The 72,089-nt window shown below is 48.2% G+C and overlaps 1 protein-coding gene across 1 annotated transcript; it reads right to left on the bottom strand.

Annotated features, from left to right (window-relative positions):
- Window positions 1-40,001: 40,001 nt before the first annotated feature.
- LOC147718089 (GTPase IMAP family member 7-like) lies at window positions 40,002-64,259 on the bottom strand. The gene is made up of 2 exons (XM_086919256.1): window positions 64,187-64,259; window positions 40,002-41,338 (listed from the first exon to the last, which is right to left on the bottom strand). Exons 1-2 carry the CDS (start codon window positions 64,194-64,196, stop codon window positions 40,512-40,514), a joined length of 837 nt encoding a protein of 278 aa, XP_086775382.1. The 5' UTR covers window positions 64,197-64,259; the 3' UTR covers window positions 40,002-40,511.
- Window positions 64,260-72,089: the final 7,830 nt, after the last annotated feature.

The following is a 72,089-nucleotide window of genomic DNA, read 5'->3' as shown; positions in this document are numbered from 1 at the left end:
CCAGGAAAGAATTTTTCTGAAAAAAGAACAAGTGAAAGAAGGCTCAGAGCGGTGGCTACCAAGGGGAAGGAGTGATACACACGAGAAGGCAGCACGCATGATGTGCTATGATTGTGATCCTACCTGTACTTCAACCAGGGCTGAGGTTGGGGTGCAGGGCCCGCAACACGGTGCCCGAGCGGAGGAGTGGGAAGCTCACATAATGAACCGTCTCAATTTGGGATCTGGGGGACACTGACTCTGGCTTTGATCACAATCATAGCACATCATGCGTGCTGCCTTCTCGTGTGTATCACTCCTTCCCCTTGGTAGCCACCGCTCTGAGCCTTCTTTCACTTGTTCTTTTTTCAGAAAAATTCTTTCCTGGTTGAGTCCAACCGACACCACGACTATCTCCTTGCCATTGTGCAGGTAATCACTGTGTTCAAGCTCCCTGGAGTCGGAGTATTTTGTAGAAGTTTCATTAAAATCTGACACCCACTCTGTATGTCTCTTACAGAATTCCTGTCCCCAGTCCCCGTCCTGAGGAGAACCTGTAATTAATGAAGGTTCGAAACGCGTCGACACTCCCACCCTGTGGCAAACTCTAAGGGTGCCCCTAGGATAGAACTTCTCCAATCATTTTTGGATCCTAGTTGTGCAAACCCGTTAGAAACACTCATCCACAGGATTGGTTGACAGGCAGGCATCACATTCCATCTGTTCCGCCTGTCACATGGTTTCATATTGTTATGGACTGGCTATACACTTGCTTTTGCATTTGAAAGTTTTTTCACTGTATATAACGGCAATTGATGTTGTTTATTGATTTTTGTATCGTTTTGGTGTGTCCTGTTCACTTGTATTGCTTAATGTATCCCCGTAAGTGTTGTACATTTGTAAATTTTGTATAGTTGTAGATAGTGTCTACATGAATTTACTGTAATAACAGTTGTCTTGTTTTTGCCTGTGCCCTTGAATTCGAATTTAAATCTCTAAGAAAAAATAAATTTACTTTGGTATTCAGACCCGGTGGTCACGTGGTACATTTTGACTACGTGTTTGGAATTTGCTTTCGTTAAATTTCCCTGCCCAGCCACTTTGTTCTGTGTTCTCATATGGTAACACCAACCCTGGATACTCTAGGCCATCTTCCTCACCAAACGAGGAGAAAAAGGAGGATTTTACGCAAGACAAGGCATGGGTCACAGCCTTAGACATTCTTCAAAGGTCAGCTGACGCAATGACCTATCAAGCGAACAAAATGGACATACAAATTAGCCTTCTAAACACACTGGCTGTGTACGTAGTCAAAATAGACGACAAGATCACAAATTTAAACAGCTTGATTAGACGGGCCCAAGCAGCTGGGGATAGCCCACAACAAGGATGCGATTGTACTCCAATAGTCGAGAAACTTAGTACACTTCCTGGGATGATGAAAAAACTCCTGGTAGACCTAAAAGAAATCACAACCCCAAAGTCCTTCCATGAAAATGGTAGTGCTGGCGACTCAGGCGTGGTTCACAAAGTAGAAACGGCAACATACTCGGGGCAACAAGGGGATATGGAAACTAACTCCTCGTCACCCCGGATACATTAGCGATCACTCGTCATACGAGCAAACTACCGCAACCCCTATCCACAGGCAGAGCAAACTCCACTCTTCCATCCGTAGCTAATCAAGATATGGAAGCTCTTGCAGGAAAGGGGAAAAGACAAAGGAAGCGAAAAGGACGTGTTAGACGGGGACCCGGAGGGTCGGCCGAGTACAGGGGGAGAGGCCTCCAGTGAGGGCCGTCTCCGGCGATCGTACAGACAAGTAACTTCCCCCCCACAGATGGACACCACACAAGGATGAGTTCACCACACTTTATATAAGAATCTTGAGGCAAAGTGATAAACGATACAGCGGGGGCAGGACACGAGGATCCTCCCAATTCTAGTCTCTGTAGGGGAAAGGGGTAGCGGGACAGTCTTAGTACCGGTCCGGTACGGGAGCAGCAAGAGGGAAGCTCACAATCCTCGAGCTTGGGGGTCCGTAGAGATGGGCCGCGGCAGCGCCAGCAGGCAAAGACGATGGTTCACGTTGCAGAGGGCCGCGGCAGCGCCAGCAGGCTTCGGAGATGGTTCACAAGAAAGGGTCGCGGCAGCGCCAGCAGGCTACGAAGATGGTGCACGACGAGGAAGGCCGCAGCAGCGCCAGCAGGCCGGGACGATGGTTCACGATGACGAGGGCCGCGGCAGCGCCAGCAGGCCAAGACGATGGTTCACGTTGACGAGGGCCGCGGCAGCGCCAGCAGGCCAAGACGATGGTTCACGTTGCAGAGGGCCGCGGCAGCGCCAGCAGGCTTCGTAGATGGTTCACAAGAAAGGGCCGTGACAGCGCCAGCAGGCCTCCAAGGATGAGTTCGTCTCAGTGTCTCTCGACTCCAGGATACAACTGCCTTCCTGCTCTGGAGCTGCCCCAGTTATAGGTCTGTTCTCCTTTGATGTCCGGACCCTTGCACTTGGAGGTCGGGAGGTCCGGGATGAGGGAGTCCAGACACCCAGCAGGGGGGTGGAGCCAGCGCCCGGGGAGGGCGGGGGCGATCGACACCTGGCGGAGGAGAGCCATTGACACTCCTTCTCCCATTGACCTGCCAAGTGGTCTCTTCACCTCCTGGGTGAATGGTGGTGCCTCCATGTCGGGGCCTGGCCAGGCCCAGGGTTGGGGTCGAGCCAAGGCCATGCGGCCTAGTTATGTAGTGTCCAAAGATGGCGGCTGGGCCGGGGCAGTGGTGCTGACAAAGGCCCGGGCCAGCCGATACTGGAGTGTTCGGGGGCTGGAGTTCCGTTGTGGACGGGTCGGGGGTTGCCCCGGTGGGTTGCCGGGATGGTTCTTGTCGGGGATACAGGGAGAGCAGGGGTCCGGGCCCCGTCATGCGGGGAGGGAGCGGGCCTTCCACGAGGCCTGTCCAACATGCGTGCCCCCCAGCTGAAGGCAGGGAGAGTCACCCATCCTCTTAGGTACTCTCCTCGCCGAGGCGGAAGAAGCGTGACAGGCCGTCTGCGATGGCGTGGTCCTGGCCTGGACGATGCTCCACAGTGAAGTCCATCCCTTGCAGGGAGATGGACCATCGCAACAGTTTTGGGTTCTCTCCCCGCATCTGCATCAGCCATTGCAGGGGTCGGTGATCTGTTTGCACCCGGAAATGGGTACCGAAGAGATAGGGCCGGAGTTTCTTGAGGGCCCATACCACGGCGAAGGCCTCCCGTTCGATGGTGCTCCAGCGCTGTTCTCGGGCCAGCAGGCGTCGGCTGATGAAGGCCACTGGCTGATCGACTCCCTCGGTGTTGAGTTGAGAGAGGACAGCCCCAATGCCATGATCTGAGGCGTCCGTCTGCACTTTGAATTCCCGGCTGTAGTCGGGAGCCTGGAGCACGGGGGCAGTGCGCATGGCGGCCTTCAATTTCTCAAAGGCCGCTTGACAGTCCGGAGTCCAGTTGACTGTTTTGGGGTTTTTCTTGGATGTGAGTTCTGTGAGGGGCCCCACAATGCTGCCGTAGTCCTTTACAAACCGCCGGTAGTACCCGGTGAGCCCCAGGAAGGCTCGGACCTCGGTTTGGGTGGTAGGGGGTTGCCAGGCCTGGATGGCAGCGATTTTGAGCTGGAGGGGGGCCACCAGACCACTCCCCACTTGGTGTCCCAGGTAGGTCACGGACCCTTGGCCAATCTGGCATTTGCTGGCTTTGATGGTGAGCCCGGCCTTCCGGAGGGCGTGCAGGACCTCCCGGAGGTGGTGGAGGTGGTCCGCCCAGTGGCGACTGTACACAGCAATATCGTCCAGATAGGCGGCGCTGAATTCTTCGAGGCCCGCCAGTACCTGGTTCACGAGTCTCTGGAAAGTGGCTGGAGCGTTTTTCATGCCGAATGGCATCACCTTGAAGTGGTAGTGGCCATCCGGGGTAGAGACGGCGGATCGCTCTTGGGCCCCTGGGGTGAGGCCGATCTGCCAGTAGCCCGCTGTTAGATCGAAGATGCTCAGGTAGCGGGCGGCCCCAATGCGGTCAACCAGCTCATCCGCCCAGGGGATAGGGTGAGCGTCGGTTCTGGTAACGGCATTCAGGCCCCGATAGTCCACACAGAAACGGAGCTCGGGGGCAATGCCCGGGGCGGCAGCCTTGGGGACCAGTACGACTGGGCTGGCCCAAGGGCTGTCAGATGGCTCGATCACTCCCAGAGCCAGCATTTTGGAGACTTCATTCTGTATGCAGGCGCGCACTCGATCCGGCACTCCGTACGCCCTGTGTCGAATAGGAGGACTATCCCCGGTGTCCACGTCCTGAAGGCACCAGGGGGTGACCCCGGGGATGAGGGAAAATAGGTCGGCGAATTGGAGCAGAAGGTCTCGACAGTCTTGGTGCTGCTCTGGGGATAAGGCATCGGAGAGTCTGACCCCTTCCACGGAGCCGTCCTTCTCGAGCGTCTTCAGCAGGTCAGGAAGGGGCTCGGAGTCTTCTTCAGTCCCACTATCGGTAGCCATCAGGAGGCTGAGCTCTGAGCGTACGAGTTTGAGTCTGTTGGCATGGAGGACCCTGAGGGGGTTCCGGGGGGGACTCCATGTCGATCAGGTAGGTGACGGGACCCTTGCGCTCTACCACCTTGAAGGGCCCCGTCCATTTGTCCGGAAGGGCGCAGGGTTCAACCGGGGACATCACCCAGACCTGTTGTCCCGGCTCGAACTCGATGGAGGAGGCATGCTGATCATACCATCTCTTCATGTCCTCCTGACTGGCTTCAAGGTTGGCTTTGGCGATTTCCCTGAATTGCCGGGTCTGGTTACGGAGGGTCAGGAGATACTTGTATACGTCGGGTGGAGCCTTCTGGGGGGCCACCTCCAACCCTTCTTTGATCAGGCTGAGGGGACCCCGGAGGGGGTGTCCATATAGGAGTTCGAATGGGCTGAAGCCCAGGGATTTCTGGGGGACTTCTCGGTAGGCGAACAAGAGGCACGGGAGCAGCACATCCCATTGGCGGCGCAGCGGCTCTTCCAGGCCCATGATCATCCCCTTGAGGGTGCGGTTAAACCGCTCGACCAGTCCATTTCCTTGCGGGTGATAGGGGGTCGTGAATTTGTAGGTGACCCCGCACTGTTGCCAGAGGGACTTCATGTATTTAGAGATAAAGTTCGCGCCCCGGTCGCTGACGACTTCCCGGGGAAAGCCCACCCGGGAGAAGATCCCCATCAGGGCTCGGCCTACCACGGGCGCCGTCACGGTCCGAAGAGGAATGGCCTCGGGATAGCGGGTGGCGTGGTCCACCAGGACCAGGATGAACCGATGTCCTTGTGCTGTTCTGGGCTCTAGAGGCCCCACGATATCTATTCCCACCCGTTCAAACGGGGTGGTGACGATGGGGAAAGGCTGCAAGGGTGCTTTGATCTTTCGGCCGCTCTTCCCGCTGGCCTGGCAGGTTGGGCAGGCCCGGCAGTGGTTTGTCACGTCATTCCGCATCTTAGGCCAGTAGAAGTGGGTCACCAGGCGGCTGTACGTTTTGTCTTGTCCCAGGTGTCCGGCAAGAGGCACATCGTGTGCTAGGTTCAAGAGGAAGTCTCTGAAGCGGAGGGGGACTACCAGCACCCGGCTGGCCCCCAGCTCAGCAATCTTTTGCTCGCTGTAGAGCAGGTCATTGTCCCAATAAATCCAGTGGGCCCCCGAGGTGTCTCCTGTACTCTGGGCGAGGGCTTGCTGCCGGAGTCCCTCGAGGGAGGGACATGTTCTTTGCTCCTGTCGGAATTTTTCCTGAGTGGGGCCACCCTCTTGACGCCACTGGGCCAGTTCGGGAAGGTCCCGGAGCCGATCGAGTCCTTCTTCGCTGTGCTCCGGAGAACGGGCTTCCAGGGTGGCTCCCTCTTGGACGATCGGTGGAGGGGGCTCTGGCCATTCGGGTTCTTCGGGAATGGGGATGGCGCGGGCGGCCATGGACCGGGTCATTACGCAGACCCATTCAGGGAGGCCCAGCATCCCCAGGTGCTCTCTTCTCTCGACGGCTGACCAGGGAGAACTTTCAAGGTCGTTCCCCAGGAGGCAGTCCATGGGGGCATCGACGCGGACAGTCACTTTCAGCATTCCGGATACTCCTCCCCACTCGAAGGGGATGCAGGCCATCCGACATAGGCTTTCGGAGTTGTCGGCCGACCGTACTGGGCAAAGGACGTTTGGTAAGATCTGGTCCGGGGTCACCAGATGACAGCGGACTGCGGTCACACTGGCCCCGGTGTCGCGGAGGGCTTCGGCCCGGTGCCCATTAATGTTGACCCACTGGCTGTACTTCTGCGTGTTGGCGGGAAGGGGTGCCCGTGGGATCAGGTCTCTTTCCCCTAGGCAGACCAAGGACATGGCGGCTGGTTCCCACTCTGGCTGGTCTGGCTCGTTCTCTTCAGTCTCTTCCTGGGTTTGTTCCTCTCCCAGAGCGGCGGCAGTGACCTGGCGGGGCATGGGGCTCTGGTTTTTCGGGCAGTTGGGATCATTGGCGTAGTGGCCGGGTCGCTGGCATCGATGGCAAGTAACGTTTGCGCGAAAACCTGGTCGCATCGGGGGGTTCGCTCTTGCGACAGGGGGCGGGGTGTTGCTGGTGGGAGCCACCGGGACGGTGTCTCGGCCCCGACCCTGGCCTCCTCCTCCCCCTCGGGGGCGATGGGGCCCTTGGGAGGCTCGGTTCTGTTCGCTGGGCCAGTTTCGGGGTACTCGGGTGCTCTCCCATCGGTCAGCCTCGATGGCGAGTTGCCGAGGTTCAGTCAGTTTACTGTCGAGGAGGTGCTGCCTGAGCTCGACGAAGCAGTTGTTGGAGAGGTGCTCCCATGCAATAAGATCAAAGAGCTGCTCGTAAGTGGTCACCTTGCTGCCCTTGACCCACCCCTCGAAGGCTCGGCTAAAGAAGTTCACGTACTCCACCCAAGTCGTACCCGGGATCCGTTTGCAGTCGCGGAACCTCTGGTGGTACATCTCGGGCGTGAGTCCATATCGAGTGAGGAGGGCGGCTTTCATGTGGTCGTAGGATGTCATCTGATGGTCCGGGAGTTGCAGCAGGGCGTCTCGCCCTTCGTTAACAAACCTCCCCCATAACCCGGCTCCCCAGTCGCTCCGGGGAATCCGGTGGGAGGTCATGGCCACTTTGCAGGCTTTGAACCATTGCTGGATATTATCGTTCCGGTAATATTCTCTGACGACATCCTTGGGGATGTGGACCTTGGGGTCCGTAGTGACAGGGGGGCTCGGGTGCCCGGGGACCCCGAGATCTTTGTTCTGCCTTCGGATCTCTAGTTCCTTTAGGTTGCACTCATGTTCGTAGGCTAGTTTTTTCTTTTCCAGCTCTCTCTGCCTTTGTTTCTCTTCTCGCTCCTCTCGGAGCCGTAAGTGTTCTAAAGTTATTTTTTGTTCCGCCAACTTAAGTTCTCCATCTAAGCGGAGTCGAGCCAGTTCCAATTCGTGGAGCCTGCTCTTCTCCCGTTCTCGGGCCTCCTCCGGCGAGAGACACGGTCTTCTTTCTTCTGTCGGAGCAGTGTTTGTTTCCGTTGTCTCGAGGCTTTGGTTTTGGGGTACAGCCGTACCCGTCTCCGCCCAAGATTCCAAGGCGTGTTTGAAGTCCTCTTTCGTGCTCAGTCCTGTGGTAGCAATGCCTAGTTCTATGCAGAATTGTTTTAATTCTCTGTGGCTGAAATCTTCTAGTTTTTCCATATGGAATTTTTCCGTTGCTCCACTCTCTTTTGTCGTCATGGTGTTTGTGTGTCGTGGGGTGAGTTACTCTCTGTACGATTATGCGTTGGCTCGGATCGCGCCGCTGGCCACCAATGTTAGACGAGGACCCGGAGGGTCGGCCGAGTACAGGGGGAGAGGCCTCCAGTGAGGGCCGTCTCCGGCGATCGTACAGACAAGTAACTTCCCCCCCACAGATGGACACCACACAAGGATGAGTTCACCACACTTTATATAAGAATCTTGAGGCAAAGTGATAAACGATACAGCGGGGGTAGGACACGAGGATCCTCCCAATTCTAGTCTCTGTAGGGGAAAGGGGTATTGGGAAAGTCTTAGTACCGGTCCGGTTCGGGAGCAGCAAGAGGGAAGCTCACAATCCTCGAGCTTGGGGGTCCGTAGAGATGGGCCGCAGCAGCGTCAGCAGGCAAAGACGATGGTTCACGTTGCAGAGGGCCGCGGCAGCGCCAGCAGGCTTCGGAGATGGTTCACAAGAAAGGGCCGTGGCAGCGCCAGCAGGCTACGAAGATGGTGCACGACGAGGAAGGCCGCGGCAGCGCCAGCAGGCCGGGACGATGGTTCACGATGACGAGGGCCGCGGCAGCGCCAGCAGGCCAAGACGATGGTTCACGTTGACGAGGGCTGCGGCAGCGCCAGCAGGCCAAGACGATGGTTCACGTTGCAGAGGGCTGCGGCAGCACCAGCAGGCTTCGGAGATGGTTCACAAGAAAGGGCCGCGGCAGCGCCAGGAGGCCTACAAGGATGAGTTTCTCTCGGTGTCTCTCGACTCCAGGATACAACTGCCTTCCTGCTCTGGAGCTTCCCCAGTTATAGGTTTGGTCTCCTTTGATGTCCGGACCCTCGCACTTGGAGGTCGGGAGGTCCGGGATGAGGGAGCCCAGACACCGAGCTGGGGGGTGGAGCCAGCGCCCGGGGAGGCCGGGGGCGATCGACACCTGGCGGAGGAGAGCCATTGACACTCCTTCTCCCATTGACCTGCCAAGTGGTCTCTTCACCTCCTGGGTGGATGGTGGTGCCTCGATGTCGGAGCCTGGCCAGGCCCAGGGTTGGGTTCGAGCCGAGGCCACGCGGCCTAGTTATGTAGTGTCCAAAGATGGCGGCTTCGCCGGGGCAGTGGTGCTGACGGAGGCCCGGGCCAGCCGATACTGGGGTGTTCGGGGGCTGGAGTTCCGTTGTGGACGGGTCGGGGGTTTCCCCGGTGGGTTGCCGGGATGGTTCTTGTTGGGGATACAGGGAGAGCAGAGGTTCGGGCCCCGTCATGCGGGGAGGGAGCGGGCCTTCCACGAGGCCTGTCCAACAGGACGCAACAAGATGGGAAGGTGCAAACAAGATCTTAGCCTCTATCCGGTGTTTAACACTCTCAGACGACCAGAAGTCACAGAGTGCACTGATCCAAAAAGTACAGACGAGCAAAGTTCTATATCAGAAGAACAACCAACTTTGCAGGGAAGGGAAAAAAGGAAGAGTGGCACTCCTCCAACCACCAACAAGGCCTTGTCAGACAAACCTCCCCCGCATAATGCACAGGTGCAGGGCCAAAATTCCAGCCAACTCATCAACCCACCTGGAAGTACGACGACGTTAAACCAAGCACCCACCAACAGTCTTGCCAAACATCATCCAGGCTCATCCCCGGAGTACGAGAAAGGAGCCGCAGCTCAGACAAACCGAGGAAAAAAGAAAAAGTGTCTCAGCGAACAGACCGAGGGCTTTTCCACACCCATACACAAATTAACAAATGCTCAACCAATGGGCCCTCTGATAAAATTAGACCAAATGCCTTGTGCCCAAATACCAGAGATAAATCCTGGGCCGTCCAGGGCATCTCTCAGCGGCGATCTTACTTCCATACTCTTCTACCCGGAGTATAAGTCCAAAGGTAGCCACGATATCTTGAATCACAGGAACATCATAAAGCTGATACAAGCAATAGGCCTGTCAAACACCATTACCTCGGAAGATATCACATCAGTAGAATTTACTCCACCATGCCAGGACCAAATAAATGAAACCACAAAGGTCACCTAGAGATCGGAAGAGGCAAGGAATAACATCTTAGGGCACATCAAAACTTTTAAACAGTGGGGCATACTCATACAACCAGGGAAGGAAGTGGCCTACCCTCATGTCCTGTATGCAAGCCGTTACACTGAGCGTACATGAGTCGAAAGGGGAGCAGTATACTCAGTCTTTAGGGGCGCTTGCAATAAAACACTGATTTGTGACCATAAAGGCAGGAAACCAAGAGACGACAGGATCCCATCCAACAGGTATTGGGACGAGGCCGGATCATGGTCATGGCTGGCAGGCACCTTCAACACAACTCGGCTCCTACGCTGACAGCTCCACAGTGAAAGGAGCGCAAATACGTGTCACATAAAGATTTGCTCGTGGAACATCAACGGTTTAAACAATAAAATGGAGGACCAAGTGATAATCTCCTATCTTCAAAAATTTGACATACTATTACTACAAGAGACATGGCGATCTGAACCGCAGCACATAGAAGGCTTTAAAACTCACCACACTCCAGCCCAAAAACTGAAATCTTCGGGTAGAGGTGGGGCGGCCTGGGGATCTACATTTCAATCGACAATGCAATTGCCTCATGGGAGTTAGCGAGTTCATCACACTCCCTCCAATCCGTGGGCATTTCCTACACCGTCAACAAAGGCAAGCGCAGGTCTCTCGTCCTAATGAATGCCTATGTTCGCCCAAAGTCGGCATCAAGGCAATCCTTCACAGAAGAGGTAATAGCGACAATACTAACAGTAAAAAATGGATCCCCCAATCCAGAAATAATACTATCAGGGGATTTCAACATGTGGCTAATGTCTGATTTACATAAAAACGAAGTAACAAAATCACACAAAAGCAATTTGGTCATACCACCACAGGACCCCCCAACATGGAACAAGGACGACCTGAGGGGCCGCTCTCTACAAAGCAACCTTGAGAATTTGGGTCTTAGAGCCCTAAATGGGCGCTTTCCTCAAGACAAGCCACCTTGCTTCTCCGACGTATCGAAGAATGGTGCCTCGCTAATTGACTACACCTTTGTTAGCCTGTCACTTCTTCATGAAATAACAGGGTTTTGTCTTGGAAGCAGAACGGAAAGCGATCACCGTCCTCAAGAAATAACGCTTATCTCCGGACTAACCCAACATGAAGAGGAAAGGGCACTGCCATCCGATAGGTATACAATCAACCTTAAACGAATCAAGTGCTCCTTCAGCAACTTCCAACAAATAGCAACTGAGGCCAAACAAATTATCGAGAGCACTAGCAGAAACTCCATCGACCATATTGCAAACTGGTCAAATTTTGCATTTGAACTGATCAATAGACACGCCAAACCGATAAGGCATGCCAACCCAAATGGGCAAAAGCTGATGCCTTGTAGGAATCTCAACATACAATCTGCAACAAGGACCATGAATCGGTTATGGCGGGTTTTAAAAACAAACCCAAAGGACCCGCTAATAATAGAACAGTGGAGAGAGGCCCGAAGCTATTTGAAGAAGGCAAAAAGAAAACAACGTACAATCCATTGGAACTCCTTCTGGGTCAGACTACAGCACGACATCAAATCAAATAACTCTGCAAGACTCTGGTGCACTATCAACAGCCTAGCTGGGCGCGCTCAAAAAGTCGCGTCGTCAACCATCTTGGAGTCCGAGTGGGTCGACTTCCTAAATACTCATTTTATTGAACGAAAAGATATAACATTTTATCAGAATTCCATTGCTGAAGGCACTACAGTATGGCCTACTGACCAGCAACCCAAATCGCTTACAATGGAGTTATCCCTCAATTCAGATCAAAACATTGAAAGAACAACACAGGGTCCCAGGAACCGAAACGGGAAAGAATCAAGAATTATCCAGAAGGACCAAATTGAAAAACTAATCAAAAAAGGTCGCAAAGATGGGGCGCCAGGCCCAGGCGGAATTCCTCAGGCTGTGTTTAAGGAGGACGTTACTTTTTGGGCCTCGAAGTTAACCACCCTTTTTAACACCATCCTACATAACAACATCATTCCGCCCTCTTGGCAGGGGTCAATTCTCGCGCCAATTTTTAAAGGCGGGGAAAAAAATCACCTGGAAATTACCGCCTCATAGCCCTCATAGACAATGAGGCAAAGTATTTTGCCAGATTGTTGCTGAATTCACTTAGGGCATGGGCAGAAAACCACTCAGTAATTCCTCCGAATCAAACTGGCTTAACAAGCAATACTGGCACCTCTGTCAATCTAATGACCCTCTCCTGTTTGATTGACCAGGCGGAGGCCAGTTCCAGCTCACTCTATATGGGATTCATCGACTATAAAGCCGCTTTTGATAACGTGAACAGGGGAATGCTTTGGCAGAAGCTCTCCAGGTTAAACATCCCAGAAGACCTCTTAAGAGCCATACAGCTTTTGCATCAGGACACATGGGTGAGGATCAATATTGGGGACGGCTCTAGGTTATCACGCCCAATTCTGACAACAAAAGGCCTAAAACAAGGATGTGTTTTGGCCCCCACCCTTTTCAATTTGTTCCTATCAGACCTTCCTGAAGCCTTAAACAAGGTAAATTCCCACGCTCCTAAAGCAGCTGGCTTCGTTTTGTCAAACCTGCTATATGCCGACGACGTGGTCCTTCTTAGTAAAACAAAGATTGGCATGCAAAGACTATTGGACGCAACCTCCGAATACTCAACCAAAAATGAGCTTCAGATCAACAACAAGAAGACAAAAATGTTGGTGGTGCGTCCAGGAAGGGCAAAGAAGCAGGTTTGGGTCCTGAAATCGGGAAAGCATAGATGAATCCAGCTGCCATTAGTACCTTGGCGTCTTTTTTAATAACAACGGCAGATATAAAATCCACCTTGAAGAACAAAAAAAGAAAGGAGCAGCACTTGCTTTCGCAATCAGCACCCTACACAAAAAGCTACTTGGCCCAACATTTGCACCAACAATACAGGTCGCGCAGGCTAAAATCATTCCAACATTAACCTATGGTAGCGAGGTGTTAAAAGGATTGGACAGTGGCAATTTGGATAAAATCATCGTAAAAACATATAGAACAGTGTTCAAGCTACCAAACCAAACATCACCAGTTCAAATCAGGCTGGAACTGGGTATCAGTAACCAATCATTGGCCAGAGCCAAGAGCTTTTTAATGTGCTGCCACAAATTGAGGTCATCGAAGGAAGGCAGCCTAGGCCAACACCTATGGGCCAGTCTTAACAAGAACATATGGCGAGCAGGACATGACTATTGGGGAAAAAGGGCTAAGAACCCTAGCCTTGAACGACCTTTGGAATCTGCAAGTAAGCCAAAATGAATTCAAACGATTAGCAAAAATAAGCGCTAAAAAACTTTCTTTAGTGGAAGACAAGGCTCGGCTAGCAAAAAGAAGTCACGGCTGGATGACCTTGCAATCCTATGTCCAGCTGATCCCACAGCCGTACCTAACCTTAACATTCACTGCACGTACAAAACTAAGCTTCTTAAAATTAAGAATGGGACTCATCAACTTGTCGTGTCACTTGCCAAAATGGAAAAGAGTCAATGGCCACGAACCCTTTCGACTTTGTGGGAAACACAAAGAAGACATCACACACATCCTATGCCTCTGCCCAAACCTGTTGCACGAAAGACGGTTCCTCTTTAAGAAACTTTGGAACAAAAATATGGTTAGATCATGCAGGGCAGCAGTTCTGGCATGCTTTGATCCCCGGAACACCGAACTAAATTGTGCCCTGGTCAGGTTTTTGGATCAAGCAGAAAAAAGAGTTGTGATGTGATCGATCCAAGTGATCTTCCATCAGCATAATATTTGCTACTTTTATTTATACTGGACTGGAATTCGCACTCCTTTTTTTACATAAGTACACTTTTAAATATTTTTTATCTTTTGTAACTTGCAAAGGTTTTTTAAATCAAGCAATAAAGTCTTTAAATTTTTTTACTCTTTTTTATTTTTTATTTTTAAAGTAGTCACACCATGTGTAGCCGCACTTCTTTAAAAACAATTTTTACAGAAGACAGTCCTCCAACAAAGGGGTTTCTTCAAGTTAGCCTGATGTGAACCCCACAATCACAAACCGTGAAATATAATGTAAAAGAGTGTGAAGACACAAAATGACCCCTCACGTGCGCACCACCAATGAGATAACTGGTTGGTACTCACCAGTTGTGCCCACTTTTACCATCATTGGTGGTCATTTTGTCGAAAGAAAAAGAGAAAGTGTCCAAACAGAAAAATATAGGAATCAGGTGCAGTGAAGTGAAATAGGTCACATCCCACGATGTAACCAAATGTGATTTAAAATTGAAAAAACACTCACAAAGATATCCCTTTTTTATTTACTGAGTGTTTTTATCAAATTAAAATGAATAGCTTGCCATTCATGCATACCTTTTCAAATGCCAACATGTTTCATTGCTGCAGAAATTTAGGCAAATTATTCAGAGTCAAAGCATTTCGCCAAAGCACCGTATTAGACACACCATTATGGAAGACTGTCAAATGCAAAAAGAGACACACAACAACATACTGGGTCACTCACTCCTCTACCAACCAAAAATTGGAGCAGTTGTGGCGCAAACACTCGTGTTTTTTTCCCCTTTGCAAAATCCAGAAGTGTGGCAAGCTAATGTAATAAAAATATTTAAAATAGTGAAGAACTGTCATCTTCATTCTCAGGGGTCTCACTAATGCTAAGAAGAACTTGACACAGAAGCTGGAATATAAAGAGAACATTTTTATTAAACTCAAATGAGTGAGGCTACGTCACACAGAAGCCTTAGCAACTGAATGAGGCAGTCTGAGGAGTACAGAGAACAGAGGCCGTATATATGCTTAGGGTTACAAAACTCAGCATAAAAGTAAGGGGCAGTCCTAGCTTTTGCAAGCATGTAAAATGCCTAACATTGACATACACGATCTGCCAAACATTAGCCAATAGGACAAACACCCACTATTTACAATTGTCCAATCATAGGTATTATTACGAAAGGTATCGCATGACGACAAACCCACTTTTCAGTTGTCCGGCCCACCATCAATTATACAGTAAAGCCCAACATTCCTTCTTACACAAGCCGGACAAACCCATAATAAAAGGACCACAACCCATATCATAAACAGACCATAAAAGAAGGAACAGAAACAGATAAGAAGCAGGATAAGGGGTGTGTGTGTGCATACCAAACTCTACAATGTCCTGTGCTTTGATCCTCAATCTTGATCAGCTACTGGGCAAGGAACTAGCCTATCAAGGTCCGCTTCAGGCAACGGGGTCAGTTCACTCAGGTCATTCAGAAGTCAGCTAAAGTGTACGTGTACTAAAGACTCGTTTGGCCGCAGTCATCGGCCTATGTGAGGGCAATCACAAAATGGCTGCCATGCACAAAATGGAACCCATGGTTCAGAACAAAATCTCCAAATACATAGTGAATCCGTCGGTCTACCATAACCAGATCCCTCGTACTAGCCGAACTCACTAGTTACGGTTCGCTACTATCAAATTCGTAACAAAACCATGACATTTATAAAACGGGTTCAGAATTCACGGAACCTCAATAGGGAAAATTGAAAATATTAAGAAAGTTTGAGGAGTTGTAGTATGAACACATGCGGTGCTACTCTAGTCATTCATTGAGGTTTCCCAATACAAAATTGCGCCTGCCAGCAGACGACCCCTTGCACGTCACTAGTGACATTCACGTGATACCAAGGGGGATGCTTGAAAACTGGCGTGTTTACGATGAGACGCCACGGCAGCTGACCACGCTCTCCCTGAGGCCCCGAGAAGTAAGGAGGTAGAGGGTGGGCTAGCCTGGATGTGTTAACAGATGATGTGAAACTGAAGGAGCTCCCTTTTTTGAGTGATAAAAACAATAGCCTAACTATGACACAGCAGTACTAGGGAATGGGGCTGTAATATGCGAGCACGCTACTACGGAGGTTAATGGTGAATTGCTCCTCGCATACACGTGCAATGTGTGTTTTTGTACTTGTTCCGTTTTGCATGTTGCTAAATACGTTTTTTTTAATTTCTTTTGGCTCCAGTTCAGATTGACATAACAATTGTATGGTCATTTCGCAAGGAGGACTCATAAATGGAGTTTTTTAGGTGACCTCAAAAGTGAAAGCTGGTACAAAAGACAATGCTATCTGAGGGTAAATATTGCCAAGCGAACAGGTTGAAAATAGAGCATTTTTCACACTTTTTGGTTTTTTAGAGGGGGGGAGTGACACAGTATGTTGTTGCGTGTCTATTTTTGCATTTGACAGTCTTCCATAACGGTGTGTCCAATACGGGTGCTTTGGCGAAGTGCTTTGGCCCTGACGAATTTGCCTAAATTTCTGCGGCAATGAAACATGTTGGCATTTGAAAAGGTATGCATGAATGGCAACCTATTCATTTTAAATTGATAAAAACACTCAGTAAATATTAAAGGGTTTTCTTTGTGAGTGTTTATTCAAATTTAAATCACATTTGGTTAGATCGTGGGATGTGACCTATTTCACTTTACTGCACCATGATTCCTATATTTTTCTGTTTGGACACTTTCTCTTTCAATGAAATGACCACTAATGTTGGTAAAAGTGGGCAGAACAAGTGAGTACCAACCTGTTATCCCATTGGTGGTGCGCACGTGAGGGGTCATTTTGTCTCTTCACAAACTGTTTTACATTATATTTCATGGTTTGTGATTGTGGGGTTCACATCAGGCTATCTTGAAGAAACTCCTTGGTTGGAGGGCTGTCTTCTGTAAAAATTGTTTTCAAAGAAAGGCGGCTAAACGTGGTGGGACTACTTTAAAAATAAAAAATAAAAGCAGAGTAGTATATATAACTTAGCAAATGGCAGTAATTCGCACACGTTGAATAAAGTTTGGAATTTAATATAAAAAAGCACCTTAGAAATCTTTTCTCTCTGTTGTTCCTTTGTGAATATATGTCATAATCAACCCATGTACAGAAGAGAATATGTTGTTTTACTGAGCTTCTTCAACGAAGTTGTTTTAATTATTATACATCCATAAAGATTGTCATATAATCAAAGGCAGTCAACATCTGTTTTTCCATTGACTCACTCAGGACTGTCAACATAAATTACACATCATTAATATGTACAACAGACTAAGATCTAAGATTGGCTGTGTGGGTGTAGTGCTCTGGGACTTTAGCATAAGGCTGATATCTTGCCACCCTGTGTCTTCCTCTGTTTATTATCAAATCAGGATTTCTAGGAACCATTCTCAGACACCCGCCTCCCGAACAGAGCATATCTCAAACATAATCCAATATAAACCCAAAGACATCCACTAAGCTCCTCTCAAAGACACTTGAGGCTCTCACAGTATTCAATGAAGGCCCCGTCTCTCACTAGACCCTGTAGTTTTGTCATTTCAATTCTGAACTACAATAATCAAAAACATAATTGTGATTGAGGCCCTAAGACAGTCTCAAACAGATGAGCAGTGGGTTCCAAAGAGACCAACACTTAGACTCATACAAACCCCAACAAACCTTATCATAGCTCTAAACATATCATATTCACAGAAATTCATTTATTAAACTCTGTCTGTCTCCTTGTGATTGGTCCATACAATTGTAACTCACAGCACTGTCTCCTTTTGATTGGTCCATACACATGTAACTCTGCAGGACTGGTGCTTTGCCCTATTAGCAGCTCCTCCAGCTGCACTGCCTTCTTTTGCCACACGAGGGCTTCAAACATCACACATTTTTCAGGAGATGGATAGCTCAAGGCCATGACACTAGACAACCATTAAAACAACAGAAAGAGAATGAAACTGGCTTTCTGCAGTAAGCAGTAGTTAACATTCCAGAGCACATCAGATGCACAACAAAGAGAAGTGATTAATTTTCTTCAACCAAGGATGAGTTTGTCAACACAGTGACAGCTCAATAGCTATGCATTATTTTTAATGACATAGAAACCACAAGAGCTGCACAACATCAGTTTCCACTACAGTGACACAGCAGAAGCCTCCTGCAGAGCGAGGCATGCAAAGGCAGCAATGTTAAAAGGAGAAGTCCAAACACATCTCTAAACCATGCACCACAAGAAAACAAGAATGTGTCAGTTTAAAATGTATTAATCAGGTTCCTATGTTTGTAAGGTCAGCAAGCAAAAACTTAACAGTGTGAACATAGCAACAGAAAGTAGTTGTGGAGAAAAATACCATGCTTTCCTGGGACATGTTATGTTGTACTGTTATGTGCCCTTCCCACCTCTTATAATAGCTCCTTGTTGCTGCCAAGTGTTTCAAAATCAATGGTTCAATTGGTCTGTGTTAGACCTGTGTCATCCAGTCTACATAGGGTAGCCTGGCACAGAGTGGGAAGGTCTACTCCAAGGCAATGGTGTTATACTTGCATCGCACCTGTTGCAGTAACCCAATGCCCATCCACCAAAATGACACACCACACCTTCTTTAGAAAAGTAGAAAATTATTTATATTCTGTTTTAGTTATTTTCTTGTTTTTCTCCCAGTTGCAAAGACAGTTGTACATTCACATTTATAACAGTGCAATCACTTTACTTGTTCATATAAGCTTTTCCAATTCCATAGGGATATAGCTCCCCTGGCAAACCTTATTCAGCCCAACATTTCATTTAGCACACTAGATCCCTTCAATCCATTATGTCATCTTACATTAACCTGGACCAGATAGGGAATTTTTACATCAAGTAACCTGAGTTGTTTAACTCGTTGTTATCCTGTAAAAGAAGACAATTTAACCTCAATATCATATCACAGTTGTAAATAACACTTCAAATTTGCTTTGACCCCACTCCTGGTGCAATTTCTAGCGTACAGATGGATTCACTGTTCCAGTAGCCAAATAGGCGGTTTAACTCATAAGGCTTATGTTCTCCTCATCCTCAGCCTTGTCACACCATTAAATACTAGTACACTTTCACCGAACTAACGGAGTTTATATAGTTAATGGCACCCTCGTGGGTTCACACTTTTCTCTCTGCTGACTCTGACACAGCTATGCAACTCCGATGATTCTCCCTTGGCCTCCGTCTATCTACTGAAGAGGAGGTGGAGTGGCTTTCATTTACAACGAGAAATACACTCTGTTGTCCTCCACTCCCACCAAACTCCCAAGCATTGAGGGGCTACGCTTTTGCCTCCAAATTACCCCCCAACTGTCTCTTACTGGCCTAGTTATTTATAGACCCCCAGATTGTCCGACATCAGCCCTGAGTGAGCTTATGGACTTTATAGTCCTAAACTCTCTAGACCACTCTTACTTTATCGTAGCCGGCGATTTTAATCTCCACGCCGACAATCCTGACTGCCCACAGGCTTCCCATCTTATCTCTACCCTGCAATCGGCCAATCTGATTCAAGCTATTGCAGGCCCACGCATCGGGCAGGGCATATGCTCGATCTTTTCTTTTCCAACATACTTAACACAACAGCCTCCTCTCCGCTACCACTGCTCTGGACGGACCACTACCTTACTACCATGGCCATCTCAATCCCTCCCCAATCTCAGAGCTCTGGAAACCGATCCTATGTGCGGAGAAAATGGGACAATCTAACAGCGGACAAACTGTGTCCAGCACTTCGCGCAACCCCTATACCCCTTACCTCGGATGCAAACTCCGATGCTGCCTCTCTGAACTTGTGGATAAGCAAAACAGTGGACTCTATAGCGCCGGCCAGTACTGCCACATCACGCAGAGAATCTCCCTCTGCACCGTGGTTCACCCCTGAACTCAAGGCCGAAAAAAGTAAATGTAAAAAACTGGAACGCCTTTGGCGAGCTAACTATTGCGACTCAGCCAAATCCAGCTATAAAAAAGCCCTTCATGCTCTACACTTATCCATTAAAAAAGCCAAGAAAAACTTCTTCGAGGCCTCTATCCTACAGGTGGAACAATCAAGCAAAGAAGTATTCAAGATTGTTTAATCCTTTTTCAAGCCCAAAGCTATCGAGACGGATATCATCCCATCGGTAAATCTCTGCGAATCCATTTCAGACTTTTTTGATACCCAAATTTTAAAAGTCTATGACACTTTCACGGACCCTGAGCCGACATTAATGGATGAGCTGAGAGTCTCCGAGTGCCCCATTACCCCTTTAAATCAATTTCAGCCGATTACCCTCTCTGAGGCAGTAAAAGAAATACAAAAATGTAAATCGGGAGGCCCGGATGATCCCTGCCCACCTAAACTGTGGAAACTAATGTCGGAAGCAATTGCAGCTCCCCTCCTACACATATGGAACACGTCCATTGCTACGGGCACGTTTCCGGACTGTTGGAAACAGGCCACACTTCTCCCGCTGAAAAAAAAACCCCAAGGTGCACCGGATGATCTGAACAATCTCCGACCCATCTCTCTCCTTGCAGCCCCCGGCAAAATGCTTGAAAAAATAATCCAGCGGCAGCTTAATAAATTTATTGAAGACAGCGGCGCCCTACATGAAACTCAGTCGGGCTTTAGGGCCGGCTTCAGCACAGAGACGGCCCTCATTGAGGTTGCCGAGTCTATCAGGTGGTCCTTAGATTAAGGGGCATCAGCAATGCTGGTGCTCCTGGATCTATCAGCTGCTTTTGATACTGTAGATCACAGCAGATTGCTGACCCGACTTAAGGTCATAGGTATTGGAGACAAAGCTCTCAACTGGCTACTCTCCTACCTCACTAATCGCTCCCAGAAAGTGGCCTTGGGCCCCTTCTCTTCTGGACCAAAAAATCTCTGGTGTGGCGTCCCACAGGGGTCGGCACTCAGCCCCCTGCTGTTCAATGTCTATTTGGCCCCGCTTTTCACCTTGATTGCCAAATGGGGGGTCAAGGCAATATCCTACGCGGACGACACGCAATTAGTCTTCCCATACACAGACACGTCCGAGGCAGCATTTAGCAAAATCAGGGGCTGTCTGCAAGACGTGGCCAAATGGATGAATACCAACAAACTCAAAATGAACGCGAGCAAAACGGAGGTGCTATTCTTTGGAAACCCCAAACATCCCCCTCCGGATCTGTGGTGGCCAACGGAAATGGGCCCTGCCCCATCTCCCAGCTCCCATGCTAAAAATCTAGGAGTAAAATGGGATGAGAATTTGTCTTTCTTGCCGCATATACAACAGCTCACCGCGGGCTGCCTGCAAAAACTCAAAAATTTGCGGAAATTTCTGCCTCTGCTACCAGTCGAGTGCCGGAAAACGGTTGTTCATGCAACAATCACTTCCCGACTCGATTACTCTAATGGCCTCTATCTTGGTCTACCTAAATATGCGGTGCAACGCCTACAAATCGTGCAGAATGCGGCTGCGAGATTAATAAAACGGATCCCTTTTAGGCAGCACATCTCTCCGCATCTGCACGAGCTGCATTGGCTACCAGTGGCAAGCAGAATTAAGTTCAAAGTGTTAACCCTGGCTTTTAGAGCGCTAAAAGGCACGTGTCCAAATTATCTGAAACTCCGACTCCCCCGCTACCACCAAAAACGTGAGCTGCGCTCCAACTCCCTACTCAAGCTAACTGTACCGCGCGTAAGGAAAGCTAGACTTGGAGGCAGGCCCTTTTCGGCCGGCACGGCGAAACTTTGGAATACCCTGCCTCCTGCCATCCAATCCGCCACGTCAGAAGCAAGCTTTAGGAAACTCCTAAAAACCTGGCTTTTTATGCAATAATTCTGCCCCCCCTCCTGACTACTTACTCTTGCTGTGGGACTCGCTAGCGCCGGGACACCTCCCCAGAGGTAGCTGTTCGCGCTCAATAAGTTTCTGTATTATTATTATTATTACTGTATGCCAGGAAGTATGCTAATTTCGCCCGGGATAAGAGGGGGGGGGGAATCGGTACCATTCCTGCTTCTCTCACTGTTTCCCTTGCTCGACTATTTTCAGGCTTCCGGTGACGGTTAATGGTTATAATGAGGCCGATCAATTGGGTAAATTAGACTCTTCCCACCTCACCCAGCACAAATTCTATGAGCCGAAACGAGACCCTTTTCAGCTCCGGGGCCCCACACTTTCCGACAGTCTTACCGGGCTCTTGCAGCCTCCTCCCGGTCAAAGGATTTGACTGCGCCACCTCTTCCGGTCACCCGACCCCAGCTCCGCTCTGATTTCAGCCTCGTTGGTGCCGGATTCTCGCAGTCGATGAAGCCGGTGCTTGTATGCCACTCCCTCGGCGACTCCACTGGTTTTGGGTCACGCCCTCTCCTCAGCTTACACGGAGGAAGAGAGCTGGCTTGCTCTGGTTCCCGCCCCTTTCCTCTCAGCTCTCACCTGTCATCACTCTCCGGCCCCTGCGCTGCTCCCACACCGATCTGCTGCACCAGTGCCCAAACCCAGGTCCTCTCCCGCCAGAACACTTCACTAAGGGCCCGGTACCACAAGGCAGGCACTCGGCAAGAGCAGCGAGCTGCCACAAGGTAGGTTTTTCCCACAGCTGGAAGGCACAGCAAACCCAGGAGGTGGTATTGACAGTAATTAATTCAGGATCCGTGCTTTCTGCAGGAGTGGTCCAAATATGTTCACAGAGGAGATAAGCGAGGAGGGTGGGTAAAGCGGGACAGTCTCTTCCCAATCAGCTGCTCCCCTGTCAACGATCAACCACTCCTATCAGGGGATTCAGTGACGCTTTTCACAGGGACATTTTCAGGATTTGGTAAGGTAATATCAATAGAACAGTGGCAGGGCTCAGTCAATAGCTAGGGGGTGACGTCCTCAGAGAAGGGCTGCCGACTTATGGGACGATCTAACCTCTTTAAGTGCGCCCACCTCCCTACACTACTGCCTCACTCCTCACCAATTTCGCTCTGGTCACTTCACAAAATGGCCGCCCTGGTTCTGGCATTTTATAGGCTGGCCTCTGGCTACCAGAACCAGCTAGAAGGTTCTAGAGCTTTTCCATACAACCCTATGGCCCTAGATCCTGAGGTAAAAATGTGGCAGTTACAAGCCACCATTTTGTGATTCTGTATTCACCATGTTATGAGGGTATCAAGGCCTAACAAAAAAAAGGTCAGAGGGACAAAGCAGCACCTAACCCCCCTGGACAACACCAAAAATCTCAGTGGACATAAAAAATAGAGAAGTTAGGAGGCAAAAAGGGAAAAAAAATAATAATAGGAGGGACCACCCAAAGGGCTGACAGGTCTAACACGCGTCCCCTCCAGCTGAAAGTGGGGAGAGCTACCCAACCCCTTGGGAGTTCTCATCACTAAGGCAGAAATATCTAGAGAGACCGTCTGCATTGGCGTGGTCCACTCCAGACCGATGTTCCGCCCGGATGTCCATTCCCTGTAGGGAGATAGACCATCTCAACAGCTTGGGATTTTCTCCCTTCATTTGCATCAGCCAACGAAGGGGCCGGTGGTCAGTCTGAACCAGGAAGTGCGAGCCAAACAGGTATGGCTGCAACTTCTTCAGAGCCCATACCACCGCAAAGGCTTCCCGCTCAATTGCACTCCACGTCTGTTCCCGGGGAAGCAGTCTCCTGGACAGGAAGACAACAGGTTGATCCAGACCCTCTTCATTGAGTTGCGATAACACTGCCCCAATGCCATGTTCTGATGCGTCTGTTTGGACAATGAATTCCTTGGAAAAATCAGGAGCCCTGAGAACTGGAGCCTCACACATTGCTTGCTTCAAGGTGTCAAAGGCTCGCTGACAAGCCTCTGTCCAGACTACCTGTCGGGGTTGCTTCTTGGAAGTGAGTTCAGTTAGGGGGGCCACAATTGTGCCATACCCCTTCACAAAGCGACAGTAGTAACCTGTGAGGCCCAGGAAAGCTCGGACCTCAGTTTGAGTCTTGGGGAGGTCCCAGGCCATGATCGCCTCAATCTTCGCCTGGAGGGGCTGCACCGTTTCCCTGCCCACCAGGTGTCCTACGTACACCACCGACCCCTGCCCGATCTGACATTTGCTGACCTTGATTGTCAAGCCAGCCTGTTTCAGGGCCTGGAGAACAGCTTGTAGAGGAGACACAAGTGGTCTTCCCAGCTGCTGCTGAAGACGGCAATGTCATCCAGATAAGCAGCGGAGAAGGCCTCCATCCCAGAGAGGACCTAGTTCACCAGCCGCTGAAATGTGGCAGGAGCGTTCTTGAGCCCAAAGGGCATCACACAGAACTGGTAGTGGCCCTCAGGCGTGGAGAAGGCTGACCTTTCCTTTGCTCCATCTGTAAGGGAGATCTGCCAGTACCCTGAAGTGAGGTCAAAGGTACTCAAGTATTGGGCAGCTCCGAGCCGGTCAATAAGTTCATCCACCCTAGGGATCGGATGGGCATCAGTTTTGGTCACTGAATTCAGTCCCCGGTAATCCACACAGAACCTTAGTTCCGGAGTGTTGCCCGGTGGGGCAGCTTTTGGTACCAGAACCACCGGACTGGACCAAGGGCTACTTGAAGGTTCAATTACTTCTAGCTCCAGCATCTTAGTGACGTCACTGTGGATGCGGGCTTCACCTTGTATGACAGCCGGTAGATCTTAGACTTCACAGGTGGGCTGTCTCCTGTGTCCACATCATGGGTACACAGGTGGGTCCTTCCCGGGACGAGGGAGAACAGCGAGGAATATTGCTCCAAGACCTGGCGGCAGTCTCTCCGCTGTTCAGGAGTCAGGGATGGTGAGAGAATCACTCCCTCCACCGACCCATCCTTTTCCTGAGACGAAAAAAGATCAGGGAGGGGCTCGCTTTCCTCTTCCTCTGCTCCATCAGTCACCATCATCAAGATGACCTCGGGCCTCTCATGGTGGGGTTTGAGGCGATTGGCATGGAGCACCCGATGGGGCTGCCGGGGGGTCTTGAGATCCACTAGATAAGTGGCCTTGCCCTTTTTCTCGATCACCTCAAATGGGCCTGTCCAGTGATCCTGGGGGGCACTCAGCTCTCCAAGTTCCATCACCCACACTTTCTGGCCAGGCTCCAACTCCACAGGGTGAGCATTGTGGTCATACCACTCCATCATCACTGCTTGGCTGGCTTCCAAGTTGTCAGAAGCTTGCTTCCACAACTTAGCCATTTGGCTCCGGAAGGCCAGCATATAGCTCACCTCATCCTGGGGAAGCTTCCTGGGAGTCTTTTCCCATCCGTCTTTCACCAGGCTGAGAGGTCCACGCACAGGGTGACCATACAGAAGTTCGAAGGGGCTGAAGCCCACTCCTTTCTGTGGCACTTCCCTGTAGGAAAACAACAAACAGGGTAGGAGGACGTCCCATTTCCTCAGCAGGCTCTCAGGCAGACTTCTGATCATGCCTTTCAAGGTTTTGTTGAACCTTTCCACTAGACCATTGGTCTGTGGGTGGTAAGGAGTGGTGAACCGGAAGGTAACCCCACACTCCTTCCACATAGCCTGCATGTAAGCTGACATGAAGTTGGTCCCCCTGTCGGACACAACTTCCCTGGGGAAACCCACTCGGGTAAAAATCCTCATCAGGGCCCTAGCCACTGCAGGAGCAGTAATGGTCCTCAGAGGAATTGCCTCTAGGTACCGTGTGGCGTGATCCACCAGAACCAGGATAAACCTGTGACCAGCTGAAGTTGGTGGATCCAATGGCCCCACAATGTCGATGCCCACCCTTTCAAAGGGGGTGCTAACGACAGGAAGTGGTTCCAGGGGAGCTTTCAGCTTCACCCCTGTTTTCCCACTGGCTTGGCAAGACACACATGTCCGGCAGTAAGTGTCGGACACCACCTTCATCTGAGACCAATAAAAGTGGGGGACAAGCCGGGCAAAGGTCTTGTCCTGACCCAAGTGTCCTGCCAAGGGTATCTCATAAGCCAGTTCTAAAGGAAAGGCTCGGTAACGTTGAGGGACAACCAAGACCATGACGAACCGTGCACTGGTGCCTTGGGTTCACTGTAGAGGAGTCCATCCTCTCAGTAAATGTGGTAAATCCCAGTAACGTTACCTGCTACCTGGGCTTCGGCCTCTCGCCTCAGTCCCTCAAGGGTAGGGCACTCCATCTGGCCCTAACAAAACTCCTCCTTGGTAGGCCCCCCTCCACATGCTATTCGGCAGGGATTGGTAGGTTCTCCAGTGAGACAACATCCCCCTCCGTGGACTCCAGGTCCACCACCTCAGGTGGCCTATCTATCTCACGAGGCTTGGATGTCGAGGCAGGCTTCTCCTGTCCCCGGTTCTTTCCCTTCCTGGCAGCTGGCTGTGCCCTTGTTTCAGGCTCCAGCCCTGGCAAACTCCCCCTCCGGGTAGTCGCGGACCTTGTGCTGGCAGAGGCCCTGTCTGGTGTACCCAGAATCTCAGAATGAGTCCGGTATTCCACCTCCTTCCAAGCATTGTGCTCCATATCATTCCCCAACAGACAATCAACTGGCACGGCAGGGCTTACGGCAACTCGAAGTAGATCTGCAACCCCTTCCCACTTAAATGGAACCTCGGCCACCGGGTAGTGACCCATTCTGCCGTCAGCCATCGCGGCGGGGTGGAGTACATGTGGAATCACCTGCTCTGGAGACACCAGATAACTCCTTACCATAGTCATACAGGCTCCTGTGTCTCTCAGAGCTTCCCCTCTTTGGCCATTGATGGTGACCCACTGCCCATACTTGGTAGTATTTGAGGGCACCTGGATCTTAGGAACAATCTCCCGATCTCCCAGGGACACTAAGGTGACTCCGGCCCACTCCTCCCCTTATCTAAGGGCAACTCCTCCAGAGCACTACACTAGCTACTCCCGGGGCTTTTCCTCCAGTGGGAGGGGGTGGTCTCCTTGGGCACTTGACATCACCTTAATAGTGCCCAACTCCACCACACTCGTAGCAGCGGACAACCCTTGGCTGCTGACTATGGTCAGGATGAGGGTTTCTTGGCGGGTTAGCCTTGGGAATGAATCCTGTTCCCTTTCCCTGGAACTGTTTTGGGGGCCTCTTGAGAACTCCCTCTTTTTATCTCCCCCCTCTTTCTTCTGGGGAGCGCCCTGTCTAGTCCTTTGGGAATCCCCATCAGTCACCCGGGTACTAGCCCAGATGTCCGCCTCCTCAGCAAGCTTCCGGGGGCTGGTCAGCTTGCTGTCCACCAGGTGTTGTCGCAGCTCGGGAAAACATTTCTCGAGTAGGTGCTCCTTGAGGATAAGATCATACAACCCCTCGTAGTCCCCCACCTCGCTGCCTTGCACCCAACCCTCTAGGGCCTTCTTTGCATAGTCTAGGAAATCCACCCAATTCTGTGTGGCCAGTTTGTGACTGCTCCTAAACTTCTGACGGTACTTTTCTGGAGTCAGCCCAAACTTTTTTATCAGCGCCACTTTCATGGTGGGGTAGTGGGTCTGCTCCCCCTGCTCCATGGCCAAAAGTGTATCCCTTCCAGCAGGAGGCATGTATTTGTACAAGCCACCCCCCAGTGTTTTTCCAATATCCCATGGGCTCTTAAGGAGACCTCATAGGCAGCCAACCATTTCGCAATGTCATCCCCTGTGCCGTAGCTGGCGACTACATCCTTTGGCAAATAGGATCTGGGTTCCCTGGTTGTGTCTTTAGATTCGCTGCCACCAATAGGAGTACTGGGAGTCCCTATTTGCAGGGCCTTGAGGTCTAACTCTCTGAGACTCAATTCGTGAGCCAGCCTCTTTTCCTCCCTCTCCTTCTCCAATCTCGTTAACCCCCACTTTAACTGCCTTTCTTCTCTCCGGTCCGTTAGTTCAGCTTCAGTTAAGCTCCTCACCAAGACACTGCTGCCCTCCCTTGAGAGTGTTCTGGGACCTGTCAGTAGGTTCTCCCCCTCAGGTTGGTACAATACATCTACCCCGATGTCAGTGTCCTGGTCTCTCTCTCCCTCTTCCCTCTCCCCTTCTGGATGAGCTTCCACCCATGCACTCAGGCTAGTCTGAAGTTCACTCTTTTTCGCACCTCGCTTGAAAAATACCCCCTTTCTCCAACAAAATTCTCTGAGTTGCGCCGCAGTATAGGTCTCCAACCCTTCCAAATCAAATTCCATTTTGCCAACAGGGTATCAAACAGCCACTTGGAAGAATTCAAGGAAGATTATCACGTGAGGGCTTTCTCCACCCACCACCAGGAAAGAATTTAGAAAAGCAAAACTGTAATTTGGGAGTCTGCTAGGAGAAAACTCCAGGTGTTGGTCTGTGAAGCACACATTATCTACTGCTAGGTGGATGCAAGCACAAGCTCTAATCCCACCACTGAACACCAATTATGTTAGATCTGGGTCATCCAGTCGACATAGGGTAGCCTGGCACAGAGTGGGAAGGTCTACTCCAAGGCAATAGTGTTATACTTGCATCGCACCTGTTGCAGTAACCCAATGCCCATCCACCAAAAATGACACACCACACCTTCTTTAGAAAAGTAGAAAATTCTTTATATTCTGTTTTAGTTATTTTCTTGTTTTTCTCCCAGTTGCAAAGACAGTTGTACATTCACATTTATAACAGTGCAATCACTTTACTTGTTCATATAAGCTTTTCCAATTCCATAGGGATATAGCTCCCTTGGCAAACCTTATTCAGCCCAACATATCATTTAGCACACTAGATCCCTTCAATCCATTATGTCATCTTACATTAACCTGGACCAGATAGGGATTTTTTACATCAAGTAACCTGAGTTGTTTAACTTGTTGTTATCCTGTAAAAGAAGACAATTTAACCTCAATATCATATCACAGTTGTAAATAGCACTTCAAATTTGCTTTGCCCCTCCTGGTGCAATTTCTAGCGTACAGATGGATTCACTGTTCCAGTAGCCAAAACGGCGGTTTAACTCATAAGGCTTATGTTCTCCTCATCCTCAGCCTTGTCACACCATTAAATACTAGTACACTTTCACCAAACCAACGGAGTATATATAGTTAATGGCACCCTCGTGGGTTCACACTTTTCTCTCTGCTGACTCTGACACAGCTATGCAACTCCGATGATTCTCCCTTGGCATCCGTCTATCTACTGTATGCCAGGAAGTATGCTAATTTCCCCTGGGATAATAGGGGGGGAATCGGTACCATTCCTGCTTCTCTCACTGTTTCACTCACTCGACTATTTTCAGGCTTCCGGTGACGGCCAATGGTTATAATGAGGCCGATAAATTAGGTAAATTAGACTCTTCCCACCTCACCCAGCACAACTTCTATGAGCCGGAACAAGACCCTTTTGAGCTCCGGGGCCCCGCACTTTCCGACAGTCTTACCGGGCTCTTGCAGCCTCCTCCCGGTCAAAGGATTTGTTTGCGCTACCTCTTCCGGTCACCCGACCCCAGCTCCGCTTTGATTTCAGCCTCGTTGGTGCCGGATTCTCGCAGTCGATGAAGCCGGAGCTTATATGCCACTCCCTCGACGACTCCACTGGTTTCGCGCCACGCCCTCTCCTCAGTTTACACGGAGGAAGAGAGCTGAAGTAGGCCGGCTTGCTCTGGTTCCCGCCCCTTTCCTCTCAGCTCTCACCTGTCGTCACTCTCCGGCCCCTGCGCTGCTCCCACACCCGATCTGCTGCACCAGTGCTTAAACCCGGGTCCTCTCCCGCCAGAACACTTCACTAAGGGCCCGGGACCACAAGGCAGGCACTCGGCAAGAGCGGCGAGCTGCCACAAGGTAGGTTTTTCCCACAGCTGGAAGGCACAGCAAACCCAGGAGGTGGTATTGACAGTAATTAATTCAGGATCCGCGCTTTCTGCAGGAGTGGTCCAAATATGTTCACAGAGGAGATAAGCGAGGAGGGTGGGTAAAGCGGGACAGTCTCTTCCCAATCAGCTGCTCCCCTGTCAACGATCAACCACTCCTATCAGGGGATTCAGTGACGCTTTTCACAGGGACATTATCAGGATTTGGTAAGGAAATAACAATAGAACAGTGGCAGGGCTCAGTCAATAGCTAGGGGGTGACGTTCTCAGAGAAGGGCTGCCGACTTATGGGACGATCTAACCTCTTTCAGTGCGCCCACCTCCCTACACTACTGCCTCACTCCTCACCAAGTTCGCTCTGGTCACTTCACAAAATGGCCGCCCTGGTTCTGGCCTTTTATAGGCTGGCCTCTGGCTACCAGAACCAGCCAGAAGGTTCTAGAGCTTTTCCATACAACCCTATGGCCCTGGATCCTGAGGTAAAAATGTGGCAGTTACAAGCCACCATTTTGTGATTCTGTATTCACCATGTTATGAGGGTATCAAGGCCTAACAATAAAAAGGTCAGAGGGACAAAGCAGCACCTAACCCCCATGGACAACACCAAAAATCTCAGTGGACATAAAAAATAGAGAAGTTAGGAGGCAAAAAGGGAACAAAATAAATAAATAATAGGAGGGACCACCCAAAGGGCTGACAGGTCTAACAGTCTGTAAGCAAAGGATGCAACTGTGTACTAATCAGGCCCAGAGTCTCACTGTGCCTTGTCAGGTAGAACACTCAGCTCTAACTGGAAATTGATAGTAGTAGAACTGGATGCCAAAGTTGCATAGGTTGGTCATTAGTGAGTACAGAGTAGAAGTTCATTAGTTTATGAGTACGCCTTCCCACATTTAGCTTTTGAGATATTTGCAAATAAATATACATTGTTCTGTTTCCTGTCCTGACTGTATTAATTTATCAAAATGAAAACATGTAAAATAATGATTCAGTCAACCAAACAGGATTTTTAGAGCGCTTCTATTTACCTGCGAGTGTTTCCAGGCACTGAGAGCCCTGCTGCAAGGGTGGAGTCACCCAAACAGCCAGGTCTTAATTTCCTTTCTGAATTTCTGAAGAGAGGGTGAGGTCTGGAGGGGGGGGTGATCTAGGATGGTGCTGTAGGAGAAGGAACGTCGCCCACTGATACTTCAGTGGATGGAAGAGGTGTGATGTAGGGAGAGGGAGGTAGGACCTAGGTGTCTAGAGGGTTGGTGGAAGCTCCTGCGTTGGTTGATGTTGGTTGTGCAGGGCTTTGTGGGCGTGGGTCAGGATCTTGAATTGACATCTCTTGTGGATAAAAAGCAAGTGGAGTTTCTTGAAGTGTGAGGTGAGGTGGGGCTGCTGGGGGAGGTCAAGGAGGAGTCTTTCGTCTGAGTTCTGGATGGTATACAGTCTTTTCAGGAGGTGTATAGTAATTCCTACGTAGAGTGCTTTTTCATAATACTAGCCGCCAGTGATAAGCGCTTTAGTGACGGTAGGCCTGGTAATGAGTGGGGGCCATTTGAAGATCTTTCGGAGCATGCAAAGAGTACAGAAGCAGGCAGGCAGAGGAGACTGCATTATTCTGGTTTCAGATGATGAGCTTGCTGTCCACAATGCTACCGAGGTTGCAAGAAGCTTGCAAGGCTGTCACTAAACCATGATGGTAAAACTGAGCTAAGGAGCATGTACTTAATGTGTCTAATTTATGTGATAGTGACAGTTGAGAGCACTTTCAAGTGATACAGTTTAAGATGGACTGTTTCAAAGATCTCACTTGCATGCTTTATTAGCCTGGCATGTTTCACCATTCATAACAGTAAGATGATGTGAGGGACACTAGATAGTACATGGGTCGATGCATAGGAACGCTCATGCGCTGCCCATGTAACGCCCACCTGAAACAAGGTAACGCAAGGCAGTGCTCTGCTCTGTATTGTGTTATTATTATTTTATTGTTTTACCAAGCCACGCCGTTCAGTATAGGTGCAGTGTGTGTCAGAAGAGCTTCTTTAAGCTAGCAAGACCAGGCTTATCCGTCTCATTCTTGAGATGACTCGCTGTGATAACTGAAGCACTCTTACCATGAAGTGTTGCCAAGAAACAACGATTGGTGAGGATGGTGGAAGTGTAGCAAGAGGGATGACAACAGGGCACACTGGGTTTCACTCTCTTTCATAGCTGCCAGCCGTCTCCATGCTATGCTGGTCACACTCTGTCAATATTTTTTTTAAACTAACAGAGTATTGCAGGGGTGCTTTGGGCCAAAGAAAACAGCTCTAGGCTACCCTCTCTTGGGTCACTTTAAGTCATGCAGAGGCACTCCCTGCAGTCAACTTCTCGAAGGTTGGGTTCAATCAAAGTGCTTTTCTCTCATTTTCACTGCTTTATCTTGATTTTTCTTCAATGTGTCTGTGCTGCCTCCTTGCTTTTCTCTCGTTTTCACTGCTCTCTCCTTTCTCTTTTCCACTTTATTTGCATGCCTCTACCTTGCTGTTTGCCTGTCTTTATGTACAGTCTCTTGACACAACTACAGACCAACACCTCTCTCTTTCCCTCCTGGTTCTCACTCACAGGGCCCTCCTCCCCTCAAACCATGCCTCAATCTATTTGCAAGTTTGTTTAATCTGTACATGCTCTGCAATAGAATGTTAATTTCCCCATAGCAATCACGTGACTGACAATATTAAACTGAAGCTTTGGTCGAATTAAGTTAGCTCTCTCAGCCTTAAAAGATGCGTGACTTGATCTTTATTTCCTGTTCCAGTCACCGAACCAACGACCCCAACCACCAACCTCAGCGCCTGGACCCCCATCAGCACTGAAGAAACCACCAACGTCATGAACTCCATCTACTCCGGCTCCCCCTCGGACCCATGCCCCCATCATATCTCCAACAAAGCCGATACCATCATCGCACCCAATCTCCGGAACGCCATGAAGATCTTGTTCGTGTCAGCCACCCTCCCCGAGAGCTGGAAGCATGCACAAAATCAACGCCCTTCTGAAGAAACCCACAGCAGACCCCAAAGACCTCAAGAACTTCTGCCCCATCTCTCTTCTTCCCTTTCCGGCCAAGGTCATAGAGTAGACCGTCAATAAACAGCTGACTACTTTTCTCGAGACAAACAACTCGCTCGACCCATCCCAGTCCGGTTTTCGAGCCAACCACAGCACCAAGACCGCCCTCATCGCAACCACCGACGACATCAGGACCCTGATGGACAATGGAGAAACAACCGCTCTCATCCTCCTGGACCTCTCGGCAGCCTTCGACACCGTATGCCATCACACCCTAATAACACGCCTCTTCAACACTGGGATCCAAGGAAAGGCCCTGGACTGGATCACCTCGTTCCTTTCTGACAGAACCCAGAGAGTCCGCCTCTCTCCCTTCCACTCAGAAACCACCAAAATCATCTGCAGCGTACCCCAAGGATCCTCGCTCAGCCCAACGCTCTTCAATATCTACATGAGCCCTCTCGCCGCCATCGCACGCGAACACAACATCAACATCATCTCCTATGCCGACGACTCCCAGCTGATACTCTCCCTCACCAAAGACCCAGCCACCGCCAAAACCAACCTACAGGAAGGAATGAAAGACGTCGCAGAATGGATGAAGCTCAGCTGCCTGAAGCTGAACTCAGAGAAGACGGAGGTCCTCATCCTCGGACAATCCCCCTCCACCTGGGACGACTCCTGGTGGCCCTCAGCACTGAGCTCCACACCAACACCCTCGGACCACGCACGCAACCTGGGATTCATCCTGGACTCCACCCTCACGATGACCAAGCAAGTCAACGCTGTCTTGTCATCATGCTTCAACACCCTGTGCATGCTCCGAAAGATAGTCCGGTGGATCCCCACTGAAACCAGAAAGACGGTCACCCAGGCCCTCGTCACTAGCCGACTGGACTACGGAATAGCCCTATACGCAGGAACCACCGCCAAACCCCAGAAACGACTACAACACATACAGAACGCCTCTGCATGACTCATCCTCGACATCCCTCGCCATAGCCACATATCTGCCCACCTGAGAGACCTGTACTGGCTCCCCATCAACAAGAGGATCACAGTCAGGCTTCTCACCCTCGCTCACAAAGCTCTCCACGAAATGGGCTTCGAATACCTCAACAACCGCCTCACGTTGTACACTCCCACCCGCCGGCTCCGCTCCGCCAGCCTCACCCTCGCCATTGTCCGACGGATCTGCAGAACTACAAGCGGAGGAAGAGCGTTCTCCTACCTGGCCGCCAAGACATGGAACTCCCTCCCCGCACACCTACGACTGATCCAGGACCATCTCACCTTCCGGAGGCACCTCAAGACCTGGCTATTCGAGCAGTAGCAGCACCCCCCCTCCCTTCAGCGCCTTGAGACCCTATACGGGTGAGAGGCGCGCTTTATAAATGTTTTGATTGATTGATTGATTGATTGATTTGAGGGTTGGTTTTTTCAGCGGGGCTAGGGTGTTGGTGCAGTCGTCCATCCATCGTCTGAAGGTGTGTGCACCCTCGTCGGGGTTGGAGCGGTTGGTCGGTGGGTTGAGTGCGAGGTTTGTATGTAGTTGTACTTCAGTGATTTTGCCCCAGCAGCGACGGGGGATCTGTAGGGTGTGGTGAGGTGCAACAGGTTTCCAGAAGGTTAAGTGGATACAGTGGTGGTCGGTCCTGGTGGGTTCAGAGATGTGGCTGAAGGAGACGTGTGGGCTAGAGGAGAAGATGGCGTCGAGCGTGTGTCCGGTGATGTGGGTTGGCGATGTGAAGAGCTGTTTCAGTCCGCGGTTGCCGAGGTTGTCTATCAGGGTGGCGGACTTGCTGTCGTTGTTGTTCTCCAGGTGGAAGTTCAGGTCTCCGAGGAGGATGACGATAGAGGTGACTTTTGAACAGACGTATTATTCAGAGTATGTTAATCCTGTTATGTCCGTAATGTGCAGGGGATTAGGATATGATAATAAAAATCCTCATGCATAATAATGAGGCAAGTTTTCAAAGAAAACTAAGTGACATTTATACAGCACATAACTGGGTAAAAGGTCAGCGCTAGTACCATTATGTGGAGAAAAGTAAGACAAATGTAGGTGAAAGGTTGCTATACTATTCAGGCCTAGTTTAGGAAATATAATAGTTTGTATAATTATAGATAATGTTTTTTGTAATTTAGTTTCTAAATTTCAAGTTGTTTTAAAATTTAATTAATTTGTTTACTTTTAGGATTTTACAGGGGCACAGGGTGGGAAGTAAATTATTTATAATAGAAACATGAATTATTGAATTTATAATTATTTAATTGAAAATTAATTATGTTAAGATTTAGGTGCAGGTTGTGGGGTTTTCGGGGGTATACTGTGGCACATAAATTAATTATAAATCCTTAATAATACATTTTAATTACTATTATGTAATTAATTGATCATTAAGAATGTAAATTGTGTATTTAATTTAATTTTGAATTTATAGTTTTGGAGTTGGATTTTGTTTTTGCAGTCAAGGATGTATTATTATTTTTTAATGTGAATTATTAATGGATATGTAATTGATAATTACATAAGTATATATATATATTGGATTTAAGATGGTTTTAGTTAATTATCTGTTATTGAATTTGTAGATGTAAACGGTGTGAAGTTAATTGATGTATTATTAGTTAATTGTCAATATTAATTTCTTAATTGATAATTACATAGGTACATCATATAAAGTATATCATATTTGAATTATATATTATGTGTGTGATGTTGACTTTGCAGGGATAAAGGTTGGGAAGTTAATTAAATATAATTTTTGTATTATTAATGAATTATTGTTTATTGTTTGATTGATAGGTAATTATGTAAACATTTTTTAATATGATATTTTTTAAGATATATTTTATGTGTGTGTTGTTGAATTGAAGAGCTATAGGGCAGGAAGGTATTATGCTAGAGTAAATGTAGATCAAGTTATCTACTTTTTCAATAGCACATTATTCATTATGATATCTGTTAATTGTTGTTATGGTTTTCAAATGTACATAACATTATATTTGTTTATTGTTATTATTATGACATTATAGTGTGGTATTTTAATATCAAAATGAATAGTTGTAATTTAAAATATGTATTAAACATTGTAGTACTTATGTCCTTTTTTTGTTCTAAAATAATTATACATATCATTTTTAAATCTTTCAATCTCTTGTTATTTAATGGCATTTTAAAAAAAATATATTTGTTTGAAGTTAGCTACTCTTTCTCTCTACTGTTGCACCGATTGGAGTTCAATGCTTTTCCTTACTGGAGTGGGAATAGTAAGTTTTACCTCTCCGCAATACAACACCTTCCCTACTGTTGTACTGACTGGAGTAGGAATAGTAAATGTTGCCCTTTCTGAGTCAAACATTTTCCCTACTGTTGCAGAAACTGGACTGGGAATAGTAAATGTTTTCTTACTAAAATGTGATAGTTCTGTTTTTATAGTTATATCACCTACTGGCAGACAGCAGTAGCTAGTTTTAGTTAGGACCTAGTTCCCATAGAAGAACATTTTTTGATCTGCCAAACTCTTTGGCGTTGTTTAACGAATCTTCGCAAAATTTTTAAAACTCTTGGGGCATTTACTTCAGCTGCTGTCTTGAAAATTTCGGGGAGACTCATCAAGCGGGGGCCGAGAAAAAGGGAGGTCCCAAAATGCTTTTTCTCCATATACATTTCAATTGTAAACTTTACTCACTTCTACAGTCTGAACTGCTGAGCAGAATTGCACCAAATTTTTCAAAAAGTTAGCTCTTGGTCCAGAAAGCACTCTTTTTGTTAATGGTGTGAATCCATTTGGTCGGTGTTGAGAAACTTAAATAAATTCTCAGTTGTATTTCTAGGGATGTGAAGGATCTGTGAACCCTCCTAATCTCGTGCCTGAGATCAGATTGGTTGGCAACGCATCAAACCAGGAAGTGTTGCCATCCATCTTGTGAATTAGTTGAACGGAGTCCCAAGAAAAAAAAGAAAAAATGAAAAGGAGGCAGGGTAGAAACACCATGACCCTCTAGGTCTGTCCATGGAGTCCCACAGGGACCCTCTGGGCCAAAAAGTGCAATTTCTGTTTATTTTTAGTGGGAGTCACTGTGGATTATGTCATCTCCCACAGTATTTGTACAAGGGTATGATAGAATGCATAGTTTTTAAGTTTGGGTCAACAGTTGCACCACAAAAGTCAGTCTACATGGAGAACTAGAGACATACCTGAAATATGGTAGCAGTTGAATATTAAACTGCATAAGCTTTCTGTTGAAAGCACACACATCACTAGCTATGGCCTATTTGCAGTGTACATTTGCAGAGACTTATATGGACTAGGATAGAGGGTAATACACCTGGCACCATATTTTAAATCTTACATTCCGCTCCCACTTTCTTTCAAGAGAGATGTCATGCCATTTCACTCATATTACTGTCAGCATCTTCCTAGAGGGATCAATGAGCATGGGTAAGATGACACATGTAAAGCAGGGAAATAGGTACTAGACTACCTTTGTTCACACCACATGCTACATGGATCCGTTTATGCGTGTTTCAGAGGGCAACTGGATATGAAGGGAAGTAGCTGTGACAATATTTGTCCAGGAGAATGATCGACCATATAATTTTTAAGTTAGGTCATTAGCTGCACCACACATGTTACACTTCACATAGAAATAGAGACATAGCTGAGACATGATAGTAGTCACATATCCAAACTTGATAAAATATATTTTCAGTTTCAAGCACACACATCGCTATCTAGGCCTAATTGCAGTTTACCTTTGCGTAGAAGTATTTGGACTAGGATACAGGTTAAAATATTTGTCAAGATGTTTTAAACCTCATATTTTTTACCAGTGTACCATGTTTCAGTGCCTTTTAGGGGTGAGACGACAGATGTAATGAATCTTTGAGGTACTAAACTACCTGGCATTCACACCACATGAAGGGAGGCCTAAGGAGGGAAATCCTCCTTTTCGGAACTAGAGTCCTCACACACCCAGGAAGCTAGGTGTCATGCTTCATCCTATGGACTTGCTCCTTGTCGGGTCGACGCTGCAATACCAGACAGAAAGCCATAAAGGGGCTCTTTAGCAAAAATCTTCTGTTCCTTACCGTATGGTGCCATGGGTGTGAGGGCCCTTGGGGACTCTGCAGAGGTGACGTGAGTGAGTGATGTTAAAAAAGGTTAGATAATCCAAAAATATTGTGGCTGCTCACTGGTTCAACGGTCCAGTGGAGTAATGCTCAACTCTTAGCAAATGGTCGACATGTTTCATGCAATACGTTCAGTAATGATACACTGCATTTCATCAGGACCTATGTGATCTACACATGGTGGTGGGCAGAAAAGTTCCTACCTACCACAATTTTTGGGTGCGAGCAGGAGGCCCCGCCGAATCTAGTAGTAACCTAAGCAAGAATTACATGGAAAATAAAATGATTAGATTTATTAGTCTGACAAGGAATGCTGTCATCCTCACAGCCTCATACAAGTGTCCATCAGGTCACTGCATAGTGAGTGAGTAATGCACCCCTTATTAAAATCACAGGGTTTTTGAAAGAGTGACTGGATTAAAAAAAACATTAAAAAGGACAGATATAACAGGTTTAAATATATCCATCAAGGTGCAGCTCACCTATCTGAGTGGTAGCGCTTGCTCCATACAGTCTTCTCATCTCCAGACACCTACATTGGTGTTGTCCTGTAGAGTGAATGATAAAGCAAAACATAGTGACTGTCATCACCAGTCAACCAGCAATGGTGGGCAAGGCTTAAACGGGCCCCAGACTTATGGCCCCAATCTTGTGTGCCCGCTGGCCCTTGTTGAACGAAGGAAGGTCCGTGGAAAGACGGTGGATACACCCCCAGCAGTGCTGTAGGGATGGTCCGTCCAGAAATTACCATTTCCGCCAGTCTGTCCACGCTGTCAGTTAAGCCACGCAAATATCCGCAGCAATGGCCCGGTAAGATTCTGGGCGTCCAAACGATCATGCTCAAAAGGACCTATTAATTCCCTACAACACCACTATTACGTAACTACCTGAAGAGCAGCCCGCTTACAACCTGTCCTTGAAGGGCGCGTTCCGGTAGCCTACCCCACGCTGAGCTGAGCTGAGAAGCTGGATCCTGGAAGTACCGGCACACTATTGGTTGTATATCAGGCTTGCTCATTTCCAGCGGTCATGGAGTGTGGGAAGGAGGTGTCACGTTGCGTTGAGTCATGTGGTGGCTGGAGCGCCTCAGAGATGTAAGATCTACCAGCTCTGGCAGTATATCAGACACCTTAGAGTGTATAGGCTTGGTATGAAAGAAACTAACACTTGCCAGTGGCAAGTAATTTTTCTTCAAGTCTGTATGGCTGGAGCAACAAATATGCATCCAAAGAAGCAGGAACAGTGGCTGAGGCTTCTCACACCAGGTAGCCAAGTCCTGGAACAAACTCTCCCCCACTTGGGAATTAGGCTTCACTAAGGATAGAGAAGCTTGTATCTTAAAGAGGGGTATCCATCCGGCCATAGAGCAGCCCTCCTCCAGCGCCTGGTAACCCTCAGGGGTGATAAGCAGCAATTTACAAATCCTATTCGATTGATTGATTAAGCTGACTGCCCTTCTTTTCAGAACTATAGGGACATAAAAACTTGAGTCGTCCTTGCAACTGCAGAGCTGACCTGGTGCACTTGAACTACCTGTACCTATCAAAGCCATGCTGGCTCCTGAAGAGTGGGCTCCTGCTCCCCATGCAGTGCCTCCCCAGGTCTTGGACCCTTAGCTAGCATCAGCTCAGCTCCTTCTGATGTGTTGGGCTCTTTGTGACTGCTGATTCCAGGCCCATTTGTGCCAATATCTTGGCTCCCATGTCAAAAACTAACACAGATCTCTGGTGAGCATGTCTTGTGCTACAGCAACATGCAGCGATGAGCAGCAATGCGAGATTCATCTTCATGCAAAAGCATCAACTGACCACAGTGACCATAATAGCGAAGCTCCAACCTCGACATTGTGTGACGTCCAGTAGGATCTTTGCACAACAGTGTTTACAGTCCTTGACTTTCAGCCTGTTCTTTATTCTACAGACATGACCACCTGCCGTGCTCTTCTTGCTCCTAGATACAACCTGGACTCTTCATGCTGGAATTTGAGAAGGTAACTATTCCAGCAGCACTAACCCAGTCCCTGTATCCGGCCCACACTCTATCGCGGCCAGCCTGAACTTGCAACTTTCACCCGCTTTTGTACAACCAGATAAACGCAAGTGGTGATTTGTGCTTCCAGACGCTATACTTGAATATTGTGGTCAGTTTTCACTTTATCACTGTTTGTGTATCAATACTTTAAACATTGCCTCTAAGTTAAGTCTGAATGCTTTTGTGCCAAGCTACCAGGGGGTTAAGTAGAGGTTAATTTAGTGACATTAGTGGCTTACCCTGAAGGGGATTGTGCTGTTGCTTGAGAAGTACTCACCCTCCCCCCTCACCCACCCAAAATCCAACAACCCAATTTTGCACACAAGTTAATATGCATTTGAAGCGAAAATAGATTAAATGTATTCCATACATGACCTCAGACAATTAGGTTTTGTATTTTGTTTTCAGTTTGCATTTATGACAGAATAAAATTTAGAAAATCTGTGAGAAATTGATAATAGTGCATTTTGTTTTTTGACGGGTTTTAATTTGGATTTGCATATGTAAATGTTATATCGCGTTGTGTTTCTTTCATGTGGATACACATTAGTGTGGCAAATGTCTGCTTGTACATATTAAATATTAACGTAGTGAAAACAAATCCTACATCACTACCATGCACCATTGAATTACCTATATTATTTATTTAAGGTATGTTTCAGAAGATGCAATGGGATGCAGGGCTGGCCTCCAGTCAGAGGTGAATTCATTCAAGCTGGTGCCCACAACACTCGTTCCTCACTCTGGAAGGGGTTGCAGAGGCTGTGGAACACAAGTCCTTACACTATAAGGCTAATCCTTCCCTACACACTTGTGTGTTCCTTTTGAATGTCTTAATTCCAATCACTGAAGAAAAGAAAGTAGGTGCCGAGTTTGGCAGTGAATAAGTGTGAGCACAAGACATTTCACAATGAAAATAAAAATGGATGAGCCAGCAGCCCTTAACCAGAAAGCTGCAGTTTTCTTTTCTATGTCTTCAGGTTATTGAATATTGCTCTCAAAGTTGCTGCAATACTACCTATCTTTTCCAGCACCGGTAGCAATGCATTTAATATTTCCAGTATGTGTTCTAGGACGCTCTTCTTAGCCTCTTCACGGGGAGTCGGCACTCCTTCGTTAGTTTGTCCGGATCTCTGCCTCTCATCCCTAATTTCCTGTTCCTTTCTCTGGATCTTCTCCTCTGCCCTCTGAAACATCTCTGTAGTGTAGTATAAGCCCCCATTGTTCTTCACCATCTTCTCAACCATTGAGATCAGCGCACACACCTGCTGTTCCCGCGCCCCCCCTTGAGCCCGGTTGTTGAAGGCCACGTAGCGGTACCCACAGCCCCTAATTACCCCTTTCAGCTTAGAATCTGAACTTTGGATGTAGTTTTCCAGAGTAGTTTTATCAGCTTCCAGGCCATCCATTCGTGTAAACAGGACCAGCATGTATCTTGCGGCCTCTTCTCCGAATAGGTCCTGGATATCTTGGACAGCCCTCGCCTCTTCCGGGGTGAAACGACTGGCCTGAAGCACCAGGACAATAGCGTGGGGGCCAGGGGCTGACATCACTACACATCTAGAGATCTCTTGAGCAATTACTAAATTTGGAACCTCTGGGTCGAACAATCCAGGAGTGTCGACAACTGCAATCTTTTGTCCATTCCTTACACAGGACCCTTCTGCACATTCACTTGTCACTCCCTTCGAAGACACTCTGGAGATAAACTCCTCCTGCCCGAGGATGGTGTTTCCGGTCGCACTTTTTCCCGCTCCTGTCTTCCCCACAAGGACGATCCTCAGCTCACGAGTCCCTGTGAAGAGAAGAATGCACTGGTCACACACAGGTCATACTGGCTGCATTTCAAAAGTACAAAGATCAGGTCAATCCACCTATGACTGTTCTCCACTGCAAAAGGAACATTTAAGGCATTGAAACACATTCTAATACAGAATATCACCAGTCAGATGTCTCAGGTACACAGAAATAAAAGGGCAAGCATTTTTTATATGTTAAGTAAGTAAAATAAAATTAGCAAAGAGGATATCCTGCATTACTTAACTATAACAACAAATTCATTTTTTAAGACATCTTGCAACCAGCATAGTAAAATATGATAAATTCTCGTTAACATAGAAACATTCAAGCTCCCTCCCAGCCTGACAACAATGCTGATATTGAACTAAAAGGCAAGTCAGTAGTCATGTAGACCTTCTGAGTGGACAACAATATAATTTATTAAATCAAACACATAAGAAGGTTTCAAGGGGCTCTGAAATGTCATAATGAAAAAAGGGAAGGCAAAGTAAAATAAATAATGGCCCGGGATCATGCAGTTTAGTCGAGTGGGGAAGCCGGGGTTCATCCCAGATTTTCTGGCCTCACACTGTGTAATTCTATTTAATTCTGCTGAAAGGTGGTTTATTAGTAGGTGCATGTAGGTACCTACTCTAGTTATAACATCACAATCGAAAAGTGTGCCCAGTTTGTCTCAATAAATTAACACTTGCTGAACCTTTAGTAGCTTGGCTCATAAACAGTCAAGCTTATTTTAAGAGACAGGTGTGTAAAGCATTTAATATTACCAAAACAGTAAATAAGTAATGCACAGCACAAAATAAAAATTCAACTCCAATTAAAAAAATTATATAAATTTTTATCTTTAAAGTTACACCAAAATTACATACATCCAGTGCAGGGAACCGGAGATATGAATTTGTAAAGTGTAAATGTAAAAATATGCTTTCTAGTGCATGAATGCCAAATGCGACAACTGAGACATCTGGTCGCACTTGACCGAGGTAAAATCAAACTTTCAGGCTATCGGCGATGGAGCGTGGGTTGGTTAAAAGGATTGGCAGGGCTTGGACAAGTTTTTACCTTCTGACATAGTCACTTTTTTGGTTCTTTTTCTCTCTTTGTCGAGCAAGACTCCTCATCAGGCTGGGCTGTGGTTCAACAGCGGCTTGCTTCGGCACAAGGTGTTAGTAAAATCCTAGTGGTCTTGGTTCTCATTGTTGATATGGAGAGCCCCGGAGCTTTCAGAGGGACAAACCAGAATTTCAGTCTGAATTAGGGTTCGACTTCGTCGTCTTGACACTCGATGACAGGCCAGTCAACTTAAGGAGCTTTTAACCATAAAGTCTCCAAACGGTCTTACAATCTGGAGCTTCTTCAGAAGGACCTGTGGTCTTGAAGTGTCCACATAATAAGCCAAGATTCCAAAAGCTTTGAGTTGGTCCTTGGAGAGTTGGGACTACAATTCCCACAATGGACCTGGTCACATCCTTGAAAATTCACAGGATGCTAGTCAGCTGGTCTCTTCTTGGCGGAGTTGATGCAGGTGACTACTCCACAAACTTTTAAGGTAAGTCAAAGTGAAGTGTGAAGCCCAGAGTGTGCAGAAGGTGCAGTCTTTGTGTGTGCAGTATTGATCTAATGTATTGCTTTAATGAGATGTTTTAATATTTATTTAAATGTGTCTTTTGACATGAGCTTTTAGGTTTTTGAAGAGGAACACATCCATGGCCCAATTCACAAAGATCTAAATTTAGATCAAAAGTATAACTTAGACCAACATTCTAACTTTACTACTAGTAAAGTTAGCCTTTAAGTTTAAATTTAGACTTCAGGTCTAAAATTAGACTTTTGATCGAAGTCTACTTTTGTGAATTGGGCCCAAATTCTTTATTGATTGATTGATTGAGTGAAGTCCTCCCTTGGTGCAAGCCAGGGGTTCAGCAGGGCAGTCCTTCTTCTCTTGATGTTTCCAGGCAAGGATCTGAGTTGCTGGCCAGCTCTCCCATATTTATCAAGGTTTCTGGGATGGCTCGAAGGCGGGCATCCTGACCAATGGTGTGCAGGTCGCTACCCTCTGTGATGACAACTTCCTTATTATATTTGATTCCCAGAAAGCACTGTTCCACAAAATAAAAATTGGTGAAAATCTATTTTTAGAGTTCAGGTCTGGCTAACCAAACTCATAAGTATGGGTAATTTTTCCTTCACTTTCCTTCCAGCCCATTTGCTAATTCAATTGCAGGGGCCTCCATCTACAGGAAATTGGGGTGAGCCTGGTACCTGTCCTGTCTCACCCTCTGAAGACCAGTTTGCCTACCCAGACCCCTTCCTCTCCCGGCATCAGCAGGCAGCAGATCTCCTCCCACCAGATGCCTCCTTTGCCTGAGCCCAGGCTGCTTGACACCTAATGAAGGAAGCAAGGCTCGGGCTGTCAAAGGCTGGCCAAACAGAAGAGGCTGCGAAGGGCTTATTGTAGGTAACTTTAGGAAAGCAGTTCTAAAACTACTGCTCTGCAATAGTTATAATAAATCCTACATCGGCATGTTGCTGGATTTATTGTAAATACTCTTTTAATACTTTGAAGAACATTTCTAGCTAACCCCTGTCAAAAGATAGACTTTCTTAATGTTAAATGAAACCTTTGCTTGTTAGCTTATGGAACTAGCAATCTACAATGGGGGAACATTTTTAATTTGCAGTTTTTCCCTCGCCAGGGCATATACATCATATTTTACAATGTCCCCACGTATTATCCTAATGCACCCTACCACTGACTCCTAAGGTAGACCTTAGGGGTGACCTATATGTAAAAATAAGGTAGGTTAAGACTGTGTAAGTACTTTAATTGCAAACTCAAATTTAGAAAACTTTTTTTTCAAAAGCAGCCTGCAAAGCAGGGCTGGCTTTTCTAAATGACAGCAGGCACACAGCACTGCACACTTAAGGGCATTAAAGATACTGGGCCTCTAAACCTACATGCCCTACCATAGACTAGGGACCTACAGGTAGGTTGTCTGTCCCAATTGTAATTACACCTAATTAATATATTCCTTTTAAACAGAGTACTGGCCCCGGGCTCTAGAGATGAGGAGAAAGCTGCCCCCTGGTCACTGGAAGTACACGGGGATTGCGCTCGAGAAACTCGTGGATGCCTAGATTTCCACACAGATTACAGCTAATTGTAGACGGTAGATCTGGGGAGAAAGCACACCTGCATAGCCTCGACCGTGCTCACTAGATTCTTGGGCTGATTATAATGCGTTACTGAATTTGAGCTTCATCTCAGGCACCTGTCCTCAGGTAGTTCACCCCCCAGCCGCCATACGGTCCTCCTGTGACGCTGCCCCCGCTGTCGCCTTGCCCCTGCCACCGCCTGGTCCCACTTGAGTCCTCTCTGTTGCTCGCTGCATCTTTATTCTATCTCTACTGTATTTTGTGATTACTTGTGCCGCGTGAGACCCCTCTGTGGCCCTCTCTATTTTATTTTTATTTCTACTGTATTTTGTGATTTCTTGCATTCCCCTTTTGTACCTTGTACCCTCTTCTGCCTTCTGTGCCCCCTTGTTCCCCCCGTTTTGCCTCCCGTGTCCTGTCCCCCGTTACCCCGTCTCCCTCTGTGCCTTCCTCCCTCCACTGCGTCCCTGCGGCCCTGCCCCCGCCGTTCCCATTCGCCGTCCCACTCCGCCTCCCGCCTCCCAGCTGCTCCTCCCTCCCACAGCCCCTCATATGGAGGCTGCACGGCGGTGAAGGGAGCGACCTTTGACCTTGTCCTCAGGTAGGTCACCCCAGCCGCCACACGGTCCTCCTGTGACGCTGACCCCGCTGTCGCCTTGCCCCTGCCGCCGCCTGGTGCCGCGTGAGTCCCCTCTGTTCCTCGCTGCATCTTTATTTTATCTCTACTGTATTTTGTGATTACTTGTGCCACGTGAGTCCCCTCAGTTGCCCACTGTATTTTATTTTTATTTCTACTGTATTTTGTGATTTCTTGCATTCCCCTGTTGTACCATGTACCCCCTTCTGCCTTCTGTGCCCCCTTGTTCCCCCGTTTTGCCTCCCGTGTCCTGTCCCCCGTTACCCCGGCTCCCTCTGTGCCTTCCTCCCGCTGCTGCGTCCATGCGGCCCCACCCCCGCCATTCCCATTCGCCGCCCCACTCCTGTCTCCCAGCTGCTCATCCCTCCCACAGCCCCTCATATGGAAGCCGCGCCAAAGGCAAGCCCGTCTGCGCCCGTCCACGCCTGGACCGCGCACAGCGCCAGAACCCCTGGCCTCCGCCGGAGAGTGAGATACGACTCCTCTGCCCTCAAAGGACTTAACACCGGACATCGGCCCGCCTGCTACAGAGCAACCCCAAAGTGAACCCAGGGACCCTTCACCAGTCAAGCCTGCAAATTCACCTGCCTCTGATCCTGCAGACCACCCACCGGACCTAACATCAACAACAACCACCTCAAGTGCATCCTCCTCAATACACGCTCCGTCCACAAGCACGCCGTCCAACTCTGGGACCTCCTCGACACAACAGCACCAGACATCGCCTTCCTCACAGAAACATGGCTGAACGCTTCCTCGGCCTCCGACATCGCCATAGCCATCATGGACGGCTACAAGATCACCCGGAAGGATCGCATCAATCAAACCGGAGGAGGAATCGCCATCATCTACAGGGACACCATCAACATCACGACCAATGCTGAAGACACACTCTCCACCGCTGAACACCTACATTTCCAGATTCACATTACCCCAAGACCACCCTCAGAGGAACACTCATCTACAGACCCCTGGGCCCGCGCACACAATTCAGCGAAACCATCACCAACTTCATCAGCCCACACGCCCTGGCATCACCAGAATACATCCTCCTAGTGGACCTGAACTTCCACCTGGAGAAAAACAAGGACAACAACACCACCACCCTGCTCGCCAACCTCGCCAACCTCGGACTCAAACAACTGGTGAACAACCCCACCAACCTCGCTTGCCACACGCTCGACCCCATCTTCTCCACCAGCAACGATGTCTCCTTCAGCCACTCCACCGGACTACACTGGACAGATCAAAGATGCATCCACTTCATCTTCAAAAAGAATACATCACACCACCGCACGCAACACATCCCCGGTAGGTGCTGGAGCAAAATCACCACAGACCAGCTCCTCTCATCACTAAGCCAGAACCCGCCAACCGACACCGCTGACACTAAAGACGCAGCCCACAACCTCACATAGTGGATCACCAACTGCGCCAATGACCTCGCCCCACTGAAGAACCCCCCAGGCAAAACCGGCAACCGGAAAACCTCATGGTTCACAGATGCCCTCAAAGATTCAAAGAAATCCTGCTGAACCTTTGAAAAAACCTGGCGCCACGAACGGACAACAGAAAACCTGACAACCCTCAAGGACGCCACCTACGAACACCACCAACTGATCCGCAACACCAAAAGGGCATCGTTCAAAGAGTGGCTAGACAACAACACCCACAACAGCAAGGAACTCTTCAGCAAAGTCAAAGCTCGTCAAAGAGCTCTCCAACCCCAGCCCTAGCAACAACGACATCACCCCATCGCAAGACCTCTGCAACTCCCTCGCCACATTCTTCCACCACAATATCGCAGATATACACAACAGCTTCGGACCCCAGACCCCGCCTCCAGCCACCAAAGCATCAACCCCCACCACCACCCTCAGCGCCTGAACCCCCATCAGCACGGAAGACACAATCCACGTCATGAACACCATCCACTCTTGCTCCCCCTCTGACCCCAGCCCCCATCATATCTTCAACAAAGCCGACATCATCATCGCACCCCACCTCCGGAACATCATAAACAACTCCCTCACGTCAGCCACCTTCGCTGAGAGCTGGAAGCATGCAGGAATCAGCGCCCTTCTGAAGAAACCCACAGCGGACCCCAAAGACCTCAAGAACTTCCGCCCCATCTCTCTCCTTCCTTTCCTGGCTAAAGTCTTCGAGAAGACCGTCAACAAAGAGCTTTCCTCGAGGCTAACAACTCGCTCGACCTGTCCCAGTCCGGATTTTGAGCCAACCACAGCACCGAGGCCGCCCTCATCGCAGCCACCGACGACATCAGGATCCAGTTGGACAACGGAGAAACAACCACCCTCATCCTCCTAGACCTCTCTGCAGCCTTTGACACCGTATGCCACCGCACCCTAACAATTCACCTCCTCAACACTGGGATCCAAGGAAAGGCCCTGGACTGGATCACCTCGTTCCTCTCCGACAGAACCCAGAGAGTCCGACTCCCTCCCTTCCGCTCAGCAGCCACCGAGATCATCTGCGGAGTACCCCAAGGCTCTTAGCTCAGCCCAACCCTCTTCTATCTACATGAGCCCCTCGCCACCATCGCACGCAAACACAACATCAACATCATCTACGCCGACGACACCCAACTGATACTCTCCCTCACCAAAGACCCAGACACCGCCAAAACCAACCTCCAGGAAGGAATGAAAGACGTTGCAGAATGGATGAAGCTCAGTCGCCTAAAGCTGAACTCAGACAAAATGGAAGTCCTCATCCTCGGACAATCCCCATCCGCCTGGGATGACTCCTGGTGGCCAACAGCACTGGGCTCCACGCCAACTCCCACGGACCACGCACGCAACCTGGGATTCATCCTGGATTCCTCCCTCACGATGAATTTGAATTTGAATTTATAGAGATTTATATAGCGCACGTATACCACGCGGTTTCTTGGCGCTTGAAGGATGCTTAACCCGTGGCTGGGGTAGCGGAATTACTGAGGTGGAAAGGCATGAGAAAAAAGAAAGGTCTTAAGTGCCCTGCGAAATTCGAGGTAGGAAGGAATAGATCTAATATGAAGGGGGAGAGAGTTCCAAAAAGTGGGGGCAAGGACAGTACATTTCAGGCCCCCAGATTTCTTCTTCTTGTACCGGGGGACAGAAAGAAAAAATGTAGTCGAGGAGCGGAGTTCTCTATTGGGGCAATAAGTACTAATGGCGGAGGAAATGAACTCAGGGGCAGTTCCCGCCAAGGCCTGAAATGTAATGCAGCCTAATTTAAAGAGAGCCAGTTCCTTGATAGGCAGCCAATGTAAAGATTGAAGTAGGGGGGTGACGCGATGGAATCTGGGCAGGCCATAAATCAAGCAGGCGGCCTGATTTTGGACTAATTGAAGGCGATGTAAGGCATATGTAGGAGCACCGTTATATACAATGTTCCCGTAGTCCAGCCGGGACAGGACCATCGCCATCAATATTAATTTAAGGGCGGGGACAGAAAAGAACCGGGAAATTTTCCATATGGTGCAGAGAGCAAAGAAACAAGAAGAGACAACAGAACTAATCTGAGAATGGGGGGTGAGGTGTTTGAAATCCCTAGGGTTTTTACAGAGGAGGAAGGTGTGGGGGAGGTGCCCAGGGAGGGAGGCCAAAAGTTATGGGACCAGGGGCTGGGAGTGCAAGCGGTGATGTCAAGTTCAGTCTTGTCCGGGTTTAATTTCAAATGGTTGCCGTTCATCCAATCACTGATGAGCAGCATTACAGACTGGAAGTTGAGTATACTGGTGGGGGAGTGTGACAGATGAAAAATGAGTTGGAGGTCATCGGCATAGTTATACACGGTGACCTCCATTTGCTGAAGTGCAAAGATAAGTGGGAAAATGTAGAGATTAAATAATAAAGGAGAAAGAGAGGAACCCTGGGGAACACCACACCGGACTGAGTGAGGAGGGGCAGTGAATTCAGCCAAGTGTACGGCTTGAGAACGATCTCCTAGAAAGGAGCTGATCCAAGCCAGGGCAGGGCCCTCAATGCCCGCCGCCTTGACACGGGTGAGAGGGATGGAATGGTCCACCTTGTCAAAGGCGGCGGAGAGATCTAAAAGGACGAGGGCCTGGGGAGTGTTGGTGTCTAGCCCCTCTCTAAGGTCGTCCATCACAGAAATAACCACCTTTTCAGTGGAGTGCCGGGGACGAAAGCCAGCCTGCCGGGAAGCAAATCCCCCACTCCCCTCCACAAAGGCACCTAGGACCTGGGTGACATGGGCCTCCAGGACCTTAGCCAAAAAGGGGAGGAGGGATATGGGACGATAATTAGAGGGGGAGACAGGGTCGGCCCAGGTTTTTTTAAAAGGGGAATGACAATGGCAGTTTTATGAAGGGCTGGAACAATCCCCTGTTCAAGGGAATCGTTAAGGAAGGTGAGGGGGGGGGTAGCAGCTCATAAAGAGCCTGCGAAGAACGCGCGCCGGGGCTATATCCACAGGGGATCCAGATTTAACACGGGGCAGAAGAGTCAAGCAGGAGGTAGGGGGGGAGACTGGGGATCACACACAAAAAATAAGGGAGGGAGGCGGAATCCCAGCCTTGATAAGGGCAACTTTCTCAACTAAAAAGTCGTTGAGAGAGTTGAACAACAGCTGGGATGGAGGGATATTGGAGGAAGCTCTATCAGAAGAAGACAGTTCCCGGACTATAGCAAATATTTCCCTGGACTGGTTCTCTGCAACCAGAACTCTCCCTGAGAAATAGGCTGTTTTAGCAAGGAGGATGTCGTTTTTATATTCTTTGAGGATAGAAGTGTAACGGGATTTCAAGAGGGGACAATAGGCACGCCTCCAGGCTCTCTCAGCTTCACGCACCTCCAGTTTTTTACCTTAAGGGAGGGAGAGAACCATTTGTTCGCATCATGGGCGCGTTTGACTGTTACACGTTTCAAAGGAGCAGCTGGATCGCAGGCCCTCAGGAGCCAGCTATTCAGAGCATTCAGCTGCCTGGTTGGCGTGAGATCAGCCAGGTCAGGGTCAAAAGCTGATAAGGAGGAACAGAGGACAGGAATGTCAACTCTGTTCCAATTCCTCGCCCAGGTGTGTTTAGAGAATGGGGTAGTGGGAGAAATACTGAGGTGCAAAGAAAAAGAGATCAAAAAATGATCCGACCAAGAGCAAGGCTGGACAGAGAGAACGGGTACCAGGGTATTAAGGGTCCAGATTTGATCTAAAGTGTGGCCATGGATGTGGGTGGGGGAAAGGACACGAGAAACAAAGTTCAAACTAAGGAGAATTTCAGTGAAGTTGCGGGAAACCACATCTTCTGCTGGATCGTTGGGCCAGAAGTTAAAATACCCAAGAAGCAGGACCGAAGAGTTATTAATTGCCAGGGTTCCTAGAAGATCAGAAATAGCAGGAAGGAAATGAGGGCAGAACTGAGGGGGACGTTAGACAAGGACACACATTAGGGGGACCTGGGAAAAGGTGGAGCGAATGATCAGGCAGTCCGCCGTAGGTAAGGAGGGGAAAGGAAGTATTTGGAAACGGAAATCCGCCCGAGCAACCAAGGCAACTCCACCACCTGCTCGGCCCTCGGGTCGGTCGGCCCTGAGGATGAAATAGGGGGGGCAGAGAGTCAGTGCGGAACCAAGTCTCAGTCAAAAATAGCAAGTCTGGCTTGACAGAGTCCAAAAAGTCAAACAATTCTAAATGGTGTTTGACAGCCGATCTGGTGTTAAGTAGAAAGGCTGAGAGATGGGGTAGCGTTAGTGGCACAGGAGAGGTGGGAGAGGGTCCGGGGGAAGCCAAAGAAAGGGAGGGGAGGGAAGGATTTGTGACAGGAAAAATAACAGAGGAAGGGGACCGAGCTAGACAGAGTTCGCTAATCCGTGCGCGAATGGCTGTCTGAGGAAGCCACTGTACCTGTAGCACCAGTAGCTGTGGAGTAGAATATGAATAAAGATGGGTGGAGTGGGGGGCCCCTAGCCCCGGACGGCTGCGGACGGGTGCAGATGGGCTTGCCTTTGGCCAAGCAAGTCACCAGCCATCAAGCAAGTCAACGCCGTCTCGTCATCTTGCTTCAACACCCTGCACATGCTCCAAAAAATCTTCAGATGGATCCCCACCGAAACCAGAAAAACCGTCACCCAGGCCCTCGTCACCAGCTGACTGGACTACGGAAACGCCCTATATGCAGGAACCACAGCCAAACTTCAGACTCGACTCCAACGCATACAGAACATCTCCGCACGACTCATCCTCGACATCCCTCGCCACAGCCACATATCCACCCACCTGAGCGACCTGCACTGGCTCCCCGTCTGCAAGAGGATCACGTTCAGGCTCCTCACCCACGCACACAAAGCGCTACATGAGAAGGGCCCGAATACCTCAACAACCGCCTCTTGTTCTAGACCCCCACCTGCCAGCTCCGCTCCACTAGCCTCGCCCTCGCCACCCTCCCACGAATTCGCAGAACCACCACCGGAGGAAGATCCTTCTCCTACCTGGCAGCCAAAACATGGAACTCCCTCCCCGTGCACCTACGACTGACCCAGAACCATCTCTCCTTCAGAAAACACCTCAAGACCTGGGTATTCGAGCAGTAGCGACACCCCTTCTCCCTTCAGCGCCTTGAGACCCTCACGGGTGAGTAGTGCGCTCTATAAATGTATTGATTGATTGATTGATTATTAACAGAGGCCAGGGCATAATCAGAGTCAGAAAAACAGCCTCTAGTAGCCCAAATGGGGGCAGAAAGTGGGAAGACAACTACAAAGAGCCCTTTTACCACAAATTCTATTTCAATATTATTGTTTGCTTCCTTTTATCCATGAGTCTCTCTCGAGGAAGCCAAGTTGCTGTTGTGGTAAAGTTATAACAATTCAAATACAACATAACACAGCTTTCTCAAACCTCTGATTCTTCTAGATACTAGGGGCTTACTTTAGACTTTAGACTTACTTTAGAGGACAGCAAGGAATGAAACTCTCAAATTAACTCAGTGAATACTGACCACACCCCTTCGCTTCCCCTATTCTGTCCTTAAACTCACCCCCACAAAAGCCACACTCCCACCTAGCTTGAATTAATGAGGCCCTCGGGCACATCACAGACCCCTTTTTATGGTATTTGCGAGTATCCATGTCCTAAATGAAACATAAGCCCAATTATAGATTCTCTGACGTGTCTTACATGTTTGTACTGATTTCTTTTAACAGACATTAATGTCTGTGTTACTCATTCTGAACTACAGATATGAGAAATTTAAATTTTAATATTGTGTATTTTTACAATTTGTGTCTTATTATGAATGTGGGATTCCCCAAAAGCCCAAGGGTTCACTTTTCTAACCGTCTGATGTAAGTTTAGTGTACCAACATTTAAGTAAAAAAGCCAATTGGTCTGCAGCCCTTACACTAGCCCACTGAGCAGCCGTGCACAGGCAGTGTATTCTGGTTACTATCAATCCCATTAGAAGAATTCAGTGACACAGTGACAATCCAATTAGTCATTATATATGAATAACACACTCAAAAATCGTATCTATAGTTGGGCAAATGCTATTTAAATATTTATCGTAAAATCCTAGAATAGTGCATATAACATGAACATTTACACAGAATCAGAAATCAATGCACCAAGATAATCAATCAATTAATCAATCAAGCATTTATATAACGTACTACTCACCCAGAGGGTCTCAAGGCGCTGGGGAGGGGGGTCCGCTACTGCTCGAACAGCCAGGTCTTGAGTTGCTTCCTGAAGGCGAGGTGGTCCTGGGTCAGGCGGAGGTGGGTCGGGAGGGAGTTCCATGTCTTGGCGGCGAGGTAGGAGAAGGACCGTCCCCCTGTGGTGGCTCTTCGGATGCGGGGGACGGCGGCGAGGGCGTGGTCGGTCGATCGAAGCTGGCATTTGGGAGCGTAGAAGTTGAGGCGGCTGTTGAGGTATCCTGGGCCTTGGTTGTGTAGGGCTTTGTGTGCGTGGGTGAGGAGTCGGAAGCTGATTCTCTTGTTGACCGGGAGCCAGTGCAGGTCTCTCAGGTGTCCGGAGATGTGGCTGCGACGGGGGATGTCCAGGATGAGTCGTGCTGAGGCGTTCTGGATCCGCTGGAGTCTCTTCTGGAGTTTGGCGGTGGTTCCGGCGTAGAGGGAGTTGCCGTAGTCTAGACGGCTGGTGACGAGGGCCTGGGTGACCGTCTTCCTGGTCTCGGTGGGGATCCACCGGAAGATCTTACGTAGCATGCGCAGGATGTTGAAGCACGACGAGGAGACGGCGTTGACTTGTCGGGTCATGGAGAGGGAGGAGTCCAGAATGAACCCAGGTTGCGTGCGTGGTCTGTTGGTTTGGGTGCGCTGCCTAGGGCGGGGGGCCACCAGGAGTCATCCCAGGCGGAGGGTGAGGATCCCAGTATGAGGACTTCAGTCTTGTCTGAGTTCAGTTTCAGGCGGCTGTTCTTCATCCATTCGGCTACCTCTTTCATCCCTTCGTGGAGGTTGGCTCTGGCGGTGGCGGGGTCGTTGGTGAGGGAGAGGATCAGCTGGGTGTCGTCGGCGTAGGAGATGATGTTGAGGTTGTGCTGGCGTGCGATGTCTGCGAGGGGGCTCATGTAGACGTTGAAGAGGGTTGGACTGAGCGAGGAGCCTTGAGGAACGCCGCAGATGACTTCGGAGGCTTCAGATCTGAACGGGGGGAGGCGGACTCTCTGTGTCCTTCCGGCGAGGAAGGAGATGATCCTCTCCAGTGCCTTCTCCTGGATTCCGACGTTGCTGAGTCGCTGCACTAGTGTACGGTGGCAGACAGTGTCGAAGGCCGCGGAGAGGTCTAGGAGGATGAGGGCTGCTGTTTCTCCGTTGTCAAGCAGTGCTCGGATGTCATCTGTGGCTGCGATCAGGGCGGTCTCGGTGCTGTGGTTGGCCCGGAAGCCAGACTGGGAGAGGTCGAGGGATCCGTTCGTCTCGAGGAAGGTGGCCAGCTGCTTGTTGACGGTCTTCTCGATGACTTTTGCAGGGAACGGGAGCAGCGAGATGGGGCGGTAGTTCTTGAGGTTGGTGGGGTCGGCTGATGGCTTCTTTAGTAGAGCGCTGAGTTCGGCGTGCTTCCAGCTCTCCGGGAAGGTAGCGGTGTCGAAGGAGGTGTTCATGATGTCCCGCAGGTGGGGTGCGATGACAGCGTCGGCCTTGTTGAAGACGTGGTGAGGGCAGGGGTCGGTAGGAGATCCGGAGTGGATGGAGTTCATCGTGCGGACGGTGTCTTCGGTGCTGATCGGGGTCCAGGTGCGGAGGATGGTGGTGGGGGGTGGTGGTTCGGTCGTGGCGTGCGTCGGTTGAGTGCAGAAGCTGTTGTGTATGTCCGCGATCTTGTTGTGGAAGTATGAGGAGAGGGAGTTGCAGAGGTCTTGCGAAGGGGTGATGTCGTTGTTTCCGGCGTTGGGGTTGGAGAGCTCCTTCACGATGTTGAAGAGTTCCTTGCTGTTGTGTGCGTTGTTGTCCAGTCGTTCCTTGAATGCAGTTTTCTTGGTGGAGTGGATGAGTTGGTGGTGTTTTCGGGTGGCGAGCTTGAGGGCAGTCATGTTGTCCGGTGTTGGGTCTCTGCAGTTCTTCTTGGAGCTCTTGAGTTCGTCGGTGAACCATGGGGCTTTCTTGCTACCGAGTCTGCTAGGCGGGGTCCTCAGAGGGGCGAGGTCGTCTGCGCAGTCGCTGATCCACTTCGTGAGGTTGGTGGCCGCTTGGCTGGGGTTCGTTGCGCTGGTGGGTGGGTTCTTGCTCAGGGAAGTCGCAAGCTCGTCGGCTGTGATCTTGTTCCAGCTTCTGCGTGCAACCTGTTGCTGGTGGTGGTGGGTCATGGTCCTTCTGAGATATGTCATGGTCAGCGAAAACAAGAGACAGATTTCTAACATTTTGCAAGTTTTTATGATCCTAACAACTTAAAACTAGTTATATGAGCTGTTTTAAATTTTAGTTAAATCCTTAAACAGAAACCTTCCTCTTGAGTTTATAAGACAGCTTACCTTAGGATGGGAGCTTTGCTATTCTGTTATCAGAGCTCTGCCAAGGATGCAAAAATATGCTTGCGGGGAAAGGACAACTTCTACACATCTTCTGAAATGAACCTTCTGACTCAAGGCCCTTGTTCTGCCACATTTTGTGACCTCGGTTGATAATTCCAGTGTGAAGAGCTCCCAAAATGAATGGTCAAAATACCTGGGCTTATATAGGATTCAGCCACTGATTTTATTTCTTGTTTATAAAATGAAATAAGGCTCAGAGTCACTAAAATATCTACTAGTCCAATCTAAAATGGTGCAAAACATGTTATCTCTATCCACATATTAGTCTTAAGCAGTTGTTACGATAAACAATAAAAAGCATTGCCGCAGTTGGGGGTCATATTGCAATCACAGGGTTCATTACCAAAAACAATAAAACATGTCGGCCTGGGTAATGGAGAGCCAGGCGACTTGGCAGAGATTACTGCTAGCATGAAATGAAGCCACTTTGTTTTTGGTATTCATTTTAGTTAAGCCATGTGTTTGCCATGTGCTTCCCCGTCTGCTTTTCTATTACACCTGAGTCATCATCTATAGTTAGCTCCTGCAGCACTGAACCTGAGCACTGCGCATGCTCAGAGAGGCCTTAACTGTCAGAATATTTTAACTGATGTCAGCAGTGTTATAGCTACTCCCTTTTTGTTGACTAAGCGATTCTCATGTATCCTTGTGTGTGAACGTCTATTTGTGTGTACACTTGTACTGCCTCTTTTTGAACCTCCATACTTACACCGCACTTCCTATAGTATATAAGGCCCATGGTTTATGTATTCCATGTGCTGTCTCGTACATTGCCTGCGGGTTCTGTATCGATTTAGTTCCACTCAGTCCTAATAAAATACTTTCTTTGTATTACAGCTTCCGTGCCAATCTCTACTTTGTCAGTCTAAAGGACCAGTGCGCGAAAGGGCGAACCCCTGCACCAGGTGGGCTCCTGAAAAGACTCACCCCCCACAATATCAACATTTCATGTATATCTAGGAATGTCTCACTTACTGTGACAGAGAAACAAAGCTGAGACAGGAAACAATGGGCCGTAAGTGAATAATAATCTTCATTACTCCAATTAATGTCCTCCTGCTTCCTGTCATGTCCCCCTAACGGTTCCCAGTTTAGTCAGTTTTGATGACCCCCTCATAGGTCCTCCTCAGCCCAGTCATTGCAATATGAGGCAGTCCCACCTCCCAACAGGCACCCTAACACACTAGTATCTGTTTATTATTTAGTGCATAAAGGCCCCTCTCCCGTACCTTCATTCCTGCTAGTAACAAGACCAGACAACAATACATGGGGGAGGGGCTTTTATTTTAAATAAGAAAAGTTGGAGACGTGTATAAATCAAATGTTTTGATACTGATAGAACAATTTAAAAACATTTTCCTGTGCTTATGGCTATCTTCACATTTTAGTTATTAGTGGAACTATTTTGTTGAAATTTTCAAAACAAAGACAACATTCAAAACCGAACAATCATGCCCAATTGATCTTCAGTGCTATGCATTACTTTCACAGGCTTTGAGCCCTGAGGAACTTCAGATGTCAGTGACTGACTGCTCCACTACCACCACGCTATAGTCCATTCATGCCCTCACAGATTACCCACATAAGGAGTTTGCAATTTTTTTCTGGCTCCTAAAATGGAACCAGAAATGATGAAGAATGTATATTTGAGTGGAATGTGTTGTAGGCACACCTTCTAAATATCGATTCCTATCTGTATGTATCAATGATTTATGACCGAAATACAAGTCGTAAGCCATTGGAATTTTCCTGATCCCTAAAGTTGGAAATCGAGCCCATTTGCTATAGGCAAAGGATCCTCTTTGGAACTCTTCCCTTTTGAGAATGTAAACAGAAATACTGCATAGTAGGCATTGGTTAACAAAGTCTCCCAGGATGCATCCTGATGTATCTTGCTAGTATCTAGTAAGGGGTTTGGCATTTACATCCTCACATGTGAAGAATCCACAAGACCACACATGGGCTGCTCTTCAGTATACGTGTGCGGAAATGCCTTTTTTTGGATGTTCACCCAATTATTTACTGACATTGTAAACTCTGCACACTGGAGCACTGCTTCCAAGTCCCTAATGTATGTGTTTCAACACTTAAAACAAGTTACCAGTGACTAAGCCTAAAATAGTATTTTAAGTGTTATAGTATATGTGTAGAAACTACACCTATTGCATTGAAAGCTAAGTGTCACTTGTGGGCTGCAGCACATATTGCGCCATTAACTAGCATGGCGAGGAAAACATGGCTTTAAGCCTACCAGTATAGCCTGACAGCTCCAGTTTAAGCCTGCAGGCTAACCTGACAAAATAAGCCTTTTGGCACAAACAAGAACCATCATTTTAATATATTTTAAATATTTTAAAGTTACCTCAATGTAGGATTTGTTATTTAAAAATATGACATGTAGAAATTAATTGTTACCATGTTCCTGCAGTGACAAGTCCTAAAGAGCTGTATTCACTGTGGAAGGCCTTAGCTGTCCTGTGGAAAAAACTGGAGCATGCATCCGCATTAAAATATTAGTTCGATACCTCAGGGTTGTACCCACTCTTTTTTTATAATATAACTATTACAAGGCCACATCAATCATCTAGTTGGATTTTTAATAAACATTTAGGAAAAGTAACATTAGAAAGTTATAGTTACCCTGCCTGCAGCTCCTGAAGGCTACTTTGTCTTAGCTCTGCAGCAGATGCATCAATCAATCAAGTATTTGACCTTAATGAGGTGTGAAAACTGGTTCTAGAACAGGGACGATGGCCCCAGAGTAAGAAGATGCTTTCTCCACCTGGCAGGAAGACCAGTTTGGCCCAGTTACTTAACTTGAAAGGTGTCTGCCCTATCATAAATAATGTCAGGCAACACCTGGAAATGTCCAGCCATTAGCTCCATAGTCAGGCTTTCGCCATACCCAAAGGGAGGAAAGCTATCAATTTTAATTGACCATAGATGAGGGAGACTGCTCATTATTACTGCCACATCTCTAGGTGGACACACAGGGATCTGCAGAAGGAGAGATGGGTTTTCCCATCTTGAATCTTGGTAATAAGATGCACTGCAGGACTGTTTATTTACATGAACTGCTGAAATGGTGGGAAGTGTTGTCCTGGAAACATGTGCCCCATTGGTTAGAGAAGAGACAGGAGTCCCCCATCCCCACTAGCTGGTGCCAGGTATAAATATGGCACCCTAAATCACCATCTTCAGAACACATTCTGGACCTATGTAAGAACAGAAGGAGGACCGCCACTTGTCCAAACTTTGCAAAAACTATTCTTCTTCTAGAAGTTTCAGTTTTTCCAGATAGGCTGATAGTTTTTTATTCATATAACGTTCCAACATTTTCACTGGAAACGGCGATTGCGATTGCGGTATAGTTACTGAACACTATGGGATTAGCTCTGGGTATTTTACAAACATTTCTACACTTTCTCAAAACTTATTAGAAGCTTCCAGACCTTTGAATATGGTGTTTAGGATACCCAGAACTTGGCAACTTGATTGTAAACCACAAGAATGTTTCCTTAGGTGTTAACTCGATGGACTTTTGGCAGTTACAAACTCATTAACCATACAATACCCCAAAACTCAAGCTCTGGATCCCACCAATAGACACCAATGTGAGGAAAGTGGTTCATTGTATGGCGTGGTTGTGAGACCCCAGCTTGTAGTAAACTCACTGCCTCTACTGTTCAAAACAATTGACTTAGAAAGAAACACACCATATATAGATGTTATAGTCATACATTTCTAGAAAATAAAATGAACAAAATCCATCAGAGGATCTTGGAGATAAATGGTATATTACTGCTTTTCAGCCAAATTGCTAACAAACATTGGCAACTACTGCATTTGGTGGTTAATTTGAAGAATTTTGAAAACTTGAACAATCTTGTGTTTTGCATCTCAGGCTTGCTTTGGGCAACCTGCTCCAGCAGGTATCAGCTCACAGGGGCCAATAAGTCTTGGTAAGAGAGTTACACAAAGCAGTCTCTTGTCTAGTTGCTGGTTCTATGAGCAAACCACTTTAAACATCAATGGAGTGGTCCCGAAGCAAGGGTCAAAAGATGGTGAAAATGCTAAAGGATGCTGAGGATGCTGATCTGATGATGGAGTTCTTTCTAGAAACAGCCTTTGGGCCATGAACACAGAGGTCAATGTTCCTTGAAGTCCAGAAAAAGTCCAGCCAAAACCTAGTTGCCACTGGTCTCCAGTTACATTGAAACCAGTGGTTCCATTTAACTGAGGCTAGTGTCCATCTTGGATGATGAAACTACACTTCGTTGGCTCACCCAGATACAGCAGACTTTGTGCAACCTTTGTACATCGAGACTCAGTCTACTGGGCTGTGCTGTGCTGGTCAGCAGATATCAGGCAATCTGGACTTCCAAACTACAAAGGTGCCTTCTTCACCTTTTGTGGCCAGTAGATGTAACAGGAAGTCAGTAAACTGAATCTTGTAGTCATTACTTTTGCCTGATGCTTGGTAGCAACTGTTCCTCCAGCAGAGTGCCACAGGCAAAATTCTCTCCTTGCTAGCCCAGAAGGAGCAGGTGCAGTACAGTCCTTCACCAGTCCTCCATCTATTGCAGATGTTTGTTGAGGTCTAGGTACCAGGGGTGATACTTTATGCCCAGAAAGTACCCTTGGGGGATGTAACAGTTACTAGCTAATAGGCTAGCAAGTCTCCTCCTATCTCATGATGACGTCCTACAAAGAGTGGCATCTAGCTATCCCAGAATGAAATATTCCTCCCACTCCCAAAATGTCAGACCCCATTATTGGTTTGTGGAGCATTTGCCCTTCAAAGGCGGCATGGCGATTGAAACTTACTTTTTGGATTCACATCTCTGTTTGCCTTCCTGCCAGGAAGAGGGACCACCTCTTCCAAAGACAAGACCCTTTGTATTCCTTACTGGGAGCCATTCACACTGTCCCCCTAGGAGTGCAGAAGGCTGTCTTGTGGCCAGCAACCACAAACAATCACTGGAAAACGTTTGGCAACAGAATAGAATCTTTCTAAATTTACCATTTACTTCAAAGGTACATTAAATTAGACTTGGGCATCAAGTAAGGTTTAATGTAACACTTATTTTGATAACTTGAAGTTTATATTTTGTTGGTCCCATTCAAAAGTTAGCACATCTGAGTGGTAAGCATGTAACCCTTCTCTCACCAATGGGGTACCTGCCTTTCTATGATAATTTGGGGATTTTACTGTTAACACATGGAAGAACATGTGTTCCACTTTTTTATATACAGCTCCCTTTCCTACGGCTTGATAGCCTGCCTTAGGGGTACAATCTATATTAAAACAGAGGGTCTGATACTTGACATGCTTTTAAAAGGCAACGTTGAGACAGCAGTTTGAGTTCTGCGTTGCCAGCCAGCAATGACTGGTTAGGAGTTCTGCTTGGCTTTGTCACACTTCTGGGGGCACAGTAAGTGCTGCAGTCCATGTTTAACTTACAAGCCCTGGGTGCCCCCGGTACCATATACTACGGACTTATAAGAAAGTTAATCTATGCCAATCAGGAATTCGCCAATTAAATATACACATTTAAAAGTCAGAGCACAGGCATTGAGACCTTGTCAGCCGGGCCCAGTGTACTACAGAGCCATTACACGAGCCACTACTAGCCCGAAGGTGAGGCATACAGTAGGGGTGTACTTGCAAAAAGACCCTTCCTCTCAATACCATATAGATTATGCATGTTTTTCTATGTTTTGGTGATTTTAGTGCACAAAACATAGTGGTATAAAATCCACATTTCAGGGGGAATTATGAAACTATGGATTCATATCTACTATGACAACCCATATACCGCAGCTTTACCATAGTCAGAGCTTCTAGGTCTGGTGACTTTTTATGTCATCTGAAGCCCTTGTTGGCAGTATTATGCTGCATTATACCATTATTGGATATGTAATCACTGAGTGGTTAAGTATTTTCATAGACCATGTTTATTTGGCCAAGTTAGCTTGAAAAAGCTGATTTCATCACAGCGAAGCTTGCAATTTGAACTGACTAGTATTAGAATATTTAGATTTACCCATTATGAATAGTTTGTTGATAAACCAATTAAGAGTGAGGAGGATCAGTAGATGTATGTGTTTCTGTGGGTGCAAGACACATAATTAAGGATTTACCAATTTTTTTCAGATTTTGCAATTAAATATTTCTAGCAGTGGCGGTGCGTCCATTGGGGCGTTGGGGCGTTGCCCCCCCCCGCACCCGCAGCTCCCTCGGCGTTTCTGAACTGAAGTAAACTCTCAGTTTACTTAAGTTCAAAGACGCCGAGGGACAATGCCTGTCAGTCAGCATGATGCAGGACCGCCCACCCCCTTCAGAATCTGAAGGGGGTGGGCGGTCCTATGTCATGTTGACTGACAGGCATTGTCAGGGGCAGGCAGCAGCACAGGTGCGCATGAGTGGGGACGGAGGGCACATTTTTCAGCATTGCCCACTCATGCGCACTTGTGCCTGCTCAGTTGGCGCATGCCCATTAGAAGAGCGAAACCTTGCTCTCCTAATGGGCAGGCGGGCAGAAAGCAACCATGCCCTGTGTCAATCCTGGCGCTGCTCCAGCGCCAGGATTGGCTGAGGACGGAGGGTGGGGTTTCCGCACCAGTGAAGGCGCCGAGGTCCCAGAAGATGCGGCGCTGACCGGCGGTCAGGTAAGTTTTCTTCCTTCTTTATTCTAATTCCCTGCCCCCCCACCCCATCCCTGTGCAACCCCTCCACCAGTATTTAGAAGCAAACAGCGATTGTGTGCATGCTTCTGTGCGTGTGCCTCCCAATGTTTTTTATGGCTGATGGCAATGAGGGCCAAATGTTAAAAGGCAAAAGCTTGCAATATTCCATATACAATACACAACATTTGTGTCCTTGAGACTCTTGGGACGGCCCCGTCGGAAGTAAGTACCAGCCTGTGCGCCCGTAGTTGGCTGTTTAACGCTCCAGCACACCCAGGTTTGCAGGTAACTGTGGGTGCGGTTGCCAGAAGTGGTTTCATACATTTCCTTTACGAAAGTGTGCATTAGTCTAATTTGTTCAATGAAAGCAAACAATAATTACGACTCCCAGAACGCACTGACGTGTTAAATGAAAGCCAGCGACCGGAAGAATTATGATCTAATCTCATGGCCAGATATATCAACTGTCTCACCATTCCATGGCCACCTGTCAGTGAGTCCGCCATTGTGTTTGTTTTTTTAAATATTTATTTTGCGCTATGGAATTTGTAGGCCAGATAACCCATCAGGACTACAGTGTAAAAATACAAAAAAACAACTTGGACAGGATTGCCTACCCACGCATGAATTTAGGAGTCTCGAGAGTTCTATAAATCATACGTGTCATCTGTTGGTCCAAATGGTTCCATGAAAGCACATAAAGTCACTGAATGCAATGACTTGTTAAATGAAGGGTCAGGACTGATTGATAATAACCATCATTACCAGTGAACGAATTGAACCGCATTTAATACCTACAGAGATTCTAAAATGTGACATGCATTAATCTGTGAGATAAGGTTAACACAATGAACGGCAGCGCGCGATCAGGGAGCTGCAGCCTGCTGGGGTTTGTTAGTACCATAAAGTGACACTGCTGGTTGCTTCTTTGACACGGGGCGCCTCAAGCACAGGCCTTCCTTGCTGTGAGCTGCGGACTCCATAGCTTATGTGGTCCATGGACGGGATGTCAAACGGTATTCTACAGACCGGAAATAATGATGTCCATGTGTTTTTTTTGCTAATGTACTACAGCAAGTTCGGTTTTGTTTGTGTTCTCTGTTTTTCTGAAGTCACAACAAGTTGTTTTTTCGTCGTTGCTCCGTCAAATGTGTGTGCCTCTCTGTTTTGCTTTTTAATAAAGTCATAGAAATGTCTAGGTCTATTCCATTCGGGCTGATGGAAAAATGAGATGATTAAGTACATGTTTTCATGCACCAAAAAAAACGGAAGAGTTTTACATATTTGTGATTTCCTCTGCTAAAAGTATATACTTTTGTGTATTTATGCTGTCAACGTGTTTGCTTTTCTCAGATGGTGCAGAGAGATGGGTCTTTACGGGTAGGCTGTGCTGTTATTTCACAGTGTGAATTTGATTCTGCGACTTGAATTCACGGTGGGTTGTTTATGCTGTTCTGCCATGATTTTACTGCTGGTAGTTTCTGTACACATTTGCAGAGCTTGCACACTGACATGGCATATTTTTGTGCTGTGGGGTCACAGTGAGCTATTACTGTTGGTTTTCTAAGCTATATGTCTGTCTCAGTAAAATCATGTTTCTGTAGGTTCACTCCTACCTATGGAGTTTTTACATAAGGCTGGCCACGGGCAAAAGTAGAAGTGTAGGTCATTCCTTGGTGCTTCTGGCAAAGATTGTCCTCTAGAGCTCATAGAAATTGGCAATTTCTTAAATGACAAATAATTCAATTGTATTGCTTTATTAACCTTCCTGCTTTCTCAAATGTGCTTAAAAATGCACCATTTGTCCACTCTTTTTTCAATATGTTGTCCCCCGAGACCCCGGAGGTTGTACGGGCTCACTTGCTACGCTCGCTTGCCGCCATGCGGGCCAGCATTAATTTGCTCATCACTTTTAAATGTCATCAGCCGCCACTGATTTCTAGATGCAATAGACAAACAATGCAACAAAAAAATGCTGAATAATTTGTCTTCTTTGTATAATGGAGATAACATATTGATTGCATTTTCCATATTTCATGTCTCCCTTTGAAATTTGGGTTTTTATACTACTTCACGGTACAATAAAAATACCAAAACATGGCTTGTATCTAGGTGTATGTGTTTGTGTTACCACAATTTACTATATTTGTTTTTCCTATTTCCACTGGAAATTCTTCAAAAGTTTGATAATCCCAGTACAAAATAATAAATAATTAAAAAACTATTATTTTGTACAATTGTAACACTCCATGTTTCTGAAAATTACAGTGCTTATCATAAATTCAGGACATAGTATGACAATAAGTGTTATAAATCATATTCAGGAGTGTACTAAAGATCCATACCTGCAGCCATTTCTTTTCTTTTTAGTTTAGGTTTATGTTTTCTTGTTTGTAGTTTCCCCCTTCTTTTTTTCCTTAATCCTATAAAACAAAAATTGAAAATGTAATTGCAAATAACACAAATATGTCTTGAATTACATTGCGAAAGGAAGTATACAAGGAATTTGTGTAATAGTGCACAGCATAGACCGGCAGCTCTAAACTTATTTAACAAACTATAAAATTTGGCAATGCTCTTTTGAATTGTACACTCATGAATGAACTAAGGTAGCCGAGAATAAACTAAACAGACTTTTCACTTGAGTCTTGGGTGTTGCCATGGAAGATTTGCTGACAGGTCCCCGCCTTACGTAAAGTAAAATAAAAAGCATGCGTGAGGCCTTTATTTATGCATCCTGCGACAGTGAGTAGTTACTGAATAGTATCCTGCATGAGGAATATTCACCAAGCTCTCCAGATTTTAAAATTCTTTGCTCTGAGAACTAAGGTCAAGGAGTGGTGTCACTGACATGTTCACACAATGTCCACACAAGAATGGCCATCAGTGAAATCATAAAATAAATGTTTTGTCCACATAAACCACCAATGGAAGCACAAGTCACGGTGTAAGAATAAGGGGTGGGCGGAATGTTTCATTCCACCTGTGAAATTGGCAGAGTTTAGTGACTCTGTGTTACTCTTGTAACGCAGAGATCCTGCCAAATTTCCCCAATCGCCGCGTGGAGGAATGTTTTCCTGCAAGGCTCCGGAAATGGAGCAAGATTTTCTAGCACAGGCGGTCACGAGCGGTCGTTTGCTGCTTCTCGAGTAGATTTGCTGCCGCTTGAGTATATTTTCTACTCGAACAGCAGAAAAATCAATTTACATGGCTTTTTGCTCTTGTACCGCACATGGTGATGTTTGTGCTGCTTTCTCAGCGCTGACTGCGCTAGTGCTGCTAAATTGTGAGCAGTGCAACGTGCATATTTTCTGTACTTTCTGCCGAGCTCTGTGGAATACCGTGGAGTTTTATGGAATTCTGCTGAGTGAAACTCTGTGAGTTCCTCCCACCCCTGGTAAAAATGTCTCCATTAAGTCCTCACCCATCATTTGTTTTAGAACGGGTTCAGCATTCAATCCTAGGAAAACTAGGAATCGTTCTGCCAAACACTGTCCAATCATCTCATGCTGCTTATAGACACTGCAACAGCATACATTGGGAAAACAATCAGGGGTTTATATATGAGCCCTTATGTCACTTTTGCCCTTGTGGTGCGTCACTTTTTGTGACGCATCAGCAGGTTAAAAATGTGCCATGTTACATCATCTGTACCAAGTGACGCATCTAGGTGGATGCGTCACTTTGTAAACCCCTGCGCTACATTATACCTGAGCCAGGTATAATGTATGGAGGGGGGCGCAGTCTGATGCAAGAAAGGGTCATAAAAGTGACGCAGTGAAATCTATGAGATTTAACTTCTCCAATTCTAGGACGCAAATGCGTCAATATCTTATGCCTGCCTCATGGCAGGCGTAAGTCTGATGAAGGGTCATTTAACATGGGACTTGCTCATGTGTAATGACCCATTTCTGGAGTTGTGTCAATTTTGTGACACACTCCAGCAATGCATCATTTTTGCACCTACGGATACGTCAAAAATACTGACGTGTCTGTAACTCCTTGCGACAAGATGCATCATACTGTAATATGATGCATCAATGGTGTCGCAAGGAGGACGCAATGAAAAGTGACGCATCGCTGTTTTCTCGCAGTGATGCGTCAATTTTCATAAATGAGGCCCTCAGTGCTTAAATTGTAAATTAATGTCAGGGCTCTTGTGTGAAGATCACTGCAGCTTGTGCCACCCACCACTCCTTCCAGCGCTGCGAATGACAGTACCAACACATCAACTAACAATCACATTCCTACAAGTGTGACAATTCATATTATTCCAGGTCCCCAAGGCTATAAGATGGGTTTGGGTGGCTGCTATCAATAATTTTAAATGTATATTGAATTAGTAAAGAGCTGTTGTTGTGATGATCCCTAAATTGAACAAACAGTGCCACCATGAGAAAGATTGTCATATGCGCTGGATTCGACAATTACGTTCTGGGGTCAAATACTAGAAATTACCTGACAGAGGTCCTGATTTAGATCTCGGTGGACAGGTTACTCCATCACAACGGTGGCGGATATCCCGTCCTCCGAAATATAAATCCCATGATATCCTTTGGGATTTATATTTCGGTGAACGGGATATCCGCCACTGTTATGGTGGAGTAACCTGTCCACCGAGATCTAAATCAGGTCGAGAGTCTCTCCGGAATCTGGTATACATTAAACACATCTGTTACCACTGTCATGCAAAGTCACAATGCTCAATGTTATGCATGAAAATCAGTTGTCTCTGTGTGATAGCTCATACTCAGACATTCCAACCTCCACTATCAATCAATCAATCAAGGGGGTCTCAAGGCGTTGGAGGGGGGGGGAGTGGTGCGCACAGATCTGTTCAGTCAAAGAGCCAGATCTTGCGGGTCTTCCTGAAGGTATTCAGGGAGGGGGTGCGTCTGATGACTGCCGGTAGCTCGTTCCAGGTCTTGGCTGCAGTGTGAGAGAATGATCTTCCGCCTGCTCTGGCTCTGTGGATGTGCGGGGTTTTGGCCAGTGTAAAGTTGGAGGATTGGAAGTTTCTTTTCGGTCATGGAAGTGGATTCTGTTGTTGAGGTATTTGGGTCCGCTCTTCTGTAGACATTTGAAGGTGTGTGTGAGGACTTTGAAGGTGACTCTCCTTTCCACTGGGAGCCAGTGGAGTCTCCAAAGTCTGTTGTGTTTGTGCCGTGGGATGCCGAGGAAGAGTCTGGCCGCAGTGTTCTGAATTGTCTGGAGCTTGCTGAGTAGGTCCTTGTTTATGCAGGTGTAGAGTGTGTTTCCGTAGTCCAGTCTGCTGGTGATGAGTGCGTGGCTGACAGTCTTTCTTGATTTGAGGGGTATACATTTGAAGGTTTTGCGGAGGATGCAGAGGGTGTTGAAGCAGCTGGAGATGACGGCAATGATCTGTCAGTCCATGGTGAGCGATGCGTCAAGTTTGATGCCAAGGTTTTGGGCTTGGTCTGTGGCGGTAGGTGGCATTCTAAGGGCAGTGGGCCATCAGGCGTTGTCCTATGCTGAAGGGGTGGTTCCAAGGACGAGGACTTCTGTCTTCTCTGCATTGAGTTTGAGGCAGCTATTGGGCATCCAGACTGCAATGTCTTGCATTCCTTTCTGGAAATTGAGTTTTGCGGTGGTGTTGTCTCTGGTGAAGGAGAGGATGAGCTGGGTGTCGTTGGCTTAAGGTACGATGTTGAGGCCGTGTTGTAGGATGATGGCTGCGAGGGGGGCCATGTATTTGTTGAAGAGGGTCAGGCTCAGTGATGAACCCTGTGAGAATCCGCAGGTGATTTACTTGGGGACGGAGAGGAAGGGTGGTAGCCTGTTCCTTTGGCTTCTTCTGGTGAGGAACGATTGGATCCAGTCCACAAGTGTACCTTGTATGCCGGTGTTGTGCAGTCTGATGACTAGTGTGTGGTGAGAGACTGTGTCAAAGGCTACTGACAGGTAATGTAAGATGAGAGCTGTGGAGTGGCCTTGGTCTAGGATGGTGCGGATGTGTTCTATGGCAGCGAGTAGCGTGATCTCATTGATGTGGTTGCTTCGGAATCTTTATTGGGATGGGTGAAGGACAGCGATCTCTTCGAATAATTGTGTAAGCTCCCTGTTGACTGTTTTCTCTGCCACTTTGGCCGCGAAGGGGGGGAGCTAGATGGGGCGGTAGTTTTTTAGGTCAGTGGGGTCAGCAGTGGGCTTCTTGAGCAGGGGCCTGACTTCTGCTTGCTTCCAGTTGTCTGGGAAGGTGCCTCTTTTGCGGGTGGTGTTGATGGTGCGTTGTAGTTCGGGTGTGATGGTGTCTGTGGTAGATGTGTGGAGGGCAGGGGAATGTAGGGGCCCCAGAGTGGATGTCTTTCATGGTCGCGGTTGTGTCGTCGGTTGTAATCGGTGTCCATTCAGAGATGGTGGGCTGGCTTGTGCCTCTGGAGGGCGGGGGGCTGAATGAGGTGTCTTGTGGGTGGTCAATGAAGTTGCTGTAGAGTGTTTAGATCCTAAGGTGGAAGTAGGTTTCAAGCTTGTTGCAAAGGTTCTCGGATAGGGTGATGTCTGGGCTTCACTGCATCGGTTTGTGAATCACTGAATGACACTGAAGAATTTCCTTGGAGTTGGTTGTGTTGGCGGCAATTTTGTTGTGGATGAAGTTCCTTTGGGTGGTTCTGATTTGGTTGTGGTAGTCCGTCATGGCATCCTCATTGCTGGAGTTGTTTTCGGTTGTCTTGGTGTTTCTCCAGTTCTTCTCCAGGCATCTGCAGGTACGTCTGGCTTTTTGGAGATCGGTGGTGAACCAGGCGACTTTCCTGGGGCACTGTGTGCTGGGGTTGTGTAGCGGGGTGAGTTCGTCCCTGCAGTTGGTGATCCAAGTGTGGGGTCCTCGGGCTGCGGTGTTTGCGTCGGATGCCTAAGGGTGATTGTCCCGAGTGAGGGTGAAGTATAGCTGCTCGTCGGTCACCTTGCTCCACTTCATTCATAGTGGGCGGGGTGTTGGTTTTGGTGCCTTGGGTTTATCTATGGTGAAGTGAACGCAGTGGTGGTCAGTCCATGGTATTTGCGTTGAAGTCGGTGATGGCAGTGGTGCCTGGTGAGCGGGGGTTCTGTATATGAGGGTTCCTCGGAGTGCGGTATTGGGGCTGTTCAGGATCCATAAGTGCAGGTGTTCGGTGGAGGGAAAGGTTTCGCTGGAGGTGGTGAGGCGCAGGGCGCTCTTGTGGGCAAAGGCGAGGCCTCGTCCAGGGCGGTTGGGGCAGTCCTTCCTTTGGATCTGGTATCCGTCCGGGATGGAGGTACGGATGTCGGGAGTGGAGGTGGCGTTGGTCCAGGTCTCTGTGAAGAAGACGATGTCGGGTGAGAGGGAGTTGAGTAGGTTCCAGATTCCCACGGCATGTTTGTATATAGAGCGTACGATGAGGAGGATGCATTTGAGGGTGTGGTCAGTGCTGGGGTTGGTTGGGTTGAAGCCTGGGGTGATGGTGAAGGTCCAGCGAAAGTGGAGGCAGGTGAACTGGCCGTTGGTGGTGTTCAGAGAGGTCTGTGGGCAGTCTCTGATGGTTCCGGGGTTAAGTTTGTGAAGTGTGGTTAAGTCATAGCAGTGGACGGTCGTAGATCCAGGGTTCCTGGCGTTGGGCGCGGTCGGGTCACAGAATAGTGCAGACGGGCGTACCTTAGACGTGCCCTAGGAGAGGGGGGAGGGGGGGAGGAAATGTGCAGCTGGAGGCAGTAATAGCGGGAAAAGACGCACAGAAACGTATGGGCAAAGTTACAGAAAAAGAATAATGACTAACAAAGAATGGGCGGAATGTGAGAACAGATATCACAAAGTGGGGAATCACTAATGGCACAAAAATACAGGATCATTACAAGCGGGCAGCAACGCTATCACAGAGTGTCAGAATGTGAGGTGGGCACTCGCCAGGAGTGGTGTGGTCTCGAACTCTACATGGGTTGGCCCTGGGGGTCTGTGGCACAGTAGCACACAGAGGAACTGCTGGGGAGAAGAGCAGGCTTCAGACCGGGTCAGAGGTCTTGCTCCTCACAGCCCTACATTCAAGGCCTTCCTCAGGTAACTAGTTCCACCTATTCGTAGGCGGACTTCAAGATTGGATACCTCATGATCAGAGTAATCCATCGTCCCATCTCCTCTTCTTGTATTACTGGCTGTCACCTAGCAATTCTGTCCTTCTAATGGAACTCTGTAAGCTTGAATAACATCTCATTTAATCCAATTCAAACTAACCTGCTTTTAGAATTTCGGCGGCAGAAACCCACTCTTTGACTTCTCAGCTTTTTTTGTGGGGGTTCCCGTAAACATTTTGCTTTCTCCCCACCTGTTTGCTAAAAATCATTTTTGCTGGCTGTTGGACCTGGGCCTCTTGGCAGGGTCATCCCTAAACTTTTTGCCTTCCTCCAATACTCTCTCTGACCTATTTTGTTTGGTTTAATGACTCTGAGCACTTTACCACTGCTGACCAGTGCTAAAGTGCACATGCTCTCCCTACTGAAAAGTGTACATGTGATTGATGTCCATGATTGGTTCATTGGATTTACTGTTAGTCCCTAGTAAAGTGCACCAGGAGTGCCAGGGCTTGTAAATGCCAATACTGCTAGTGGGCCTGCAGCGCTGGTTGCGCCACCCACAGAAGCAGCCTTAAAATGTGTCTAGGGTCTGCCATTGCAGAACCTGCATGCAGTCTGGTACTGTCATGCTGGCTGGGCAAGTGCACCCACTTGCCAGCCCCTAAACCTTCCCTTAACTTCATATTAGTCACCCCTATGGTAGGCCCTAGGGCAGGGTGCATTGTAAGTGTAAGGTAGGACAAGCCCTGATGTGTGTGGCATGTCCTAGTAGTGAATTACAACCCAATTCGTTTTTCACTATTGCAAGGCTACCTGCTCCCCTTAGGCCAGAATGGGCTGCTGGAATTATTACACTCTATAATCCCAGCAAGCTCAGGGAACATGGTAGAGAGTCATGTTTAGTATGCCTGAACTCAGAATAATAAAATACTTCTTTTAGTAACGTTTATTTTAATATCCTGGGTTTGCAAATGCTACTTTTAGAAAGTTAGCATTTGCTTGTCTAACCATTTCAGCCCGCCTCTGCTCTTGTGTGTATCTGACTGTCTAAGTGTGTGAGTGACAGGGCTGGGTGTTGACAGGTGGTGAATAGCAGGATGACACCTTAGTGGGAGGTGGGAGTTCCCCTGAATGATGCATCAGGCTGTGCTCTGCCTCCACAATGCTGGCTATGCCCCCCTGGGGAGCGACTGATGACTCAGCCTGCACCTGGACCAGGAAGGACCGAAGCTTGTCAACAAAGTGCTCAAGCTGCCCCTGTCTTCACAATGCCGGCTCCGCCCCCCTGGGGAGCGGCTGATGTGCCTGCCCTCACACTGAATGCAGAAGCAGAAGTACCCACCACAAGTGCTCAGGGACTGAGAACCGTTATGCAAAGGCCCCCCTGGCCTGTAAGAACAAAAGAAACTAGGTATAAAAGTAGGAGCCCTGCTCCTTGTAAATTAGATCCTGTTTGTGCTACAGAAGAAACTCTGCCCGAATAGAAGGACCTGGAAGGACAAGGAGGAGTGCTGTCTCTGGCCTGTGTCTGGTGCCTTGCTGCAGAAGGAGGGGAAAGAAAAGACTACCAAGAGACTTTTGCTTTTATTGAACTTTGTGCCAAACTCTGCTGAAAGCTCTCCAAGGGCTTGCTGCTGAACTTGCCCCCTGATCAGAGCCCCAGGACCAGTGGGCGCTACACCCTGAAGAAAGCTACTGTGTGTGCTGCTTATCGCTGCAGCGCTGACTGAGGAGTCTGGGAGCGCTGGGCATCCCTGCCACGCTCCCCGTAATCCAGAGCACCGATATCCCCCCAAGCACCGTGACCGGGGCCCAAAGCAACCGCAAGAGCAACGTGAGGCCCAGCCGCCGCTGGCCCGAGCACCGTGACTGCCTCTGCACCGGGAGCCCCGAGAGCAACGTGAAGGAGGACCCGTCCGGTCCAAGCGCCCGAATTGACTGTGCCTCGCGCCGTCAATCCACCTGCAAAGACGGACAGCCGCCCTGTGATAACCCCCCTCTGGTCGGCATCCTGCCCGACAGCTCAGCTGTGAGCGCACAGCTGCAACCGGCACTTTGGCTGGGTACGTCCCGCACTTGGAGACCGTACTGCCACTTGCCGCCACCACACAGCCGCCACCTCCAGGGACGGAGCGAACGCCAAAGGAAGGACCCTGCCGCCGCCAAGCACCGCCGCCCCGGGTGACCCGTGACCTGCCCGGCTGA

This window comes from Lissotriton vulgaris, chromosome 4_2 (genome assembly GCF_964263255.1).
Source record: "Lissotriton vulgaris chromosome 4_2, aLisVul1.2, whole genome shotgun sequence".
Classification (NCBI taxonomy): Eukaryota; Metazoa; Chordata; class Amphibia; order Caudata; family Salamandridae; genus Lissotriton; species Lissotriton vulgaris.
The sequence above is the reverse complement of the archived record's forward strand: the minus strand, read 5'-3'. Positions and strand labels throughout refer to the sequence as shown.